At 35.7% G+C, this 72,089-nt stretch overlaps 2 protein-coding genes and 2 long non-coding RNA genes across 4 annotated transcripts; 2 read left to right on the top strand and 2 right to left on the bottom strand.

Annotated features, from left to right (window-relative positions):
* Positions 1-23,820: 23,820 nt before the first annotated feature.
* Positions 23,821-26,365, bottom strand: LOC149936663 (uncharacterized). Its single transcript, XM_090153722.1, has 2 exons — positions 26,040-26,365; positions 23,821-23,959 (listed from the first exon to the last, which is right to left on the bottom strand). The coding sequence occupies exons 1-2, from the start codon at positions 26,363-26,365 to the stop codon at positions 23,821-23,823; spliced, it is 465 nt and encodes a 154-aa protein (XP_090009848.1).
* Positions 26,366-26,705: 340 nt separating this feature from the next.
* LOC149936662 (uncharacterized) lies at positions 26,706-30,269 on the bottom strand. Its single transcript, XM_090153720.1, has one exon. It carries the CDS (start codon positions 30,267-30,269, stop codon positions 26,706-26,708), a length of 3,564 nt encoding a protein of 1,187 aa, XP_090009846.1.
* An 11,279-nt stretch (positions 30,270-41,548) lies between these two features.
* On the top strand, positions 41,549-42,566 carry LOC149936661 (uncharacterized). Its single transcript, XR_016472340.1, has 4 exons — positions 41,549-41,613; positions 41,749-41,954; positions 42,045-42,183; positions 42,307-42,566. It is a non-coding gene; the product is annotated as an uncharacterized LOC149936661 (long non-coding RNA).
* Positions 42,567-44,816: 2,250 nt separating this feature from the next.
* On the top strand, positions 44,817-45,797 carry LOC149936660 (uncharacterized). The gene is made up of 4 exons (XR_016472322.1): positions 44,817-44,862; positions 44,998-45,197; positions 45,288-45,408; positions 45,584-45,797. It is a non-coding gene; the product is annotated as an uncharacterized LOC149936660 (long non-coding RNA).
* The last annotated feature ends 26,292 nt before the right edge of the window (positions 45,798-72,089 follow it).

Below are 72,089 nucleotides of genomic sequence, written 5' to 3'. Positions count from 1 at the left end.
ATCTTGCATAAACCACATTAATATTGAACTTATTAATTACCATGGTATAGTATACTAAAAAACAATGAAACTGAAGAAGATAACATGGTATAAATTAATTATTCGGCGACGTTTCGAGCCGTGGCACTTTATCAATCCACTTGTTTAAGCCTATTAATATAAATTTAAAAAACACGAGATTTTAAAGCATGTCGCGTGAGGCGCATGTGTGAAAAAAGAAAGAACGTGAAACAATACAGATACCAAATGGAAAAAATACTACAATATTAATATTAATATTGAGAAAAATCTTATGTTTCACGATGTACCAAAAACCAACTCATTCAAAAACGTTTCTAAATTTCAATCAGTGATAAACGGTCTAAAAAGCCACATTGAGAAATTATCTGATAATCCCATTTTAGATAAACAAATTATAACTAATCAATTAATTAGCTCGGACTATCCTAAAAATTTGGTGACTTCCCTTACAAAAAAATCAATAGAAACCATTTGTTTTTTACGCATTGGTAACAATTAGTTGGTTCCACTTGTATTTTTGGACCATGCCCATTTGTTTCCCCATTGGTATTGTTGATGGATTAAATTGGTTTGTTATGGGTTCTAAATGGGTTATTTTGTTTTCCCAATTGTAGAATTTATTTTTCCAATTGGTTTTGTTTATTGTATTTAAATGGGATATTTTGATTTTCCAATTGTAGAGTTTATTGTTTTGCTTATTGGTTCGAAATGGGATATTTCTAGTGTTGTAAGTCGGAAAATTTCACGGAAAATGACCGAGGCCCTTTTTCCGGAAACTTATCCGTAATTTTCCGAAAAAAATAAAAAAAAAGATTCCATTCCATGATTAGTCTAATATATTGTTTGCAAATTGAAATAAAGCGGTATTTTCGCCTCATTTTTTTCGAATCTGAAAGTAAAACTAAACCTCTAGACTAGTTTAAACTGATTAACAATGTAACGCTTTTAATGTTTTGTAGTATGTTTACTGATATTAGACATTTTATATCGATAAAAAGTTAAAAACATTAAAACCCTTAAAAGGTAATTTATGTTTCAAATTTTTATTTTTCCGATTTGCGGAAAATTTTTCCGCATTTTATTTTTCCGGAAAATTAACAACACTAGATATTTCATTTTTCCAATTGAAGAATTTTTTTTTCAATTGTTTTTTTTTTCAAATGGGATATTTAGATCTTCCAATTGTAGTGTAGAGGTTTATAGTGGTTCCAATTGGAGGTTTATAGCGAGGGGCTAACCACTCTAAGAAAGTATGTACACCGGATTACGCTTAGATTAGCATTGCCAAAGGCAGGGACTTCAAAGATTACGCGTAATCCCATTAGTACAGTCAAAGGTACGGCTCCGTACACCGATTACGGGGAGTGATCAGCCCCTCGGTTTATAGTGGTTCCAATTGGAGGTTTATAGGGGTTCCAATTGGAGGTTTATAGTGGTTCCAATTGGAGGTTTATAGTGGTTCCAATTGCAGTTTTATAGTGGTTCCAATGGGAGGTTTATAGTGGTTTCAATTGCATTTTTCCAGTGGTTCAAATTGGTGTTACATCAACAAACCAGTTTGTTAACACAATTACGCGATTTGTACGTGTCGTGACACCCCAGTTTAAAAAACAAAAACATGTTTTTCATGTTACGTGGTTTTGGTACTCACACATGAATTAAACATTACAGTGGTATCTTTAAGATACTTCATGAACCTGACCCGACAGCTCCGGTGGATCCTGTAAAGGAGGGTGGTTCAGTCGAACCCTCTGCCTTGGAGATCTCAAGGATGGAAGATGAGGCTCTGGCTGGCGGGGACTCCGGAGAGGACATTCCAATGGAAGATAATCTCGTGGAGGAGCTAAAGGCCTTTGCTTTGTCGGACACCGACGAGACCAAAGAGGTTGTACCACTGGAGGGTGCAACAGGGGGGCAGGCTAGGGATGTAAGTCAGACCGGTGGGTGTGTTGGGGTTTCCACAAACACAACCACCACTGTGTCTGAATAGACATCTAAGGCCTGCAACCGAGCTCACCTTAAACTAAGATGAGTGTAAAAGTGCTGCAAATTAATTTGCACCACTGCAAGGCAGCCACTGCAGTTCTCTGTAGGAGGTTCGCAAAGGAGAGCTTCGACGTCGCTCTCATACAGGAGCCATGGACTGCCAATGGAAAGATACTTGGTCTCCAAAATGCAGGTAATATATTCTATGATTATAACTCTGCTACACCGAGGGCTTGTGCACTGACACGCAAGGGCATTCATGCCCTTCCGCTCTCAGTGCACACCTCCAGGGATATTGCCACGGTAAAGCTCATCACGGAAGGTGGGGAGGTTACTATGGCATCGGCATACCTACCATACGACGATGCTCTCCCCCCTCCCTCGCAGGGGGTGACCAGATTGGTCAGCTACTGTGAGGGTTCGGGGAGGAGGCTAGTCATCGGTTGCGATGCTAATGCGCACCACGAAATCTGGGGCAGCTCAGACTGCAACCAGCGCGGTAACGACTTAATGGAATATCTGGTTAGTACCAGACTTCACATTTTGAATAAGAACAATGTACCAACTTTTGTTACTTCTAACAGAAGTGAGGTCATTGATCTCACACTGTGTACAGTAAATGTCGCAGATAAAATCAAGAACTGGCATGTGTCTAACGAACCGTCTTTGTCGGATCACAGACACATTTGCTTCAATATTCTGGTCAAACCTGTATGGGCTTGTACCACTATTCGTAACCCTAGGGGCACAGATTGGTCCGGTTACAGGGAAGACTTAAATTTCTTCCTAAAAGGTGATAAGCCACGGCTGTCATCGGTGTTGGATTTTGATTTGGCTGTTGAACGCGTTCAACAGTCCATTATCGACTCCTATCACCGCAACTGTCCGGCAAAGCCTGCCAACCGGCCAAGGCTAGTGCCTTGGTGGAACAACGAGATTGGCAGGCTGCGCAAAGAAACTCGTAGGCTCTTTAATAGGGCAAAGAAGGGGGGTGATTGGGATGCCTATAAACGCACCCTCACCACCTACCACAAGTCTATCCGCGATGCCAAGAAGGCTTCATGGAGAGACTTCTGTGAGAACATAGCGGATGTTCCCAGTACGGCCAAATTAATGAAAATTTTGGCACACGATAATACTAAGCATCTTGACACCATTAAGTTGAAAGATGGTAGTTTTTCCACGTCCGGTAAGGACACTCTGACACATATGTTAGATGTACACTTTCCGGACTCTAAGCTCACTAGCAATGGTAACACTGACAATCGCCCTTTGAGGATCAATCGAACCAAAAGGGAAGATTGGGCAGTGGCGAATAAGGTCGCCACGCATTCCAGACTTATATGGGCTGTAAAGTCATTTAAACCCTATAAGTCCCCGGGACCGGATGGGATTTTTCCTATCCTCTTACAGGAGGGCATTGATATTCTATGCCCTATGCTGCTGAGAATCTACAGGGCTTGTATTGCTCTAGGGCATTTACCTAGGACCTGGAAGCTTTCTCAAGCGATCTTCATACCTAAGCCTGGTAAATCTGATTACCTGGAAGCTAAGGCATTTAGGCCAATTAGTCTTACCTCTTTTCTCCTAAAAATTCTGGAGAAAATGGTGGACAACTACATTAGGGAGGAGGTTCTTTGCAACTCTCCTCTGTCGACTGCGCAGCATGCTTACCAGAAGGGCAGGTCTACTGAGACCGCCCTGCATGGTATCAGCAGCTGCCTGGAAAAAGCAATTGAGCACAAGGAAATTGCGTTAGCAGTTTTTCTTGATATTGATTGAGCCTTTGATAAGGTCTCCAGCGCAGTTATACTTAAGGCTGCGAAAAGGTTTGGTATCAATGACACATTGTGCCTTTGGATCAAATCTATGTTAACTGACCGAAAAGTGGTATCCTCCTTGCTGGGTGACTCCCTTATGGTCTCCACCAGTCGTGGTTGCCCACAGGGGGGCGTTCTTTCTCCCCTTCTGTGGTGCCTGGTGGTGGATGAACTCGTTCGGAGGTTGAACAGGGGAGGATGCCGCTGTTTCGGTTACGCCGATGATATTGCTATCATCATTACTGGGAAATTCCCGGCAACAGTGAAGGACGTAATGAGGAGGGCCCTAGCATCAGTTGAGAGCTGGTGCAGGGAGGTCAACCTCATGGTTAATCCTAATAAAACTGTCTTGGTTCCTTTTACTCGTAGAAGGATAAAAGGTATGTTTGAGGGTATTTCCTTATTTGGAAAGGACCTAGTGGAGAGCACCGAGGTTAAGTACCTCGGGGTCATCCTGGATAGCAAACTAACATGGAAACCACACCTTGACTACATAGTCAAGAGGGGCAAAATGTTATTTTGGAGAACTAGAAGTGCAGTTAGCAAGACCTGGGGCTTAAGCCCCAGGACTGTGTACTGGCTGTACACCATGATCATCAGACCTATCCTGTCTTATGCAGCTGTGGTCTGGTGGCCAAGGGTTACTTTAAGGACTGTGCAGTTTGATCTGCGCACTCTGCAAAGGCTGGCTTGTGTCGGCATTACAGGAGCCATGAGAACAGCCCCAAGCGCTTCTCTGGAAATACTCCTGAATATGCTTCCTCTCCACCTTTTTATTGAGGAAACTGCCCTTTTAGGTGCCTATAGGCTTAACCAAAATGGCTGGTGGAAGGCTAATAATTGGGAGCATAGCCACACCAAGCTCTTCCGAGATATTTCCAATCAGATGCCGATTTTAACAATGGGTTCTGATCTGATGGTTACTAAACTCCACTTTAGTAAACCTTTTGAGGTCAACTTCCCTAGCCGTGCGGAGTGGAGTCACTTGACCCTCGGTACCAGAGGAGAGATCGTCTGGTTCACTGATGGGTCTAAGACACACTATGGCACTGGTGCGGGGATGTATTGCCTTACTAATAATTTTGGCTTTTATGAAAGTCTAGGGATACACACTAGTGTATTCCAGGCTGAAATTTTTGCAATTTGCTCCTGTGTTGCTCACTGTTTACATCAGGGGTATCATGGGAAGGTTATCCAGATTTATTCAGACAGCCAGGCTGCTCTTAGAGCTCTTAGCCAGTATAGTATTCTTTCTAAACTGGTTTTTAGCTGCTTAGATCTCCTCTGCACTCTTGGGTTGCACAATAAAGTTCAACTTTGTTGGGTACCTGGGCATAAGGGGCATCTTGGGAATGAAAGGGCCGACGCCTTGGCCAAGGAAGGTGCGAGGGCTGGGTTCATTGGTCCAGAACCTGCTCTCCCCATCTCCCGAGGACTTGTACGCGGCTTAATCTCCAAGTTTATGTCGGATCGTCAACTCAGACAATGGTCTGAAATTGAGGGTCAAAGGCAGGCCAAAGAGTTCACTCTTGGCCCTTCTAGGGAGAGAGCTAGAGAATTACTCTCGCTCTCTAGGTCTAGTATTAGGATTGTTACTGGCCTACTAACAGGTCACTGCCATCTTAACAGACATTTAACGCTTATCGGGGTCAGTGATGACCCGATTTGCAGATCTTGTCTAGCTGAGGAGGAAACTGCCTCACATGTACTCTGTAGCTGCGATTACTATGCAGCCCAGAGGTTTGAGCATTTGGGTATGCATCGGTTGGAGACGTATGACGTCTCTAATATCACGGCCGGGCAGATTTTAAGCTTTATGTCGGCAATAGGACTTATTTAAGTCAACCAGTTTGGGGATGCACAATGGACCTTAGGTCGAAGTGTTTGGCTTGCCACCCCACTCAATAATAATAATAATAATAAGTGTAATTAATGAACCACAACAATAATGATAACATCATAGTTAAGTAGTTATTGAACTGAGTCACACTTTGCCGATAACATTATATTTTTACAGTTTAAACTAATGAATATGACTGTTATAATTCAAGAAATGCAATTAGGGAGACCATTCGATTGGTTAGTTTGCATTTACCTTTAAGACGGATGAATTTACATGGAAATATTAAAGATAAATTTTATCTAATTTTATTACAGTCAGTTTAGTTGGATGATAAAGCAATTCTGAGGAGACTATAATAGAAAAAAAACAAGTTTGTTATTTGTTGGATAAATTAATTTTACTGGCAGCAATTATGTCTGAAAAAGTATGGCAGTGGGCTATCACTAACCCAGGGCTGTAGCTAGCATTTTCCCTAAATTAACATTTAAAATTACATTGAAATATAAAAGGTGATTTAAATCAATGATTAGAGCCCATTAGGTTTCCAAATGTTACCCTAAAGAAAACCCAGTCGCAGTCGGAGCCCATTGAGTTCCAATTGAAACCATTAGAGCCTATTTGGTTTACAAACAAACTTTAACTGAGACCATTCGCAGTCAGGAAAATTCCTTCAGAAACCATTCTGAGCCTCAAAACTTCCATCAGGAACCATTCTGAGCCTCAAAATTTCCATCAGGAACCATTCGGAGCCTCTTGACTTCCATCAAGAACCATTGGAGCCCATTTGATTTCCAAATGGTACCAACGGTGACCATTAGAACACCATAGACCCCATTGAATTAATAGTTGTCCCATATGGACCCCATTAGATACCACCAGGAAACAAAATGGAACCACTAGGTAATGTAATGGTACCACCCAATTTTTTCATAAGGGATTATATCCAACCTCCGGGTTGTCGGTCTCAATTGGGATACTATTTGAGGCAAAAGTATGAAATGGTTTAAATGAGTCTATTGGTCATTATCACTCCAATTGGGGACATTTTCATATCGAATTAGTTCCAATTGTGTTGCGCATACTCCAATTGGAATTTTCATTAAAACCAGTTGGTTTCAATTGAGGTCAGATTGGTACCAACTGTAAATTTCATCTCCGAGTGTTCGCTAATTGGCCTCTAACATATCCGAATTGGTGCAAATACGGTCCCAATTTGAATTTGATTGGTTTCAAATGTTTTTTTCGTAAATTACCTTTAAACTGCTTTATAAAAGCATTTTTAATTAAAGTGTTGGTTGCACGAAAAATCGATAGTAATAAAAACGAATGAATGCGGGCTTGTTTTGAAGCCCAGGACGTTCTCTTTCCAAAAATGTCATTGTCGAAACAAATTTCCAAGCCTAAGTGTATTAACTTTGAGTCCGAAACTGACCTTTTTCGCTCCCCAAAATCCTGATATTTTCGGCGAATTTTCTCCTCCGTAGCACGAGCAATTTGGGGCAAATCAAAGCTGTAGTTTTATTCCTAAAATAGAAGGAACTGAAGTGGAGGGATTTTGTTTACTTGTAGAAGTTTTCCAACCAGAGGTTTTTAATCATAATATTAGGCTTATTATCGAAATAAAAATATTTTTTTACGCGCGCGCTACGCGGCGCGCGCCACCCGACGTTTTAATAAGAATTTACATTTCGGTTTCATATCGTTTTTCTACTACGTAGGCTTGTGTATGCCTATTTCAATTACTACTGCGTAGGACCTTTTCCTGGGTATTAAATCAACCTGCTTTTAATCCCAGATGTAAAGACATGTATTACAGACAATTATCCAATGATACGCTTCGCATTTTCTGACGTCATGGGTGCCGAGAAGTCTGGAAATTCGCCGAAAAACTCGATTTCCACCATTTCGACTTCTTTTTATAATAATTCAAAGACCACTTAACCGATTTTGATGAAATTTTCTGTACTTGCTATAAAATGTTTGCTCTTTCTAATGAACCATTAATTAGCCATAGCTAAAATTTCATGCAACCAACACTTTAATATCTGGCTCTTTTCCCTGCCCTACAGGGCATATTTATCGTAGAAATTATTATTGTAAATATAAGCCATAAGTAATCTTTTAGTTACAAGATCCAATAATCAATAACTTAATATCGTTATTTGTAGGTCACTTTGAATAAACAATGTAATTATCATTTCCGGTCACTCGGATGTCATACCAGTTTTTTATTTAGAAGTTTTATAACTTTTCACTTTATAGTAAAAAATTTTAGTTTTGTTAATGACAGATCCTACACTTTGATTCAAGCCAAAATGTAAAGAAGCAATATTAACAAGTTGGTAAGCCAAAATATACCTCTCGGAAGAATTGTCCCTAGTGGTATTAATCTCTCGAGATAACCCTTAAAGATATATCTCCGGAATTCAGAGTTATTTACCAAAAACATAATCCCGGTTCAATCCCGCGCACGGTATACAATTTAATTATAATTAAAATAATTGAGACGAAACAACCGAGTTTAATTTATTCAGAATATTATAAATTAAGTAGTTACAACAGTGAGTTAGACGAACTAGAACAACGCACAATTGAATTTAACCCTATTTACAGAACAAGTTTATCAGTTAAATGTAATACGAAGCAAATTTTAATGAACGAAATATCTACAGAGGGTATTTGTATTTTTCTCGCTTACGAAATAACACAAAAAACCTTCTTTAAAACACTTCACACGAAAAAATGATAATTAAAAGCCAACAATACCGCCCAAAAGCTCAACACAATCAAAAAATTAAAATACAAAAACCGAATCAATCAGACCAGAGTAGAGCCAAAATAATTAATAGAAAAATATATAATAACTGAGTGGTAAGAGTAAATCTCTTGTACGAGGCAGACCCGGGTTCGATTCCCGGCCGGCACCAATAAATCGCAATTTGATACTAAGACGAATACCGTGTAAAATTGGTGGAAACCCTGCAATTGGACGTTGAGAGGTTGCGTAACTCTCAGCACTCAGTCCGTCCCAAAGTCATTAAGAAGAAGTAGGAGAGAAAACGCCCGTCATAATTTATAAATATTTTATAAAATATAAGATTAATATAATTTACAAATATTTAAAATTATGTAGAATAAATTATAGTACCTAACGTTATAACTTTGTGAAGGACATTCGCCAAAGCTGTTTTTTAGAAAAACACCGTTACTCAACAAGCGTTGGTGGCTGAGTGGTTAGAGTAAATCTCTTTTACGAGGCAGACCCGGGTTCGATTCCCGGCCAGCGCCAATAAATTGCAAATTGATACTAAGACGAATACCGTGTACAATTGGTGGAGACCCTGCCATTGGACGTTGAGAGGTTGCATAACACGCAGCACTCGGTCCGTCCCAAAGTTATTATGAAGAAGTTGGATAGAAAACGCCCCTACAAACACAACAGACTCAACGTCCGCACCCATCATAACACAAGCACAACAAACACAACACCGGCAACCGTCATAACACGAACTCAACATTCACAACCTACACATAAATATTACAATAACGAAATATCCAATCAAACTGAACTAAAACTGTCGCGACGGTGAGTGTTGACGAAAAAAAGATCATCCAAACCAACTCCAACCACAAATCAATCCGTTAACGCTCACCGTCACACCGTAGTTTTGCCAAATTTTCGAGAAACTGCGTACGCAATGATTAGTATTGATTACCCTTTGCCCCGATAATGCAAACGCGTTCGCAGACCCACAGACAGACAGACAGACACGGTGATTCTATAACCCCTCCTAGGGGACTTTGTCCCCTCGGAGAGATAAAAATTACAAATGTCTTCTGTGTGGGAGTATTTTTAATTTTAACAAGATGGCAAGCCAAATTATACCTCTCCTCGGAAGAATTGTCCCTAGTGGTATTAATTTCTCGAGATAACCCTTCAAGATATATCTCCGCAATTTAGATTTATTTGTTAAAAATTTTATCCCAGTTCTATCCCGCCCGGTATAAAATTTTAATTATAATTAAAATAATTGAGACGAAACGACCAATTTTAATTTATTCAGAATATCATAAGTTAAGTAGTTAAAACAGTGAGTTAGACGTACTATAACAATGCACAATTGAATTAAACCCTTTTTACAGTACAATTTTATCAGTTGAGTATAATACGAAGCAAATTTTAATGAAATAAATATCTCCAGAGGGTATTATAACGACAGTTCGCTTTTTGGTTTATAATTTTAACGGAATCGGGCCGATTTTAATTAAACGATAGATTATCGAAATTTTGTTAAAAGAATATTCCCTAAGGCCGCGCGATGAATTTACGAGAATAATTTCCCGTCACCGTTATATCGAAAATTTATTTGATTCGGGATTGCCAGAACTTTAATGTTGTGGGCGAGTGATTAGAAAATAAAATGGCAACCAGAATTATGCAAAATTATAAATGTTTATTTTTATTCAGAACAGTCTATGGAACGTTCTAGATTTAACTTTTATCAATAACCCAAAAATATATATCCCTTCTACGTAATTGTACAGAACTGGTACTCAAGTGTCTAAGACTAGATTTGTCTTAGTTCATCGTGATTGAAAAATAAACCAAAACACACTTACACTTAAGTAAATATCATAAATTATACTGAGTAATTTTAACTAAATTCAAACTACCTAACTATAAACTCTCTTAATTAACAGCTGAGAGCTGTTCGCTACTAATTACTTCCAATCTACTTAATTACCCTCACAGGTTGAGTTGATAATTTCATGGGTATAATTAGGTTATTCCAATTCAAAAATAATAACAATCAATTTTATCTTACAGCTGACTTGAGTTAGTTCACAATTACTTTAACACTTTCAGTCTTAAACACGCACTGTCCATACAATTAAGTCCATTCACTCACGTTCCAAACGCGAAACACAATTTAACTCTTTTCTTGACCGAAGACCGAACATACTAATTAAAACCGCAAAGTTACCTCATAACTTTTGACCGACACCAGGACCCCGTCCTGTAGTAGTTCGTCTGACAGCCAAGAACTAAGAAAGACTATATCTTCTATATTACGGCAACGGCTTTATATACTTTTATTGTGTGTTTTTTTGACCCGTCGAGATTTGACTAAAGTTCGAAAAATTAAAGAGATTATATTTTTTACCCGGTTTGATTGATAGTTCTCCACATGGTGGCGCTATATTATTACTTTGATATAGTTTCCGCGGGAGTTTTGAATAATTATCCTTTTTCTAAGCGTTATTAAAAGGTAACAATGAACTACTTTTTGTGTTTTAACGAAATTTTGTTAAGAATTTAACAAAACTTTAAAACAAAACAAAAAACCGTAAAAAATAATAAACAAACAAAGTTCAATAAGCAATATATACAGATATTGTATTACTCCGTTTAGTAAAAAAACCCGCCTTATCATAATTGTTCCTTTACTTTAATTTTTTCCCTAAGGAAGTCAATGGCTCGGCGGTGAACTATTCGCATTGTTACAATGCGACCCGAGTTCAATTCCTGATCACGATCAAATTTTACATTAATATACTAAAATATTTAATTGAATATAAGATTAATATAATTTATAAATAATTAATTAAATATAAGATTATTATAATTTATAAATATTTAATTAAATATAAGATTAGCATAATTTATAAATATTTAATTAAATATAAGATTAGCATAATTTATAAATATTTAATTAAATATAAGATTAATATAATTTATAAATAATAAGTTTTGGTGATGGAATGTCGACTGAGAGGAAAGCTTTGGACGCTACGTCCCCGCAGTTGACCCCCATCGTTTAGAAAGGGTTGAGTAGGCTCTCGGGTTTTCCGAGCTTTTACAAAAGGGCAGGATATTGTTGGTGCTGGTGTGATACATTTTGAAGCAAAGAAAGGGAAAAATTTGGTATATTGGGAAACATTCGTAGACCTAAAAATTAAACAGGGGGCATAAAATAAGGATACAATAAGAGTTTTCACTAGCTGGGATTTTAAGCAATGGTTTTTACACTCTTTCTCTTTCACCCATTGTTATTTTCTTTAAAGCCAGGACCCATTTCCATCTATTTAACCCCAAACGTTGAGGTTTGCCTATTTAGTTGCCAATACTTTCTTATTGTTATGTTATGTTTTATTTTATTGGCGATAATTCGTGTAAATTCCGTTATTCATTTAATTGGGATCGCCCTGTTAATATTTTCTCGTTCATCTATGGTGAACTTTGGTAATTTATGGTGGCCGCCGCCCTGGCGCCACTTTTGACATTTATACAAAGAAGTGATGAGCGAATCAAACCTTTGATGACGCCGGATATCGTGGCTGATTCAAACGTCAGGTATTGGTAAATAGTCTTTCCCTGTCGTAATCCGAGTTCGCGATAAAGAGTCGAAGTGTAATGAACGCGTGAGTGCGCGTCCTCGCTAACGCGACATCGCCAGTTCTTCCTCCGAGGAGCCTGCAGTATCCATTGCGTCTGGACCATATCGTAAAACCTTTTACCCTCCATTTACGTTATATATTTTCTATTGTTGACTATATTGAGAATCATGCTAATTGTTGCCTTAATCATTGAACGTAGTCTTCTCTTTTTTATGTGCCATGCGATATTTTTTTTTTTAATATTTATTAAAGATTTTGTATTACTTGGCAAACCACCAAATATTGTTCATTTATTTATATGTTCACTCTTCTGACTAGAACAATCGTGTACAAAATCCACCAAGTTTAACCTACAGTAAAGCTCGCTTATTAATCCGAGACAAGACTAGATTTTCACAGAACAAACTTCTAGGAAAAAGATCCTAATAGTCAGTTGAGCAGCATGCGCTAACCATGATGCTGTTTCACGCAAAACCGACATGGGTGCACACACTAATGGTCATATATTTAAAATAACCTTATTTGTAGTAATCAAATTTTTATAATCGTGTAGAGCGTTTTTCTATTAATTTTTGTTCCATAAGAAAACATTTCTAAATTTAGAGTTTATTGGTTTAAAGATCTAAAACTATAACATGGAGCAATATGATATTTGCAGCTTGAAAATAGGCGGGACAATTTAGTTTACTACAGAAGATGTAAATAATACGTTCTAAAATAGCACTGAATAGAGTTTCGTAGAAAAATATTAAATAGTGTGAGCAGACTTGCCTATATCGTACACAAGGGAGATATTTCTATATGCAACTGGCATAAAAGGTGTTTTTTTTTTAAACCAGTACCATTTTCTAACAGACGGCTTAAAGGAATGTGCGTAAGGGGCGATTCTTCAGTTTGTAAGTTAAATAGACCCATTCAAAATATCAAATGAAATATCATTGAAATACACTTAGTTAAAATACACCTTTTCGCGACTTATGGAGCATTTGGGTGCATAAAGGGTGCAACATTATTTAATTGCACCTCAAAATGCACATAAATCGTTATTAGTTTTTCATACCTTACATAAAGTGTATTTTTACAAAGGGAATTTTATTTGTAGCCTCTCTTCCACGATACAAATAATTACACTACGAGTCCAATACTTGTAATAAATTCAAACCGATTCGTCGAATTTTAATTTTTGAAATATAATTTTTAGTTAACCTCATGCATTTCAAAAAAAAATTAATTATAAGGTTTGAGTGGGCTAGCACCCTTGAAACGCATTGAAATTAAGAACAAAGTTTTTTTCATACGAAACCGCCATCTTCCGCTATACAGTTTACTCAAAATAGAACAGTTTTTAAATATATTAAAATTAATCGATTTCTTTTTAAATAACTTAACCTCAAGGGTTTGCTTCTCGTGTAAAAAAATTAAAAACCGTTTAAAAATACATGGTCCATTTGCCAAGACTCGCTTCCAAAATAAATTTTAATAATTTTAGCTAAGAATTTAATAAAAAAGCGAAAGCTTTTACGTTTAAAAACAAAAGTTTATTAATTTTGGTGTAGGGAATCTCGCCACTAAATGTTGTATAATTACGCAGAAATCACGAAACCAAAGTGGCTAAGTACATCTCACTTGCAGCTAAGACCATTTACACCTGGACTGCAATAAAGGTAGGCTTTGTTGTTAGGCTAGTGTCGCCGCTACCCCAACGCCACCATCGTTATTTAGAGGCAACTCTCGTCCACAAGGGAATTCGGGCTGAAAAAACGCATTCACTTCGCGCTCCTTTCGTTCATAGCGTCACCCTCCTCTCCCGACATTATACTCGGTCGCCCCGCGAGTCGTGACCAATTTTCGCCCGTTATTTACGGCGTCAAGGCTTAAGTGGAAACCACGTGGCAAAGTTTATTGAAATTCCACCTAAAATATTTTGGGAACTTGTTGAAGGCATGTTTAATTATGAATTTCTAATTTTTTAAGGAAATATTTTTAATCATTTTTATCATGGTGTTAGATACTCGTCCACCCGCTAGAAATGAAGAACAGCCCCGAGTCAGAGAAAAACAGCGGAAGAGAACGCGAACCGGGGGGTTGCTGCATGTTTGTGGATTACTTTCGCGGATTTTCTCCACTTGGTGGTGTTTTGTAGCGGACACTCTGAAATCGGAGTTATAACGTTGGCATTGTAGTCCAGGTGTAAATGGTCTTAGCTTGCAGTAATTAAATTATAAGGTATTATTTTAAGTAAGAAGGAGAGAGACTTTTAAAAAATCCTTTACTTCTCGTTTCACCAAATTTTAAACCAAATTCAAGGCTTTCTTATACTTTTTGCTTAACTTACCTTGACCAACTGCTTTGAACGATGACTCCGACGCTGAGCCCTGCTGAAAAGCCCACCTCCAACACTCCCAGTTCCGCAACAAACACAACAAACAGAGCCCGTTAATCAAGGGGCGTCCACCAGTCAAAAGGAATTTGAACTCACAAGGAGACTACCCGAGGTGTTACACACCGATTTTGTTCGAACTCGGGGGATTGGTAGATCTTCATGTAACTTGAAAAATCCTAAAGGGATTTTATTCAATGGGCAACGGTTTTGCCATGGCAACGAAAAATGTTTTTGACAACATAAAATAATATGGGATTTTTACCGATTTCCCTGTGAAATTTTTTTTAAGAATTGATAAAAATGTGACCAATTTTGGATTTTAATTTTTTTTCAATTTTGTAAAATGTTTCACAGAGGGGGGGGACCCTTGGAATCGGTCAAAATCCCATGTTATTTTCAATGGGAAAATTTCCATTTTAAGTTGTCAAAAACATTTTTCGTTGCCATGGCAAAACCTTTGCCCATTGAATAAAATCCCTTTATGACTTTTCAAGTTACATGAAGGTCTACCAATGCCCCGAGTTTGAACAAAATCGGTGTGTAACACCTTAGGTAGTCTCCTTGTCAGTAAATGTCGTTGTCGCCGTTGTTGGAACCTGGGGTACAAGGTGAATACTTGCCCAAAGCGCGCCCGTCGCACAAACACTTAAAAAAACTTGTCTCTTGAGTATATCGCTATCATATTGTATTTTTCTTTATTATTTCTCGTTTTTCCTTTTTGTATTGTACCGTTTCCCCCGTTCACCCATAATATCTTATTTACTCTTTGGGGGTATGTAACCGATCTGAACGCCGGATGGCACTCGGGTCAGTTAGTGAACTTTAGTTTAATAGATTGTTCTTTTTACTTTCAACATCGGCCGCCAGAGGATTGACGGTCGTGCGTGGTAGGTATAAATATTCTCCGCAGCGTGACTTTGAGACTTCTTTTTTTTTGCGTCCTGCTCCGAGGTTGACCGCCCAGAAGGTCACGGGTCAACCTTTTAGTTTTATGTGCAGTTCTTTTGTTTAATCTCCGTCCCCGATAATTCTGAAAGAAAGACTTCCCTGATTTGATTATGGCTGAACGATGCGGCCTGGACTTTATTGTGAGTTACAATAATTTATAATTTATGTTATATATATATTAATTTTTTATATTAAACGTGTTTTTGACTTATTCAGCTCGTGCCTTGATTTCTTACTCATAAGACTCGCTTAGCCCGAACCGTAACTTGTAACAACCTCTCCTAATCGTCTTACATCTTTCAATGGATACAATTAGGACAAGTTAAATTGTTAGAAAGAAAATTACTATTATTTCTTGCAATTTTGTAGTAGATTATATATATTTGTTTTCGACATTTTTAAAACAATATGCATTTTAGCGTAGAAATTTAGGCCTAGCTAGTTAAAATAATATTGAGAAAATTAAGCCATACAATCTGGGGAAAAAGGGTAGAAAATGTATCGCTTGAAACTATAGAAACTTTTTGTCTACAGCCGCCATGGATATAAAAGCATATTGAATAGAAATTTTAAGTCATTGTAAATATCCACACGTCACCAACGAACAGCTTTCAGACTCCGGATTTTACTATATACATCGTGGCGATGATCCACGCTGCTATCGTTGCCCCGGAATCTTAGGAGATTAAAAATCAAAAGACGTACCAGAAATTGAACACGGTAGATTATTTCCGAACTGTCCGTTAAAGGAAAATTCATCCTCGGAAAAGTACCTCACACAAGAAAAGGACATTCCAGAACCGCCAATTTCAGCTATAGTGGAAGACGACGGTTTCATCTCTATTCCGGTCAGACGTCGTGTGATAGAACTTTTTAATAAATTATTAATACAAGTTGGCTGGCAAAAGGTAGCTCGGTTCAACCCTTTAAATGAAAATGTTTAAATCCCTTAAGAAGATCGAATAAGTTACTATTATATTGATAAATTACGATTTAAGCGGGTTATATGTAATGTCGTACTAGTCGTAGAACCAATTTAACGTAATCATGTAAGCAAAGTTCGAAAAAAAAACAATTAAATGTAAATAACGTTTTCATATTGCTAATATTCTAAAGATTAGAAATTATAGGGGTTTAAAGGAAAACAAATTCTGGGGTTAAGAAATTATGGTGATTGGAAAAGCAGGAGGAAATCCGTCCTCCAAAAAGCATTGACGGGAAAATCAATTCTGGAGGATGGGGAAAGCAGCGGGGAAAAACCAATCACCAAAAAGATTCGTGGGGGAAACAAATTCTGGGGTTTAGAAACTATGGTGTTGGAAGCGATAATAAAATATGGCGATTAGGGAGGGGAAGTTTAGCGATTGCGATATCAGACTGATTATCTCAATTGCCGAGAAATAATAGCGATTGGAATTAATGTACTTTGACGACATCCATTTCTCTCGCAAAGGAGCCTTAGCCGGAGATTCATTTATATTTAAAAACGAAAGTGATGAAGAAAATTCAGAAAAAGATTTTACCGATCATTGGTTGGAAATTCCGGAAATAAGAAGCGAAAACTTAAATCCCAAAGCTTTGAACAAATCGGAGGTACTTACATTGTCAGCGTTCTTGAAGAATCAGGCCCTCGTTGGAATAAAGGAATTGTTGCCCCAATTTGAACTCCAAGTCCAACCGAACGTCCAATTCTTCTCACTATCCTTACTCAAGCAGTTGGGGTAGGATTTAGGACTATAAAAACCCTGGATGGAGACTTGTATAGTCAAGCAGTAAAAAGCAGTAAAATAACCAAACTACAAAAACAATAATAACTATGTAAATTATATTTTCTCTAAAAAATTATTCAAAATGATTTGGCTTAAAAAAACAGTCCTTTTTTATCTTTACAAACATACGATCATTTCAAATTAGATAGGTTTCTCTTTCTTTTTCATGAGACGTAAGCCTTTTTGAGTAGTACCAACTTGTTTTTTTCATGACGTATTATTTCAATGAAAAATGGTCCTTTTTTTGACCAAACCAATTTCATTAAAATGTTCGTTTACCACCTATCGTTCAAAAAATAAAAGTTTCAAAACGGTGAAAAATTTCATGATTTTTCTGAAAATTCCAAAAGAAAAGGGTCCTCCCCGAGAGAGTATATCCTGATTATTTAACATTTCTAGCAACTATAGTTTTTGAGAAAAAGCCTGGGCCGATCAAATTAAGTCACCCTGTATAGTACATATCAAGAGATGATACAAATAGCCTGTGTGGTGTTCAGAAATGACCATACACCATAAGTAAAAGTATGTTACAATCTCAGGAGTAAGCGTTGTAGCCAAATTCAGAATAACAAAAATGTCCAAGATCCATCAAACCATTTGCAGGTACAATCTAGGGATGACATTTTCATATTATTAAGAATTCATACAGCAAGTGGCTGCAAAGAGTAACGTCATCTTTATCAATTCAGATACAAAGATTTGACATTCCGCAAGGACACATGGAATGATTAATGAGGATTTTAAGTTAATTTACCCAGAAAAAGACACGAATGTCCATCACATCAGGCTTGAAAATAATACAATACATGTATACATTATACACAGAGATAAAGAATAAATATTTCTTATAAAGTTTAGGCCTATGGTCTTTTGAAGGGTTGAAAGCTTTGCTGCAAGAATTGCTAAGTAATTCCATTCTTTGATGGCACCTGGGCAGAACGAGAACTTACGAATGTTGGTTCTATAGAAGGGGAGCTGAATTCTTCGCTATCCCTGTACAACATGGCCAAACCTATAAGCAGGAGAAAGCCCAAAAACTAGCAAACTGGGTGCGTTGTTAATGACTATGTTGAAAATATTGTCGATGTTGTTTAAGAGAAGGCCATTTCAAGGTTTGAATTGCACCACTGACGCTGGTTTCACGGTAATAGAATGGCATACCCTTAACAAAATTGGCTGACATACTCTGAACTCTCTCAATGGCATTAGTACTTGCTTTGGGATATGAATCCTAAAGAGATGAGGCATATTCAACAAGAGGGTTTAAGTTTGATCGAGCATCCGTATAGGGGTCTTGAAGAACCCCAAGAGAGGCAGTGGCCTTTAAGGTTATGTCTTGAATACGCTTGCGCCATGATACGTGAGGAGAGATAAGCACACCGAGATACTTGAAAGTGGCAGTACGTATAATGTCGATAATACCTTGGCGATAAACTGGATAGTCACTATATGGTACTATACCAATAGGCAGATCCGGAGTCTTTGAATTATTTTTGGGCATTTTATATTTAACAGCCAATATTATCTATTTCTGTGATATAAGCCTGAAGTCGAGAGTTTTCGTGTGCACGGCAGCTCAGCTCTGAATATATCAGCGAAGAGTTTACTGGGAAAATTTATTTCCGATCAATATAATTGGAGTCTGCTTCAGTTGCTACCACTACTCCTAAGAAAGCAACAGTCATTTTCTAGCAGATCAACAGCTAGGCTTAATCTACAAATTCGTAGTACACGTTGATTATAAATTGAGTAAAACTGAGAGCAGATAAGGTATATGACAATCATCAGTGGTATACACTAGAATGTTACTATTAATAGCACTTGGGGATCTTTTCTTCAAATAATTTTCAACATGAACAACATTACTTAATGAAATTCGGAATGACTAACACAGAAGGATAATATAACCTGATTCATTTCCTTGTACTCAGTACAATATAATATTTTAAACAAGAGAAACATTAGACAAGGAGAGAAATGTCTAACACATATTAGTGTGTTTCACTTGACATTTTTACTGTTTGTTCTGTAACTCCTAAAATTACACTGACACTCTTAAGACCGCATTTAAAACCAAGAAAACGTGGAAATATTGTTTACCACCTAGAAGTGCAAAGATCTCCTTTGAACATTTTTATAAACTGCACTTTCGGACCTATGTTTATAGAACGTTATTGATCCCAAATTTAAAAGCACAAATGCGATAGGGGGACGCATTAAAAGTGTAGAGGATTTTTTTTTTCAAAGATGGTGAGCATGATTCCGTTATTTTAAACCATCGGCAGTAAAACCTTTTTATAGATTAAATTAGTGTTAACTGTATTGCTAAATCCTGTTAAACTTGTTATTGGTCATAGAAAGTAAACTTTAAAACGATTTTAGAAATTTGTCTAGGGGTTCAGATTATGGAAAATTACAAGGGTTATGATCTCGACTTTTTTCTTCATCATTTTATGCCTTGAAATTGATGAAAAGAGTAACGGGAACTTCACTTACCATTGGAAAAGTAACTTCAAAATGAAAAATCAGTTAAGGTAAAGTTTTTGATAAAGTAGAAATATTATCGACAAAAATTTCCATTTAAATTAGCAGCATTAAAGGTTGTAAGTATGGATCATTTGGATTCATAAAGACACAAAAATTATTATTTCATATACCTAGGATTGAATGTAGCAAGAAGAATTAAGCTTCATTATCAACAGTATCGCGCACTTTATTTGTCACGTGGATCAAAACTAGAGCAATATCTGGAACACTACAGTAAATATCTTTAGTAAACATTTTCTAAGGTCTTTACAATTAAACACTTACAGTCGTCATAACATTTCAATTGCTTAGTTGCATCGAATAACAACAATGCATTGCTATAAATATATTAGTCTTTATTTTTATGACAGCGAATGCTTCTGTCTCAAACTTGCTTTTTATCGTATCTAACGCAGTATATCTTTTTAATTGTAACTATTTATTTGTTTTATACCGTGGTACATCAAAAATTAAATTGAGCTAAAAGTTTCGAATCAGCATTCCAGAATTACTTCGTAACTTGGCTTTTAAAAAATTGGTCATGGATCAATTTAACAAGCAATTTTATGCCTACCAAAGTAAAACAACTTCACTAACAACAATGATTGGAGGAAAAACCTACAATTTCCATGAAAATTGTTTGCCATAACTGAAATGTTTAAGGTTAAAATTTAAAATTTAATTGAAAAGGTTGTTATAGTACAAATGCGTAGGAACCGGAGGAGGCCAGGTGGCAATACCCTTCCCAAACATTTAGCTGCCACTAATGTCGGTTCAAAACTACAAATTGACCAATTAAACATATAACAGGCTAAATAGAGATAATGTTGACTTACTGGTCCTTAATTATTTAAGAAATATTGGTTTGGTATCATAATATGTTTGAAATTTACTGAAATCATTCCTATTTTTGTGTTAAATCCATTTATTAAATTTCCAAAAAAGATTTACTGATAGGCAGAAGACTGCCCCCGTCCTACGTCACTGATGGTACATTAAATTGTCAGGAACGAATTTATGGATCAAAATATGAAATTAATATTACATCAAATATAATTTAAAATTGTTTAAGAGTTATGGTAATTAACAGACGTGGCGTGTGAATTAAAGAAATCTTACCGGGTTATATTTAATAAGTATTATATACTCTGTGAACAAATTTAACCGTTGAATAACTAGAATATTTAATCCAAATGGCCTGGAATTATGTTCAATTCACATTTCAAAAAATAAACGATATTTTAACTGAAAGTAACAAAGTGAATATAAGTATAACATTTTGTATTATCAATATCCTAATTATTTGAATGATAGTCTGTTTTGCTAATGTACCATTTAAATCAATGCGGGTTTAAATATTGAGAACTCTCCGCAAGCTGTTACTAGTTTACCGAGGAGTCAGGAAATTGTGCTAGAGAAATTGCCCTTATACAGGCTTATGGATAATAGTAAATGTTTTCAACCAAAACAATTAGGTTTTATTTTATTGAATTTGGACAATTTTTTTTAACTAACATCCCATATAGTTTCTAAAGATAGTTATTTTCCAATTTTCGACGTAATAGTTTTCACTTGTATTTATCACCACTACACTAACTTCACAGTAGTTTTGCTAACAAGAATAATAGTAAGTGAATAGTTTTCTCTTTCAATTTTGGAAACACACTATCATTAACTGAAATCATTCAGTGTTTATTATGTAACATATAGGGTTTCACATAAATTCATTTTGGTTTCACATGCTGTTAGTGTCTAATTATATCAAAAGTCAAAATTTCAGCCAGAGATTCCAACAGTAGACCGGTTTTGCCCTTTTGGGGCTCATCAGTACTGTGTAGGAACTCTGGCTATCCTCGGAAATCTGCCGATATCAGTAAAACTAATAAACAATCAGAGTGCCCTATATGTGAGCAGTCCAGTGCAATTTATAGTGAAATTCTTCACCAATTATTGCATGGCAGTCGCTATTCAGCAGACATCTTTTACGCTCGGGCTTCCGTTGAAATCCAACGTTAAGATAGGGCACTCTGATTGTTTATAAGTGTCTAATTACATTTACAAACTTGAATTTACAAGATTCATAGCTGACGGATTTTTTTAACAAACATCTTATTGTTTCTAGCATAAGCAACGTAATAACAATGTATTTAATCTATTGGGATCCATCATAAACCTCACAAAAGTTGCCTCTTACACAAATAAACTAATTCTAAATTTCACTGCTTACTTCGGACATTGGGCCAATAAATGATACATCATTTATCATTTATTGGCCCATGCTTCAGCTTAAGTGATGTGTCATATACAAGAAGTCATTCCCTCAAACTTTCTAAACCCTGGGCCATCACTGCTACCCATTATATTTATTTTCCATAGTGTCATAAATGACGAATCTCTCCCTCATTTTATAATTTCCCAGCATACTTTATTCTAAATTTAAGTTTTCTTGTTGGACATTTTGATATTTCTTAATTCCCAGGTTTTGTATTTTGTTTATATTTTAATTGTAGTTGTGGATTCCTTTGCCCTGTGTGTGTTTTTTTAATTTATTTTGCATTAATTATTGCAATTTTCATGTATCAACATTATTTTTCTTTCAGTGTCTAATTTATGAAGGTATTATGGTGTATCTTTTTGGTATGGCTGTACCCAAGTCAGGAACGGCTTAACAAAAATATAACTATTCATTAAATAAATATGTCAATTAGGAGAAATTATCACCAAACTAATTTCCAGATCTATTACGCAATAAAGGTTTAGTTCTCAGCACAGAGTCCCCTAGTGCCTAAATATGCCTAAGGCGAAATATACTACTATCAAGGACGATCCAAATCGGGGCTTGGCGAGAATGTCAGTGTTGAAAACCATTCGGTCAGGAAATTAGTATTAAAGCAATGAGAAGTGTCATACTTATTGTTATTATGTTACTTATGTTTCTAGTTACCACGTATAAAACAAAAAATAGAAAGACAAACATGTAACTTTTTCACATACAGCAAAAGAAACCCCTCTAACTACTCTAAAGCAAACTTTAATATTCAAAATGAATTTAAAGTTGCATTAAAAACTAAAGATCCTCACAAGTCAAGTACCCGCTGGTATTAAAAATGAGTGACATTAGAGTTACATTAAAATGACCATATTTCTTTCTAGAAGGGCCTGATGAAATGTGTGCAGTTACACTGCAGTAGCCTGTTTGAATTGTTAAAGCGACTTTTAAGAAAGACCTAGTCGAATTAAAATAAGTCATTCAGTCGTAACTTTGGGTTCACAATGAACGGCAACTGAATTACGTATTTTGAATTGACTAGAGGGTCTCTTGAAAGTTTCTAATAAAATAAAATTAATGACTTATCTTTTCTAAGCTAAAGGACAAGACACATGGCTCTCCTTGCACTTGCCGACTATCTCTATAGGTAGAGAATATCATCTGTTGATTGTGAAAATAGAGGCTATAGCTACACCCAAATTTTCTGTTAACTTTAATATGTTTCTTGATTAAATTGATTGCAAATCTCTTTTATTGTTGACGTTTTTACTGGTTTAGTTTCTATAATGAGTTTCAGCAATTTAAATACTGTAATTTTACACGTAATCCTTTACAATTAAAAATTTTCTCAGTTTACTGTTACAGTTTCAAGGCTCAAATTTAAGGAAAGGGTTTTAAAATATATAAAATGTGAGGAAAAATCGATAGAAATAATTTTATAAATATATTTTGCTTTTTAAAATAATTCAAAAAATAACTCTTTAATTCTAAAACATATCCAATATCTGTGCCTTCATAGATTCCAACTAGGCTTCTAACGATGATCTGAACATGGGCCAATAAAAGATAGTCATCCAGGACATGATTATCGTATTACCTCGAGTACGACGCTACCGTTTCTCTCGAGAAACGAGGACCTATGTGATAGGGGGTTGAAAAGGGGGCTGAAACGGAACCCGTAACATTTTTTTTAAGCTACGGCTAAAAAATATAAATGGCGGCAGTATTTTGTCGCTTGGCGCTTTGCAAATATTTGTCTCTGGTTTTTGTCTTTTTGATTTTGGTGGAGTATTTTCACTAATAATTTGAATACAATGTTATTAACAATAACCACACTGAAAACTAAATTTAACCATTTAATTCTTAAACTTAGAGTAAGAATCATCATTGAAAATATTATCACAGACTGCTGCTAGGTGCTCATCAGATGAGTTCATATCATTCAAAATATCACAGCCAGCGTTCATCCCCATACAATCATCTAATTTAAACATTCTATACACATAGGGATAATGTTAGAATAAATTAAAAAGTTCAACCAAACAATAAAAATTAAATAATACTTCATTAAACTCACTTTCAAATCGTATAAGTTATTTTCCTTCATCCTTCTGACCTTCACTCTTTGTCGCCATTGCACTTTTAACAACGGCCTCCTTAACCCTTCCCCCTACCTGAAAAAGGTGTCACGTGGGTTGTTACTTGTTCGCGTTTGTAATTTTTGCCGATAGGGTAATCTAGTAGCTCGGCTGTTTCTCTTAGTGGCCGCATAGCGATAAAAGAGTCATGTCCTGTTCTTATTGGCCCATGATCTGAATAAGGCAATCTGATTACTATTTATCATATAAGATATATCGCCGATAAAAAACCTGAATTCTCTGGCTACCTGTTCCTTTTTTTATCTGACCCGCGGCAATCTAGTTTTGTTATCTCGTTTCGGTAACCGACGAGGCCACAGATATAGCAAGTAGTTTTTTTCTCTGATAAGCGCGTAGATATCTGTCGTTATGATGTCTACTTTCCGACATCTAGTTGAATGTTTTTTATTCTTTTAAATTTTTATATAGCAACAAAAAAATGGCTTAGTTCCAAGTAGTCCATATAAAGATATACTAAAAAAATTATTTCCGCCGTTATCGCGGGTTACAGATACAATTTGAAAAACAGATCAACCCGTGAAAGTCATTTAAGCTGTCGTTAGAGTAAAAAATCTGTTATCCGCTAAGGGTATCGGATTAAAAATAATCCAGTTCATCTGTGAAAGCATCAGACACCAGATCAGCGTTAGAAGCCCTAATTCTAACTACCCCTTAAATCAATCTTCCAACTGCTTTGATAAAAGCTTTTTTTATTTAATAGCTGTCCCTTTGCTCTGCCTCACACGGCATATTTGGCGTAAAATTTATAATTGAAAATAAAAGCCACAAGTTAGAAAATAAATAGGTTTTATTTTTAAATATATTTTGAACAGACATTTTAATATTATTGAATGCAATTTATTATACTGAATATTATTTTAAATATTTTACTTAACCAATTATCATCATCATTGCCCAATGTTATGTCAAATTGAGTTTTAATTTCCCAATAGGATTTATATAACAAGATATAGCTGTATAACTGGTTCTAGTGAGCAAGTGAAATTATGCTAATTTTTGTAAAACTTTCAATCAAAAACAGTCTTTGATGAGATAGTATATTATGATAATATGTTTTCATTGATTCAAAGATAGGGTTTTTGGGTAGCATAGCATGATTTGTGAAGACCCTTTAATCTCTTACTTTTATCTCAATCATGTATGAAGAGTTTTCTAACTCTGTCGAGATTTCAAATAAAAACTAACCACGTGTAATTTATATTCACCAAGGCAAAGTCTAATTTAAATTAACCGAGGCAAAGTGAAATTTATATTCACCGAGGCAAAGTGTAATTTATATTCACCGAGGCAACGTGTAATTTACAGCCACAAAGGTAATGTGAAATTTATAGCCACAAAGGCAAAGTGTAATTTATATTCACCGAGGCAAAGTGTAATTTATATTCACCGAGGCAACGTGTAATTTACAGCCACAAAGGTAATGTGAAATTTATAGCCACAAAGGCAAAGTGTAATTTATAGCCACGAGGCAATATAAATAGAATGGGGTACAGTACACAGACATTGTAAATGAAAACAACCACTACAGCAATTATTATGAATATAAACTAGGACGTTGCAAAAACCGAAAACGGAATTTTCAACAAATACTTGAGCGGAGCGAGATGCAAATCCGGTGGTTAATTAGGCTTAGATTAATTAAACTCAAGTAGAGAAAGGAAAGCGAGATAAATAATTTAGTTTTTAAAGATTACTGTTTATTTGGTAAAGAAAAAACAAAATTAAAATCGAATATATCTTTACACAGTTACTACTTGGCTTATGTGGTAGTACTCCAAAGGATCTTAAGCCTTTGAAGTTCTGTTTTTTTGGCAGATAATCCACTCTTATTGTTAATTTTTAAAAGGCGCGCAATATTAAAGCCCGGGTCAAATATAATACCATCCAAGGATTTAACTCGCGACACAGCAACATACGTCATTCCAAGGGCAAACTCGTTGGGCCCGATGTCCGCAACTGCTTTCTCCAATGTTAAACCTTGGGAACGGTGAATACTTATGGCGTAAGCAAGTTGAAGCGGAAACTGTTTTCGGGTACAATTGGTAGATCTCTTTTTAAATGATACGCTGACTGGAGGAATTGGTATAGCGTTATTGTAGAGCGTTGGACCCCCATAGGTTGGGAAATTCACGAGCACACACAACGGCAACTCATTCAAATGATTACGGTCATCAGTGGGGCTGTAAATTATATCAACAACTTTTCCAGTTGTTCCGTTACAAAGTCCCATTGCTGTCCACATATTGCGGCGCAGTATTACTTTTGTGCCTACAGAAAGAGCTAAAAACGATGGGCTTCGTCTGCTGTTGCCCCTGCGGCCGTGATATTATTATGCTGCGCTTTAATTTCCGTAACGGGTTCGCCTAAGTTTCGAAGCTTTTCGTTATTATACTCTTGTATATTTTCATTGAGGGATTTTATGCGCAAAACGTCATTAAACGAGTTAAAAACGTCCAAGTTGGCATTTTTGTTCCTCGAAATGAGCATTTTCATATCCTCGTCATTTAGTTCTCCTATTGCAAGTCTCCCTAGTAGCTCTCTGAATCTTAATTGTTTTTCTCCAAATTGTCTCATAATTTGTGTTAAGAAAAATACCTTTTTGAATTGCAAGTATATTGCCTTGCCCGCAATTGCAGTATCCATTCTGGGGTTTGGATGACCATAGAGGGGAGTGTCACCAACAGGTTGCAACTGGTTGAAATCTCCGAAAAAAAAACGGTAAATCCACCCATTGGTTCATTTTGCGTTAAAGGTCGAGCTTGTCGTAAGCGATGATCCATTCGACCTAACAGATTCAGACCAATCATGCTAAATTCGTCGATCACAATAATCGAAATATTCTTCATATTCTCTTGAAATTCAAGTTCTGCTTCGCTAGACAGTTGTTGCGTCGTTCTTGTGGTAGTCAATTTGAGGGCGGTATGAATTGTTTGCCCCCCGATATTGTGCGCGGCGACACCAGTTGGGGCCATGAGCAAAACCTTTTCTGGACCTACAACTCGAACAATCTCATGGATAACGCAAGATTTACCAGTTCCTGCTGGTCCCATAACAAAAGCCAATTTTTCATCGCAGTTATCAGCGAGAACATGGTTCAAATAGTGAACCACAGCAAGTTGTTCTGTGTTTAATTTGAAGTTTTCAGCATTTTGTACATATTGCGAATCGTGGGCGCTTCTTTTAGCAACTTGAATGAAATTTACGTTTTCACGGATATCAAGATAATTTGTGGCGGAAGCGTACCAGTTATGGTGCTTATCAAAATCGCGGTAACCCAGCCTTGTCTCAGTTGGCAAATGGCAAGGATGAGAAGCTGAAACATGCATTGCGTCGGTCAACTCAAGGTTAGGTTGAGGGTCATTTACATCTTCTGAATTTTCCTCACCCTCTTCAACTACTAACATCCAGTTATCAATTGGGTTGGCCACGAAACTATCAGCCCACGAACCATGAGTTTTTAGTTGCTCAATGTCCCTCCATGGGATATGAAGTGCCAGGCGTTGCTTAAAGTATATTTCATCTGTTTCGATAGATCGACCTCTGCTCACTTTTGGAATAATTTGCAACACTGGTTCTTTGACTCTGACATGAATTTTTGGAGCAGCTACCTTACCACTGATACTATAAGTCTTAGCAAATTTTAGAAAAGACATATCTTCTAACTCGCATTTCCGACACATATACGCATTGAATAATTTATTTTGTTGCGGTTCATTGGTGCCATCACCTTCGGTACGTGGGTTGACAGCCACACTTGCTTGAGTAGAAATATAAATCTTTACAAACGAGCGCGAGGAATGGTACAAATCTTGGCTAGTTACCAAGTGCATGCTTTCACAAGCTGAAACGTCGCGCTGACCAATAATTTTCATTAAAAGTTTGGTGATTGCAGTTGATATACGATCCACTTTATTTGAGGTATTTAAAATGTCTACAAGCATTTCCTTATAGCTTTGCGACGACGGTTCGCTTTTAGCCGCGTACTTGGTGATATATGATACGATAGCATGTTCTGATGCCACCACTTGTATATCCGTGTTTGCTCGCCAAAGGTGCGTAATAAATGGGTTGTAGGTATTTAGTAACGCGTCATTCCGTTTAGGTGTAAAAACAAAAACACCGTGTTCGTCTAGTTCCAGCGTCGAATTATTTTGTAGAACTTTTGGGTATTTAAAGCGGCATTTCAAATTCGCCTCAGGGCCACGTAAACAATAGTTACGGGAGCATTTGGAATGCTTTTGAAACCGATTTAAACATTGTGATAATTTATATTCATCAGCTGCTTCGTCTAAACTACCATTTCGTCTTGAAGGATGAAATTCCGCCATTTCAGCTTCCAACACGGGATTCGTTGCCGACATTAGGCGGTCGTAAAATATTCGAGCTTCTTCAATTTGCTCAGGTGTCATTTGGGCAAAACGTCGAACGTCTGGCGCACCAGAAATCCAAAAAACCCCGTGCAAGTGTGGTGAGCCCCTATGTTGATATTCAAAGCGATACCAAAAGTCAACTACTTTGAATTTCTTAAATAATATTCTCATCATTACGGCAACTCTCTTATTGAAGTATTCATCGGCTATAAGAGGATTTTCGTTTAATAATTTCTGCATCTCGCGGGCGATTTGTTTTTCTCCCTTACCTCCGGGATTATAGTGATAAAGCCGCATTAAGTCGGGCCACCACAAATCAGCTGCACTAAGAGTAAGGAACAATGTTGGCACACCAAGTTGGTTAACCATCGCTTCCAGCTCTAATCGCCGTTGGTACCAATATCCAGCTGTAGATCGAATACGAGATGGAACATGCATAAGCCTCCTAAATAAATTTGGGTTTTGTCTGATATCAGTTAAAAGTTCTTGCACCGTCCCACGAAGTCCAGTTAGGTTAGCGTAAACAGTTCCCACTTGACAAGCGTCGCGGCGCAACATAGTATTCAAACAAAAATACCGAAATCTGGGATCTTGGGCAAAACGTCTATCTTTATAACGAATCAGAAACTCTGCCCATTCACGGAATGTGACAGTTTTGACTCTTGTGTTATCCGTGAAATCTGCGGCTCCAGTTGGAAATAAATGCGGGAATGCCATAGCGATATAACCTTCGTGGCGAAATTCATTGATCGGATGACGATTTCCTTTAGGCCAATCCAAGACATTGTTAATTACCGTTCGTTGGTCGCTGTGTTTTAATAATGGCAGAGCAGTTTCGCTAATTTCATCTTCTTCGAGTTGTTGATTGTCCGAAACCGATCCCTCGTCACGGTAATTTAACTGATTCATTACACTACCGTCCTCGGATAAATTTTCCAAAATTTCATCGTCGATCGCTATTCCGGCGTACAGAGGGTTGTTTTGAACCAACCAATTTAAAGCGCTAAGGACAGCGCAGCGGCGAACGTGAAAATCACGATGGCCATCCATACCAGCACGGCGCATTAATATTACACTAACATTAGCTGGAGTGCGTGGAAGACTTGTTGCTAGCTGTTGCACATCTTGTTCAATATTTACTATGTTTCCGGTGTATCTTAGCTGTCCACCGCCTCCGTTGTACGCTCGAGTTTGATAATAACGAAGTACGGGTTGCGCTCTCGCTATTATCATTTGCTCTATGACACTCAAGTTCAACAATTCTACAGGGGTATTTCCAGGCTGCATATTATTTTGAAAGGTAAATTTAAAGCCATCACGCAAGCAGGCAGAACATTTAGTGATACCGTTTGCTGTGGCTAACTCCTCGCGTTGGCAGTTTGGACAGATTTGATATGCTAATTGATTAAGCTCACCGGAAAAGGCAGCAGCAAGTCTGTCATCGTTCAGCTCATCGTTCAGCCCATTCCTCCGAGCAATCTCTCGTCGTAAACGCCGTGTTTCATTATTACGTTGTCTAATGACCTCCCTTTCTTCTTGACTCAAAGCATCTCTTAGGATGCGACGTCGTTCCGTGTTGTTTTGTCGGATGATATCCCTTTGTCCTTGACTCGAAGCAGCGTTTAGGTTGCGACGTCGTTCTGCTTTATTTTGTCTGGTGATTTCCCTTTGCTCGTCGGTTATAACAGCCCTCTCTCGTCGCCTTTGCGCTTTTGGACGTTGATGGACTTCCTCAGAGCCATTCCTCCGAGCACGACCTCTTTGCTCATCAGCCATGTATACAATCGAACGATTGTTACTAAATTACTTTTGTTTGTCTAGGCTAAAAGCCATAATAACTCCAAAAACGACTATTTTTTATAAAATACTACAGTTTGACTAAAAGAAAAACTCGGCTTCTCTTTTCAAATTCGAATAACGAAACTATTCCTTGGGCCCGTTTATTTCCAATAAGTTACAAAAGGTGTCGCAATATGTCCCTCGTCCGTCTCATTGCCAGCCTAAATCGGCGCCAGACAGAATTTGTTAATCCCCTATCTAATGCGTAGGGTCGGGGGTGGAAAAATCCTCTTTTCTATTTAAAGACCCTTAGGGCCGGGGGATTAGGTGGTAATTTGGGGTTCTCCCTCGCGACTGTGGTGCCAAGGTCAAAACACGAATTCAAGTACGAGAATCAAAGGATTATTGGGTTTTCCCTTATATTTTTTCTCCATTTTTGAAGACCAGAAGGATTTCATTTACTAACATAGCCGGCTGTAGGAATCATGGCATCCCCAAAAAGCTCGACACGAAAAGTGAATTACTGGACACAATTACAAAACACTATCGGAAACGGAAATTTTAACTCTTGGCCTAAAGGGTTAAAGAGTTTATTCTTTAAAAGAACGGTTGAAACACCAACCCAAATTTTGGACATATCAGCTTTTTGCTACGTAAATAAAGTTTCGGTAGACCTTGTTTATGAAACTTTAAAATTTACGGGAGCCAGTAAGGCGTATGGTGACTGTCGCGCAGCTGTGAAAGCAGCCTACGAAAGCTGGGATTCCAGCGTAGATTTACGAAGAACAATTATCAGTTTCTGTGTGCGAGACGGTCAATTTCAAAACTTGGAAGGCGAATTAAGGTAATTACACATTACATTTCTGGTTGGAATATTAAATTGAAGTTCTAATTAAATTGTCTGGAGAAAATTTTTAAATTTTATTCAATATTTTTAGTTTATCCCAGAACTCGACACCCAGTCAATCACTCTTAAACACTCCTGTTAAGACTAACAATCGGCCAATTAAGAGGAAAACATCTGCTCTTGTGTCAGTACCAAGCAGGGCTAATGAACGGTCAGAGCTGTTGGTTAAGCGCAAACCAACCCCCAAATGTGTATCAACGCAAAACAGGGGCCAGCCTTCGACATCTGACTATGGTGCAATGTCAACACCTAACAGGATTAATGGACGTCAAACACAGTAAGAAAATTTCGTTATAAAAATACAATTTTTAAAGTATAGTGCACATCACTAATAAATAGTAATAGTGACATTTTAGTATAGTCGTAAGTAACTTATGAACAATAAGTAAGACAATTAACGAAATATACAACGAAACTATCATAGTAATTGCGCGTGACTCAATCAGGTCATAACTGATAAATAGTAATAGTGGCATTTTAGTATAATTATAAGTAACATGGTTAGAAAAAACGAAACTGATTTTCATATCAATTGCGTATGACTCAATCAGGTCGTAACTCATAAATAATAATATTGGCATTTTACTTATGGTATCATTAAAGCAAATAGGAATACTTATAGTTATTATGTTACTTATGGTATAATATATAGTATGAATTGCGTATGACTCAACAGTGCTATTTTTGTATTGACTCAATCAGGTCATAACTGAAGTGGCATTTTAGTATAATTATAAGTAACATCGGTTACAAAATTATCATTAAAGCAATAGAACTACTTATCGTTATTATGTTAATCAGTGTGTGTGTGTTTTTTTGTATTGCTAAAGTAGGACACTCGAACCGCGAAATCTCGCGGATGAACCAAACTTTTTCTTGGATAGTGACGACGATGATTTCGTCAATGCAATTCCGTTTGCATTGATGAGTGGAGAAACAGGTATAAGATGCGGGGAACGACTTGCCGGTGTGGAATCTGAGGTCGACGTCGACGTGGCCCATTGTTTAAATGTTCTTTTACGTAAAATTTCAAAATAAATTTTTAAACGTGTTGTTTTTTTTTAAATAAAAATTTAAATTTCAAAACTCATTTAAACGTTTTGTTTTTTTCGGACAATAAAAATATAAATTTAAAAATTCATTTAAACGTTTTATGTTTTTCGGTCAATAAAAATATATTTACGTAAAATTTCAAAATAAATTTTTAAACGTGTTGTTTTTTTTTAAATAAAAATTTAAATTTCAAAACTCATTTAAACGTTTTGTTTTTTTCGGTCAATAAAAATATAAATTTAAAAATTCATTTAAACGTTTTATGTTTTTCGGTCAGTAAAAATATAAATTTCAAAACTCATTTAAACGTTTTGTGTTTTTCGGTCATTGTCAGCTGTTGAGTCACGAGCCTAGTATAGGCTAGAGTAAAACTCCCGTAGCCGCTACGGTCCCCGCCGCCGCCGCCGCCTTTCGCAAACACGCCGTTTTCGAACGCCACGGTAGGATTCTCACCGTCCGCAATAACGTCGTTCTCTTACGCCACGGTAGAATCCTCCTACGCTCGCGCTTTAAACCAGAGAGGGAAAGGCCGTAGAAAGCTAGCCATATGCTCCTATAGTTATACCAGCTTTTCATCCCTAAAATTCACGCGGTTTAGACAACCAACAACCTTGCAAGTAGTGCAATCGGGATTCGGCGATCTTCTGGCGTTTCCGTCTCTGGCATTTTGGCGTTTTCGTTCGCACACGGTTTCCGTAACAGCGCTTGCCTCTCGCTTCCATTCGGGTGGGGGAGGGTAAGATATGGCGGCTCTCCCACCGAGCGCTCCTATCTATTGTTGGCGACTCTTCGGAGCCCAGCCATTCTGTGGAATTTGGGAACTATGCTATCACCTTCCCTGAGCCCCTAGGTGTGAAGGGAGGGGAGGGGGCGGCATGGGTTTTCGTAAGTGCATCTCTAAACGTGGTGAAATCGCTTCTGTTTGTCTTTTAACCCTTTAGCCCAACCACTCTGGGTAATTTTTGAAATTGTCACCCCTATATTTCCCACAAACATATTTCGAGCGGTTCCCATATTACCCACAAAAATATTTCGAGCGGTTTTTCTCGACCGTTTATTTTATTTGTTCATGTTTCCGTTACCGGTTATACTACTATTCGTGTGTTTGTAAAGCTTGGCTCGTGTGAAACTATTATTTGGGACTGCCGGGCCCACTTGTGTGGTGAAATCGCTTCTGTTTGTCTTTTAACCCTTTAGCCCAACCACTCTGGGTAATTTTTGAAATTGTCACCCCTATATTTCCCACAAACATATTTCGAGCGGTTCCCATATTACCCACAAAAATATTTCGAGCGGTTTTTCTCGACCGTTTATTTTATTTGTTCATGTTTCCGTTACCGGTTATACTACTATTCGTGTGTTCGTAAAGCTTGGCTCGTGTGAAACTATTATTCGGGACTGCCGGGCCCACTTGTTTCCCCTCTCGTTTCCCCTCTCGTGGCTCCGTCAGACAGCAATTTTCTGGCGCCGGCTCTTCTGGAGTCGTTTTCCCCCCCAACACGACCGATTAACCACTCTTTCCCTTTCGACTCGTTTTCCGAAACCCCACTTCCCCCCCCCCCCAATTCATCGCAGTGAGAGAATACCAATTTTTTTTAAAGCGCGGAACAATCACCCGTTTTTCCCTCTCGAGTCGTTTTCCGAAACGCCCCTTTTCGTTTCATCCAATAGCTTCTCTAGGACCGGACAGCCACTTTTTCTGCCAGTTGCCACAGTGAGAGCTACGCTCAATTATATCATGGACTAATTAACAACAGGGACGGTCTGGTTCTTAAAAAATATAAAAAGAACTAATATCGATGCCCTCTAGTGACGGTTTCTGGCGTAACAGGAAATTGCTACTGATTCAAAAGGGGGGAATAAAGTTCTTGAACCCCCACCTTTCTGTCTATACGTCCTTTCACAGTTTATCCATGTCTACCATGCTTTCCTTATTTTCTTAATTGCTTTCCTTATTTTCTTTATTAATTTACAAGATAATAGTTCAATTATGTCCACTTTTTCCAATCACGCTTACCAATTAATTTTCGGTGAATCGTTTAACAACGTTACCCAAGTTTGTTATGGCAAGTATTATCTTATAAAATCGTAAAATAAGTTTGTACCAAGGCTTAACTAATTCATCTTTGTAAATAGACGGTCTAGATTCTCTAGAAGCAGAAGGCGTAGAATTAGATGTGGAAAACCCTCTAGAAAACAACGCACTTTCTCCCATACATTCTCCACAAAAGAAATCAACCCAAAAAGCCTTAAAATCTCTTACAAATGTGTTTCACATCCCATGTACAAATTGTACTCAATCATTATTAGATTTAAATTACGATCAACAATTTCCAGTGATATTTGATGAAGCTAAGCAGAACCTACTGAAATTAATTGAAATTGGTGGCGTAGAAGAACAAATTCAAAGAATTAAATGGGCCTCGGAAATTAAAACTTCAAGTACTAGTTTTATTGAAGCTCGAGAAATTTTCAGGTCAATTTTTGAAAACTGTCCTGAAGAGAAAATGTATTTGAAGTACAAGAAACTTTTTCATAGCGATATAAAAAATTTAATTACTGCATGTGAAAATGATGAATTACCTGATAATGACAAAAAAGTGGGTTTAAAAATTTTGATGCAAGAGATTTTTAACTGTGGGGTTTGTGCTATAGCAACGAAAGAGAAATGTCAAGATTCCATGATGGAGGAAGAATGTTCGCTGTTCTATGTGGCAGGATTTGTTATTAATAAATTGCTAAAGGAAAACAAGTCAAGGGAAAGTCAAAAAATAGGGGAAATTTTGAAAGAGAATAATGTAGAACTAATTCCGCAAAATTACAAGAAATGGGTGGAAATGCAGAGCCGCGGTGGCCTTAAATATCCCACTATGGAAGCTTTGCAATTATTTGAAAAAATTGACTGCCATGCATCGAAACATTTCAATGACCCTACATGTTCAGAGAGAATTCAAAAAAGTGTTAGATCCATGCAAAATGATGTTGAGGTTATGGATAGATGGAATTTCATTTTGGAAAATGCGAATGTTTGCAAAACTGCAGGAGATAAAGTTTTTAAAATGGTTGTTCAAACATACTTGAACACGAAGGGCAATGGCATGACAAAGAAAATTAGGAATCAAAAGAAAGAAGAAGTAAGAAAAAAACGACTCAAAACCAAATTTGAAGGAAAAGATAAATTAAAACAAAAAATTGCAGAAGAAATAAAAAAGGACATTTATAAGAAGCATAACATTATTGTTTAATGATATGAACTCGCTTTTAACTTAATCAAAACCTCCTGATATTTTGTGATCAGCTCCATGAATGAATCAACGTTAATAACAATGTACAGACGAAACCCTCTGCCCTCGAGTTGTTAATAAGATGTTATCCACCTGCGGACTAAATGGTGCTAGAAGTGTAATCCTTGGTTGTCTTTGACGGTTAGCTGGGGTAAGATAAAATTCATGGTTTTATTCCGAAGGGTATTGTCTGCATATTTTGGTCAACGTTAATTTATTCTTGTCAGCTCTTTTAAATCTCATCCAAATTACTAATGCTAGCAATATTGTGATATGAGTATTATCAACTTTTGGATGAATAAGATATCTAGTGATACAGGTGTTCCTATTTTAATAAAACAATTTTATTCATATTTATAAGAAATTTTATTTCACATACTGTATTTCATAGATTGAAATACTATCAGCCTTTTTTTGGCCTTGTCCGTTGTGTAGTAATTTGCCTACTACTCAGTGTTTCCTCCTGCAACTTTCTTCAGGGTAATTCTCCCTTCTCGAAGATTTTGTAGAACCTTTGATGTTCTTGAATACTGATAGAGTCTGGGTTGTGAACCCGCTTTACATGCCTGCCTCTGTTTACTAAAATATTGTTCTAATGGGTCCTGATTGAAATGTGTTGTGAGGATGAATTTTGCCCCTTTTTCTAGCAAAAATGGAATCACTTCCATAATAACATTTGCTAAAAGAATTAAGTGTTAAAGAAGTCATTCTTTAAAAAGATATATTATTTCAAGAGGAGTAAAAGGATTTCTAATTACTTGTTTGTCTTAATCCAGATAAAGTTTCTCGGGTGAGCAACATTTTATTTTTTACTGATTTTGATGTGGCTTGACTCTCAGCATATTGTTCCCATTGATCCAAATAAACAAGAAATTCTTTCTTGAGCCACTGAAAATAGTTTATTTTTATTATTATCCTAATTGTATTACATGGTTTAAAATGTATAAATGTATACCTCAAGTCGAGAATCATCAACCCTACGGAATGGGTGCAGGTTTGGATTTAGGGAATGGATCCCTTCTAACAAATGGCCAACATTCATGATATCAAACCATTTGTTAAAAATTTCTAGAAATCTCACTGTCTCAGGGTATTCTCCGGGAAATTCCAGCTTCAAACAGTTAGCAACACTTTGACTAATAACTTGTGTCGCTAACTTAACTTTCATTTTGTTTTCTACACTTATATGGTCTGCTGTTAGTTTGTGCAATTTCCTCAACACACCACTTTTTTCCATATCTTTGTAATACACTTTTTTTATCGTATCCCAAGTGAGATTCTCCCCATTGATGTTCAGAAGTCGATATTTACAGCCTTCATTACTGTGAAAGAGGCAGTTTCTCACTGTTTTGAGCAAATGTGGTACATCAAATAAAAAATAAAGATGCCTCCCATCTGCGGCAAATGGGTTTTCACACTTATAGTAGTTTTCTCCAGCATTCATTCCAAAACATTTTCGGTTAGTTGTTGCCCCGTCGCCTACTACACACAAAATCTTTAATCCGCATAATTCAAGTTTGCAAATTGCTTCAAAAATTAAAGAATCGAGGCTCTCTGCAGTCAATGATCTGGTGGCAAAGTGAGCAAATGGATACTGATAACTGGAAGTGATGCCCCGGACCATAAACTGCAATACATGTGATGCAAGGGGTTTCTCCTTATAGGTTTCTGATTGTAGAGACAATAACTTATTTTGGACGTCGTTTAAATTAGTAAAGCCAACCATTTCACCACTCTCAACTCTATATACAATGTCATCGAAGATTTTCATTTCGTCAATGACCAAGGTGAAATACTCATGATGAGGTTCAACTCTGAGTTTCTTGAAATCATTTTGAATTTTTTGAAAGACATTCGCATGAAACCCTGGCTTTCCACCAATGTCTGAAGAATGTCTCATCAACGTAGTTTTAGAAGGTAATTTTAAAATACCAGACTCATCCATAACCTTATAAAGGCTTGGTGACTTTTGGTGCATAAATAAACACCACTGTACCACTAGTGGATGCCATCGCCTTCCAAATTTATTGCTCTGCAACATTTGAAGTTGAGTCTTTAGAAAAATTGATTGAAAATCATCATCATTACCCAAATTCTTTTCCAAGATATTAATTAAGAATTTGTGATTTCCTTCATCTACACTTTCAGAATTCTTCTGAATTTTCTTTTCAATTTTTGCTTTTAAACGTTTCAACTTGGCATTGAGCCTTGATCCGGTCACTTTCGATTCCTTCAATTCATTCACCAATTCAGTCTTGCTCAAATTATGGAAGCGTTTTGCAGCATTTGGCTTTGATTTTTTTTTTGAAAATGCAACTCTAAGACTGGACCTTAGCTTAGTGCAATAAAAGCATCTCTTTCTGCTAGTAGTCTTCAATACTAAGCAACACCTCTCACTGTGGATTGCTCCTGACAAAACACTTTTAAATCCAGCCTTATGAGTGCGATTGTCAAATAAATCAACAAATTTACTTTCTGGGCTACCATTGCAAAGCTTCCAAATTGAAAGAGAAAGAATAGCTTTCCTCAACTGATCAACAGAGTTAATTACTCTTGGTAAGTCTTTGATAATATCTTCGTTCTCCAACTTTTTACCCGCAACTTCATACTGAGCCATAAACTCTTCCACAATATTTATTATGTAAATAGGAATGCTAGTTTCTTCATTTATCTTCATAACCCTAACATGCTCCAAAAAGTATGTTACGTTCCAGCCCAATGGAAAGGTTAGGTTTTCAAAAGCCAATCGTAGATCCTTTTTTTCCTATATCAACAAGAGGAGGAATCATTTAAAAACTCTAGTACAATCACCTATAAATTGTTACATACATTAAATATTTTCCCATCATTTGAAGTTTCGTTGGACAGGCAAACTGGGCCAGTAGTTTCGTTGGACAGGCAAACTGGGTCAGTAGTTTCGTTGGACAGGCAAACTGGGTCAGTAGTTTCGTTGGACAGGCAAACTGGGTCAGTAGTTTCGTTGGACAGGCAAACTGGGTCAGTAGTTTCGTTGGATAGGCAAACTGGGCCAGTAGTTTCGTTGGACGAGCAAACTTGGTCACAACTAGTTTTGTTGGAAACACAAGATGTATCACTGATTTCATCTTCCATAATTAATACAGATTCGCCCTTTAAGAAAAACAGTTTAATATCCCATAAAATTTAATAATTACCTATACCTATACCTCAAAAATGGCTGATGTATTAATTTCCTCTATATGTTTGTTAATGCATGGCTTTAATGGAGTACTGCATATTGGTTTCTCCCGAATTAATATTTTTTCAGTTCCAGACTCACTGTGGTTAGTTTTCATCAAAGGTGTTCCAAATAGTGTTTTATTTATAGTTACGTTTGTTTCATATTGAACTTCACTCTCATCAACCTACAGTATTTATAACAAACTTAATGAGTTGAATTATAATAGTTTGTAACACTGCATTTAGTTATTTACCACTTTCTTTGTAGTTAGAAATTCAATAATGTTAGGACTGCCTTTTTGATGTTTTTCAACATTCAGCGTTTTACTGTTGTTTGGCAAGCAAATTATGTTTTGAATTGAAGCCAAATTTTTGACGGGCTTAAGTATAGACACATATTCCTAGTATTTGGATAACATTAAATTAAAGACCAATTAAATAAACTATTCACAAATTGATACTTACAGAAGGCCCCGGATGGATAGGATCAGGGAAATGCGTAGTTGGACCGTGGCCCCCCACGAAATGCTTAGAGCACAAATAAGTATTAGCATTTACCCGCTCTATTGGATAGTCATTTCTCCCTAACCATTTAATCCATTTTTCACACTTCCTAAAGTTGGTTTTTGCCTTAGGGAATGGTAAAAAAAAAACTCCCTGCATGTGAGCTTTCTCTAAATATCGTGAATCACTATTGCATTTTTTATAAACGCATATTTTAGTTCTCATTTTTTTGATAGCTTCTGTCCTACGTCACTTTAATTACTATAGTACTTCATAAAAACTACAATTATACTTATTTTAAGGTATTAAGGAAGTCCATGGATATTACAAACATGAACTAATGTAACAAAGAGGCTTCCAACGGAAAATCATTTCAAATCAAGACACTTTGGAAATGAAAATATATTGAGATAGATGGCGACCTTTCGATAATAGTATTTCCTGTTGATGTCGACTGATTCACCCTGTGAAAAAAATATTTGCCTGGCAACGCTGAAAAAAACTGTACACCTTATTTTGGCGAAGTTTAGGGAATATGTTATAGACCAGACCGTCCCTGTTGTTAATTAGTCCATGATTATATTAAAATACTAAATAAAATTCTAACGCGCTTAATGTAAGTAAGCACATTTATCAACAATACTTGAATCTTGGGTCTCCAGCCCGGTTCTGGATGTACTTCCTTACAACGGTATGGCTCGTACACTACTGATCGTCAAATAACAATTATTTCAGTCTACTCAATCTTTAAGCTTTTGAATAATTAAGGCGTCTTTACATAGAGGATTAAGTTTAAATTCCCAAAACGTTTATTGTCATGAAAAATTATTCAAATATGTACCATACTTCATTACTGTAATTAAAATTCCCAAAATTAATTACACAATGCTAGATGGATACACCTAAATCAAAAATTCATTTATTTTCCTCTGTAAAAAATCAGCTGGGTAAAAAAAACTTATGGAAGAGATAAAACAAAATTAACTTTAAACTAAATTTAACTTTCCACAAAATTCCTTCTGGTACTACGGGCTAATTTTCCCTACGAAGCAAAGGCTTAACGGTTAAATGTTAATTTCTATTAAACTACAATTAAATTAATTACGCTAATGATAATTTATACTTAAAAAATATTTTATTCCGTATAAATAATGAGATTTAAATAAAGTTCCCATAAGAAATGGTTTATTATTTCTTGAGTAAAGTGCGAAAAACAACGTTAACTCGAAGACGGACAAAATTTTATTTTTGCATTTTTCCGGGAAACTGATCAGTTCACCTTCCATGTCAAAAATGATACACTGTCACTTACTCAGTACAGTACGAAGTTTCTTATCTACAGTCGACTAAGGGCCCGTTCCAGAGACGAAAAATTCTCGTTAACTAACGAAAAAGGGGGCGTGTCTTGTTAATTAACGAAACTTTTTCAAAAACGCGTTCCAGAGACATTTGAACGAGACAAAAAGTTTTGTTTTTCAACGAGAGCTAGACGAGAGCTCCGGAGCTCTCGTTTACGCGTTCGGAGGCGAAAATAGTGAAAAAATGGCGGCGGAGTTTCTTCGAGCTAACATGATAAAACAAGGTGTAAACAATATCGAAACAGATGTCCCGCTGAAAATAATGTATCGCGAGTGACCCAATACTATGAATTGAATATAAAAAAGGATTTTTGGCACTACCAATCAAACATTTACCTGAAACCGCGTTTATTGAGCTACAAATGGGAATGGCCAAGGCCCGAATTGAAGACACCCCATAGATTTTGCTACGCAGGTAAGAATTCGTTTATCATTAATTTTATTTAATATCAAAACGAAAAGAAGAAAGAAAGATCTTTTCGTTTTGATATATTTAAAATGTGACTCTGGGAGCAATTGTATTATAAAATAATCTTATTATAGATCATCATAATCATCTGCTGTATTTGTTTTGGAAAGACGGAAAATTGTTATCGACACAAAACTGTCAAGTTGAGTGTTTGTCGAATCATTCACAACATCAGTCAAATTATTTTTTGTACACATTATATAAATAAAAAGTATTTCAATTCTTAAAATAGAAGTATTTATTTATTATTACAGCTATCATTTAAAGAGAATGGGGAACACATCTACCTTTTGACCTGATACCCAATGATAAAAACTGCCTAATATACTGAATGAAATGTTTATTGAGCCCCTAACTACTTTTATGGGTAAAAAATTACCGGAAGGTGATAACCACCTTTGAAAAATATCCAAATGAAATTCAAATCTACCGCCAAACTGATATTAAGTGAAAAACCTGCATGAAGATGGAGACAGCTCCGTTGGACGAAGGGTCAGCTGACAACAATAAAGAAATAACTTAAGTTTTATTGTTGTGGAAAGTTTTACATCTGAAAGCTAGAGAAAAGGTAATAAGTAATATTCATTAAATTAATTTTAAAGTAGTAGACATACTGCTGGTAAATGTAATTACGTTTCAGGGTTATTAATTATTCGTTTATAAGACGAGATCACTGAAATAAAATTTTCAATTTCCTTTTCAGCCCGAACAAAAGAGTTGAGTATGGTAACCAGAATTTTATTGGTATTGTCCAAATGACTGGAAAAGGAGAGAGAAAATTGCGCATTTCGTTTCGAATCAGTTCCTAAAGCCCATTCAATCGTTCTGGATTATTTTAATTTACTACAGACAGAGCAACATCGTCTAATGTTTCAGCACTGCTAGCAGCAATAGGTTCGGAGGACACAGGTATGATGTTTTTTATAGCTTCTTTTGTCACCTTTAACAGGTATACCAAATTAATAATTATATCTTAATTAATGGCAATCTATTTTTCAGAGAATGTAGGAAAAGAGCAATGTTAACAATACATAAAACACTTTTGGATTTTTCCATTAATGTTGGCCTATGTGGATTTGGAAGTGGGTTTTCAGCCCTTGCGTCTATTTAAAAAATGTAACTTGAGCTATATCTGCTAGTAAGTAATACATCTAAATATTCCCATTTTATTGGCAATATATTGCATTGTCCATCTTTGTTGCCGTTGTGTTGTCATCAATATGGAAATCCTAATTAAATTATGATATCCTCTACTTAATAGAAATATTTTACCACGTCTCTTTGAAGCCAAATTAAGGGGAGCACTACCGACCTCACTCGGTGGAGTATTCTTAGGAGTAATGTGAAAACGCCCCATACTTGGCATATACCAATAAAAAAACCACTTGTTCTCGCTGGTGGTATTTGAAACTGCTAGCTCTTGTAGAAGGTACGGGGCTTTATTTATATTGTTTCAAATTGTAATGTATATTTAACAATTAAAATTTTATATTTAAAGTAAATAAAGTAGAGTTTAATGTACTTGTTTCTTCATTGCTGTACTACCAATGCGATTTTCAACACCTGCTATACCACGAATCATAGTTTCACCAATTAGTTTCACCACTCTATTCTCAAGTGGTGTCAGCTAATCTCCAGTTGATTTTCTGATCATTATGATATCTTGGGCCAGTGTCTTTACGATGTTTCTTAAGAAAGACCAGTTTGTTCTAATTTGTAAGAGAGTTCTTTTTGCCCCCTTACCAACGGCTGACACTTCTTTTGCCATCTCTTTCCACGCTTTTACTATGTTTTTGTAGGCTTTCACTACTGCCATAACTCCGTTGACCAAACCCATTCTAGCTTCAAGCCCAGCAACAATTACTTCCTTTTGCCTTTCATTCAACCTGAGTTAAACTTCGCCCTTAGCTCTGCTTCTTTGCTAACCCCATTTTTAAATAAATAAATGCAAATATTATATAAAAACAAATGTAAATAACCACCAAAAATTGTAAATTTATAAATAAAATTTAATAAATATAATAAAATAACTGATAAATAGCCGAGATTACGTAGTCGAAACTCGAAAGTGGAAAATTGCCACTGTTTACAAGAAAGAAATCACAGACAACGCTAAGGCTTAACTGAGCGATTGAAGTAACTCGCTTACCGCCGATATTTTCCGGCGTTTTTATTGGCTCCGGATGGGGGCGGAGCTTATTAAAAAAAAAGGCGAAATAACGAGAGCGGGAGTTTACGAAGTCTCATTAAAATGTCTCTGGAACGCGTTTTTATAACTCTAGTCTAGGTCTCGGTAAATCGGTTTCGTTAAATCGCGAGTCTTGTTTTTAAACGAGACTTTTGAAAACGAGGGCCCGTTCCAGAAACGAAAAATTCTCGTTAACTAACGAAAAAGGGGGCGTGTCTTGTTAATTAACGAAACTTTTTCAAAAACGCGTTCCAGAGACATTTGAACGAGACAAAAAGTTTTGTTTTTCAACGAGAGCTAGACGAGAGCTCCGGAGCTCTCGTTTACGCGTTCGGAGGCGAAAATAGTGAAAAAATGGCGGCGGAGTTTCTTCGAGCTAACATGATAAAACCTTGGAGGAATAAAACAAGTATACAGGAGTTGCGGAGAGCTGCGAAATCGGTTACATCAGTGACCGTGAACTCGCGCGAGACGGAGGGGTTCAAACGTGACTAGCGCCAACTGCATACGGAATTTTGCAACTATTCTCATTTTACTGCATTGTTTTCACGTCGTCTGGTTTGTTTTGAAACATTTCTAAATTCTTTGCGCTTTTTTCCAAAATGACTCGTATTTGTTTGGAGGAATAAAACAAACCAGACGACGCGAAAACAATGATATAAAACGATAATAGTTGCAAAATTCCGTATGCAGTTGGCGCTAGTCGCGTTTGAACCCCTCCGTCTCGCACGAGTTCACGGTCACTGACGAAACCGATTTCGCAGCTCTCCGCAACTCCTGTATACTTGTTTTATTCCTCCAAGATAAAACAAGGTGTAAACAATATTGAAACAGATGTCCCGCTGAAAATAATGTATCGCGAGTGACCCAATACTATGAATTGAATATAAAAAAAGGATTTTTGGCACTACCAATCAAACATTTACCTGAAACCGCGATTATTGAGCTACAAATGGGACTGGCCAAGGCCCGAATTGAAGACACCCCATAGATTAGATTTTGCTACGCAGGTAAGAATTTGTTTATCATTATTTTTATATAATATCAAAACGAAAAGAAGAAAGAAAGATCTTTTCGTTTTGATATATTTAAAATGTGACTCTGGGAGCAATTGTATTATAAAATAATCTTATTATAGATCATCATAATCATCTGCTGCATTTGTTTTGGAAAGACGGAAAATTGTTATCGACACAAAACTGTCAAGTTGAGTGTTTGTCGAATCATTCACAACATCAGTCAAATTCTTTTTTGTACACATTATATAAATAAAAAGTATTTCAATTCTTAAAATAGAAGTATTTATTTATTATTGTAGCTATCATTTAAAGAGAATGGGGAACACATCTCCCTTTTGACCTGATACCCAATGATATAAACTGCCTAATATACTGAATGAAATGTTTATTGAGCCCCTAACTACTTTTATGGGTAAAAAATTACCGGAAGGTGATAACCACCTTTGAAAAATATCCAAATGAAATTCAAATCTACCGCCAAACTGCTATTAAGTGAAAAAACCTGCTTGAAGATGGAGACAGCTCCGTTGGACGATGGGTCAGCTGACAACAATAAAGAAATAAGTTTCATTGTCGTGGGGAAGTGTTACATCTGAAAGCTAGAGAAAAGGTAATAAGTAATATTCATTAAATTAATTTAAAAGTAGTAGACATACTGCTGGTAAATGTAATTATGTTTCAGGGTTATTAATTATTCGTTCATAAGGCGAGGTCACTGAAATAAAATTTTCAATTTCCTTTTCAGCCCGAACAAAAGAGTTGAGTATGGTAACCAGAATTTTATTGGTATTGTACAAATGACTGGAAAAGGAGAGAGAAAATTGCGCATTTCGTTTAGAATAATTTCCTAAAACCCATTCAATCGTTCTTGATTATTTACTACAGACAGAGCAACGTGGTCTAATGTTTCAGCACTGCTAGCAGCAATAGGTTCGGAGGGCACAGGTATGATGTTTTTTATAGCTTCTTTTGTCACCTTTAACAGGTATACCAAATTATTACTTATATCTTAATTAATGTCAATCTATTTTTCAGAGAATGTAGGAAAAGAGCAACGTTAACAATACATTTCCTTTACCATTGGCCTAGGCGGATTTGGAAGTGGGTTTTCAGCCCTTGCGTCTATTTAAAAAATGTAACTGAGCTATATCTGCTAGTAAGTAATACATCTAAACTAAGCGTTTCTAAATATACCCATTTTATTGACAATATCTTGCATTGTCAATCTTTGTTGCCATTGTTTTGTCATCAATATTGAAATCCTAATTAATTTTCAATTAAATAATGATATCCTCTACTTAATAGAAATATTTTACCACGTCTCTTTGCAGCCAAATTAAGGGGAGCATTACCGACCTCGCTCGGAGGAGTACTCATAGGAGTAATGTGAAAACGCCCCGTACTTGGCGTACCAATAAAAAAAACACTCGTTCTCGCTGGTGGTATGTGAAACTGCTAGCGCTTGTAGAAGGTACGGGGCTTTATTTATATTGTTTCAAATTGTAATGTATATTTAACAATTCAAATTTTATATTTAAAGTAAATAAAGAGTTTAATGTACTTGTTTCTTCATTGCTGTACTACCAATGCGATTTTCAACACCTGCTATACCACGAATCATAGTTTCGCCAATTAGTTTCACCACTCTATTCTCAAGTGGTGTCAGCTAATCTCCAGTTGATTTTCTGATCATTATGATATCTTGGGCCAGTGTCTTTACGATGATTTTTAAGAAAGACCATTTTGTTCTAATTTGTAGGCGAGTTCTTTTTGTCCCCTTACCAACGGCTGACACTTCTTTTGCCATCTCTTTCCACGCTTTTACTATGTTTTTGTAGGCTTTCACTACTCCCATAACTCTTTTGACCAAACCCATTCTAGCTTAAAGCCCAGCAACAATTGCTTCCTATTGCCTTTCATTCAACCTGAGTTAAACTTCGCCCTTAGCTCTGCTTCTTTGCTAACCCCATTTATAAATAAATGCAAATATTATATAAAAAAAATGTAAATAACCACCAAAAATTGGAAATTTATAAATAAAATTTAATAAATATAATGAAATAACTGATAAATAGCCGAGATTACGTAGTCGAAACTCGAAAATTGCCACTGTTTACAAGAAAGAAATCACAGACAACGCTAAGGCTTAACTGAGCGATTGAAGTAACCCGCTTACCGCCGATATTTTCCGGCGTTTTTATTGGCTCCGGACGGGGGCGGAGCTTATTAAAAAAAAAGGCGAAATAACGAGAGCGGGAGTTTACGAAGTCTTATTAAAATGACTCTGGAACGCGTTTTTATAACTCTAGTCTAGGTCTCGGTAAATCGGTTTCGTTAAATCGCGAGTCTTGTTTTTAAACGAGACTTTTGAAAACGTCTCTGGAACGGGCCGTTACTTTCGTTAAATGACGGGATTCTAATACGTTTCTAGCAACAAACCCGTATGGCAATATCTGTACTGTACACCAACGCTGATACATTAATATTAATTGTAGTACTGCCAGACAATTAATGTTGACACTAAGAATAATGCCGCTAGGCATCCACGATACTGAATCTTGGGCATAAAAAGTGCTTAGTTGAAAAAAAGTAAAAAATGTTTAGCTACCCGACTATGGATTCTCCTGCGCTTGGCTTCATTAAATTTCGCCATAGGAAAGTGGGCTGAGGTCTTAAATAACTTGCTCTATCGAGGAAGTAAATAAAATAAAATATATATTTTAAATCCAACATTACCAACACGAACCATAAATGCAGAATTTTTAATAAAACATACAACCAATGGCACTTAGTTCAACAACTAAATAGTCTATACACGTCCTTGTAGTTCTAATAGAGAAGCACGATCGAAGAAACACAATGACTTCGACTAAGCTTAACAAAATGAGTATTCGGTACAAGTCTTAAGTAGTTCCAATAAAAAAGCGAAAGGAACGAAAGACTTACCAAATATTTCAGTAAATATTCCGGCCCCGACTCAACTTTTTACTTAGAGAGCACACTTTTAGCTGACATGTGCAACAGTTTCTGTATTTGTTATTCGTGCATGAAACTTAAGAAGTTATTTCGAGCAAATACACATTACGGAAGAACAAGGCGTTTCTGGAATAACGACATTTTTATCGTCACACTTATTGGAAAGTAAATTCTGAAGGTCAGTTCACTCTCTCCCTCTCTCTAGCTTACGAAAATTAGAATTTACTTCCGTATTAAATTCGATATTTATTGATAAGGATACAATTATTTATCAGAAAACGATAACCCTTCGAGATCGGTGAATATCACGCTATTAATAACACAAATATACACTTCTTTTACCAGCTTCGTATCTCTATACTACTAATGTAATTCACTTGCAGGTTGATATTTCTAAAGCCGTTTCGGAAGGTAAAATAGTGCTGGCTGAAATACATCCATGGTGAGTTTCTAAAACTATTAAGATTGGTTTATATATAAGAAAATATCCCTACGAAGTATAATTTTTACGCTTTAGGACCTTAGGCGTAGTTTTACACACGTTATATTTTTAGCAGTGATACGGTGCATGCATCCTCAAATTCGTCCGATGGAAACTGAAACGAGCCTGCGAAGCTCAATGTTTAATTTGAATGGTAAGAATGAATGCGTTTTTGTTTACTTTTGTTATCACTGATTTTTTAACAATACTGACTTTACAAGACACACTCGCCAGTGCTGTACTTTCTCATTTTATAATTCGATTTAAACATAACTAAAGAAATGAACTTCGTGCCAAAAATAAACGGCACCGATGTAGCAAGAGTCATTATAAGCCGTGTAAGTATTATCTTCATTTTATATTTTAATAATATAGGTGTGCACCTTTTAGCTTCACCCAAACGAGTTCGGAGAAAGGTACCTTCAATTCGGTAAGACCGGTAAACGGTTATATCTTATTGCAATAACCGGTTCAATGTTTGATTTTGAATACTAAAAGGGTTAACAATTACACCTTAGACGAAAATGTAAGTGACATAGGTTTTTTGTATGATTTTCCCTCAAAGTCTGTACCAATATTTTATATTTTTTTCCCTTTCTCCAATTCATTTTGTGTGTAATGTTTAATCTGTTTAGTATAAATTTTTCAAAAATCATTACTTTAATATATTTACAAAGAGATGGAGCGATCTGATTACCCATAAAATTTTTCAAAAATCATTACTTTAATATATTTACAAAGAGATGGAGCGATCTGCTTACCCATAAAATTATGCAGAATTAAATCCTATTCTTTTTAAGGATATAAAACCCAATAAGTATAATTATTTATCCAATCCTGATAACATAATACTAAGCTATCAATTCTTTCTTTCTTTTTGCTATTGATTTTATTAAACTAAATAATATAAATTTTAAATTTTTTTTATTTTCGTTAGGGTTTTCTACATTAATATTCCATATATAATTACAACAATATAAATTATAACATACAATGTTATCAAAAACTAATAACGACTTTAATATTTTTGCAAAACCAAAAAGAAATGCAATTAAGCAAAAATAAGTTTAAAAATATAACACCAGCAAATAGCCTGAAATTTATACTTTTGTAATAAACAAATAATGGAGAGTAAAACGGCACCACACGTTTTTAGCTGCGACCCCTAGCGGTAAAGTTACCTTCCCTGAAAGAGCACAGGTTTTACGTTGGAGTCATTCGAAAGATCTAAACTAATTTAGAACGTGGATAAATATTCACAGTCATAAGTTATTTCAAAGAATAGTTACAACAAGTTTAAGAGTTGGAAAAAAATACATTTTTAAGCATGTTAACACGTGATTTATTCCGAAAGAAGCGTGTAAATAACAATAACTTTTTCAACGTTTATTAGTAAACGTTACAATTAGTTCATTTAATATTTTTTGAAAGTTTTCCTTCGCAACCTTTGGAGAAAATTGGGTTTTCAAATTTATAAATTAATGAGTCATTTTCTAGCAAATATGTGGCTAGAAATTAATGATCCTCTTGATAAAACAAATTTGCACACTTTATTGTATTAAAAACCATATTAACGTAATTTAATTTGTACCAGTATTTTCTAGAGAACATATAAAAGATTTAATTTTCAGATAAATACCGAGGGGCTGAAAACTCTCCGTAATCGGTATACAAACTTGTTGCTTTGACCGTACTAAAATAATGACGTAACTTATAACAGACAGTAGCGGCGTCAGAATTTTTGGAGGCCCCACCAAAATTATGGAGCCCCCCCCCCCACCACATTTTTTTTTCCAATTCGCCCACGTGGATTATTTTTTTTTAAACAAGTAGTGAAATTATTGGGTAAAATGGGTACGCGACGAAAAAACGTAGAGTTAATTATGAATTTAAACATTACTAAAAACTGAGTGTGTTGATCCTTTTTTTTGCCTTTAACACTTAACAAATGAGTGGTTATTTACTTATTTCAACCACTGAATTCCAGTCTATCAATTTACATTCATTCCTTCGGTACTTCACATGTACACTCTGTTTGAAAAGTCTTCGACAGCTGAAATTTTTGCTCTCTTTTTAATTCTGCTAGAAAACTATAATAGATAGTTCGATGAAACCTATTGCAACTTTTATTTATTTTCCAATATCTTTCGTTATTTATCGGTTTCGTCCGCCAAAAATTAATAGTTTGGCCGGAACCGTCAAAACTCATTTTTGACAACTGTTTAAATATTGGTTCTACGGCACTGACTCACGGGTTTTTGAATTCACAATGGTCGATTCATATTTAGAAAGTGGAAAAATTATCCCTCTACAACCAACGGTTGAGAAGTTATAGCGTTTCCAAACTCTCCTCGAAACTAGGAAACACCTAAAATGCATCAAGCGATTATAAATAACGCAACTTCGACGACAATTTGGAAACGCGATAACTTCTCAACCGTTGGTTGTAGAGGGATAATTTTTCCACTTTCTAAATATGAACCGACCATTGTGAATTCAAAAACGCGTGAGTCAGTGCCGTAGAACCAATATTTAAACAGTTGTCAAAAATGAGTTTCGACGGTTCCCGCCAAACTATTAATTTTTGGCGGACGAAACCGATAAATAACGAAAGATATTGGAAAATAAATAAAAGTTGCAATTGGTTTCATCGAGCTATCTATTATAGTTTTCTAGCAGAATTAAAAAGAGGGCAAAAATTTCAGCTGTCGAAGACTTTTCAAACAGAGTGTACATCCCTTACATGAGAACTGACAACTTTACGAAAATGAATGTAGGTATAGTCAGTTGCAGGCTAAGAAAGACAAAATATATAGTACAGTCGGCGCAAGGATACCTCAGACCATTTCCGGCCAGTTGACCGCGCGTAATTTAAATTTGACCACTTTACGGTCAATTTCAAATTTCGTGATTTTCATCGTCTTTTCGCGCCATCTAGGAACCGAAATGGGAATCTATTTTTTAATTTCATGTTGTCATGAGTTTAATTATTTAATGCAGCTAAAGAAAGTTCGATAATTGAAGCTCCAAATATTTTAAATAGCCCAAGAGGTTACTATAAAAAGCATGATAAAGGTTTATTGTTAACAAATAAAGAGAAAAATATAATTTTAAACGTCTATAGCTAATTAAGACAATGTTACCCCCAAGAAAGCGTGGTAACTATTTTAAAAGAAACTACCTATTTAACTGGTAAGACGTAGAAATAAATTTACAAAAAATAAATAATTATACATACTATTTTAAATTTAAGAATTATAGGAATGCCTTATCTTTTAAATTTGCTCTCCACCACAATTATGAAATTAAAAAATAAAGATTCCAATTTCGGTCTCTAGGTGGCGCTAAAAGACGACAAAAAGAGCCAAATACGAATTTGACCGTAAAATGGCCAAATTCAAATTTCGCGCGGTGGAATGACCGGAAACGATCTGAGGCATCCTTGCGCCGATTGTACTATATATTTTGTCTTTCTTAGCCTTCAACTCACTATAGGTACACTAAGTAATGTAAGTTTATGAACCATTATCTTGTAAAGATAAAATTAAAGATACAATTTAGATATAGTAGCGCTCGCGAAAAATTAAAACTTAAAAATAAACTACTGTCAAAGAAAAGTTACTAGTACCTTTGAAAGGAATAAAAACAGCAGTGTCATTAAGCCAATCACTCGCATTGAATATTGGAAAATTAATAAATAAATAAATAAATTATTTCGCAAACAAATTACAGAAGTTTTTTATATTAAATAATTTGGAGGCTCGTATATTAAATTTTGGAGGCCCCTTAAGACGACTTTTGGAGGCCTCTACCAAAATTTCAAGTAGGCCCAGGCCTATCCCAGCCTATTGCAGCAGCTGGCGCCGCTACTGATAACAGAATAAGAATTGCCAAAGGCTGTACTCAGTTTCATATGCCTGTAATTGGTGTGCAGAATTTTAGGAAGTGGTTGGCCCCTCGATAAATACTAGATGGTATCTTTTCACTTGTTTCGGGATTTCGGAGTTGGGTAAAAAGAGTAAGGCTATGACGTCATTTTACTGTAGCTTTTTCGCAGATAAATTCTGGCTAGCAGATGAAAAATTCCGATTTACTCTCTTTACACCTCCTTTTCAGGAGTAATAACAGTAGCCCTAATACTCCGGAACAAGCGAATAGTTTCTGGGGTGGAGTAAAGGCCCAAACACACATACGGTTCGCAAGCGATTTCGCCTGCGAATTTTCGCACACGCGCCCATGCGCTATGACTTCCATTCTATTTAAATCACGCGACGCGATGCGATTTGCCAGCGAAATTTCGCGCGCGAAGGCTATGTGTGCATCCACCTTAATTCTCGTCCCCGCAACAGGTGAATAAAACACTTTTTAATGCCAGTTTAAAACCGTGTATAATAGCAACTGTCAGCTCTATCATTGCCACCTGTATTAAAGACCCTAGTTTTTAGAGATACCCATGCGTTTTTAGCGGAGAGCGTGGTGCCTTGGATTAACAATAATTGTGCTTACCGGGAAATATCACTCTAGCGTTCCGCGTGCATTTGCTAAGTGCTTGATACGGGTTCTGCCTTGTAGAAGGCTACGTGTTACGAGAGTTTCGAATATTATCCGTTAAATTTGCCGAAGCGGCGCTGCTGTCGCAAAAGCCATTTCCTGGTCAGGTTCCTTCCAAATGATATATCCAGGTAGGCACTACTATTGTGAATCCAAGGTGGTTGCAATCACTTAATGGTAAAGATAACTAAAATTCAAAATAGCCTATTGATAACGTTGTAAGAGAGCCTTTGCATAGTATTATAATTAGGCATCGTGTACTTCATTTAATGTACTTTAACCTAAATTATATATCCGGTGTAAAAACGAATGGCTAAAACTACCGTTATTGACCAATTTAAAACTATCCAATGAACGCGAGGGGAACCTTTAAGAACTGCCTTTTAATTTCGTTGTTAGCGACATCCACTGAAGAAAAAAAGTTACTTCACGTCGAGCTTTAACACCTTCCGAAAAAAAAAACAATATTTATCGATAAAGATAAATTTATAACATTTAAGATTATATAATTAAATTAATTTCAAGCCGCTCTCTTTTTTAGGAAAAGTCTTCATTAAAAGATAAAATACGTTTAACAATACTGAAACCTTAATCCGAAAAAGTTTCTTTCAGATAACTTTATTTATTTTTAATTTACATCTGTTAATTTTTTATCCGAATTATGAAACAATCCTTTCATTTCCGGCTAATTCAATTTTAAGACAAATATGGTGGTTTTAGCCTAGGTTTTCGAGAATATTCTCCAAATTTTAAAACTCAACTTTCTCCAAATGTTGCGAAGGGAAATTTAAAAAAGTTATTAAATGGGGTAATTGTAACGTTTACTAATTAACTTTGAAAAAATTATTGTTATCTACATGCGTCTCTCGGAATAAATCACGGGTTAATATCCTCCAAACTGGCTTTTTCCAACATATAGTTGTAACTATTATTTGAAATAACGTATGACTGAAATTTTTTCCACGTTCTAAATTCGCCAAGATATATCGTATTACACAATCAAAAACCTTTTGCTCCTTCAGGGAAAGAAACTTCACCGCTAGGGGTCGCAGATAAAAACTTTTGGTGCGGCGTCACTCTCCATTATTTCCTTATTACAAAAATGTCAATATTCTTTGTACTGGAAAAGAGTTTAATTTTTTCCAAAATTTGGGCTTTTGAAACACTGAGTCATCCTTTAGCATAGAAGGTCAAACATGGTGCGAAAGGAATTTTAGCATAAATTTCAATTATAATTAAATTTTCCTTTATAGGGTGGGTGCGAGTTTTCTCAATACTATGACTCATGGGTGGAACAAATTTGTACGTCATTGGAAAAATGCAACAAAACGTAAGCTCTTTCAAAACAAATGGCTCGACTATATTCGTAATGGCCTAGCTAGGTTTTCTTTTGCCTGTTTTCCTTGAGGTTTTCTTCCCACCACGAAAATATCCTGGTGGTAATCCAACCGCACAACACGTTTGCCTACCACCAGGATATTTGCGCGGCGGGAAGTAAACTTAAAGGAAAACAGGCAGAAGAAATCCTAGGCCTTTAAAGCCAATTCAATCATGTTTCATCAGTACTCGAGGTAGTTTCACATGGCTACATGAGTTAGTAGAATACAGAAGGAGGTCCATAACAAAATAATTGCCTGGTTACTACAAAGGTTGAAATGACTAAAATATTTAGGCTTTCACTTATATATTAGAAATATTCCAAGCAATTCATTCGAGAGCAGTCCCTGAAAAAAATTCACTCTTTTCGAAAACTACATTTTGGTAGTGGCAATTGAGCTACACTAGAGACTACCTTTCCTTTAAATACCTAAAGGGTTTTTCTCAAATTGCACGATAATGTTTCTCATAAAGTATTTATTTAAAAATTATGAATTTTTAGCGTTTGATAATTCGTAAGGGAGCTTTAAATAACAAATTTTAGCAAAACAGGATAAATGTTTGCAGTCTTGAAAAATTTATTTTGCCACCGGTAGACGTGAGACAAAAGGTTTAATGTGAAAATTGTAAAGCATACTGTAAAATAAGAGATTCTTTGTTCCAAAATTGTTTATTTTTGATGAATTTTTGAGACGATGAAATATAACAAGTTGGTACTACCCAAAATAATTTTATTTGAAATGGATATCAGTTTTTTATTTTTAGCAATACATATTTTTATGAGTTCAAAGGTCAAATGTTTTAATGAAAAAAATATTACAAATATGGTTAAATAATTCGTCCCTTGGCCAGATGAAGCCTATTATGGACGGCTTGCCTGAAGTGTACCACCCTAGACCCAAGTCATCTAACGACTTTTATTGCCTTTAATTCAGGTGACTGGATTAAATGGCGCAGGAGGGGGTTAAATGGCGTAGGAGGGTGGTGGCAAGCCAACAGCTCCGTACACTTACTATTACCGTTAACCTCTACAAGCTCTTATGGAAAGAAGAAACTGAAGGATTCTGGGGGAAACCCCTTTAACCAGTGGGAAGAGAGTACCGTAGTGAACATTAGGCATGGTATTTAATGTGGATTTTAATATTATTTAGTGCCTGAAACTTACTAGCTGCATTTTTCAAAACATCTTTCACTCCCTTTAAATTGGTGGAAGGAGAGATCCTTACACTACAACCATATTCATTTAGTGCCGCTTCACACGTGGGTCACTTTAAAACCCCGAGCGTTGTGCAATGCTTTTAAATGGGAAACCCATCCATAAATGTTAGTTTATGGCAGAACCATATGAAAAACACTCTACCAAACCTTGCTCTTGGTAACAGGGAGCAATCTATTACCGGGTCGTGCACAACCAGTTACAATTCAGAGAAGGTTTTCTGATTTAGTTATATCTGGTTTTTTTATAGTGTTCAACAGGATTGGGTATTGTGGTTCGACTTTCGTTGGGCAGCGTTACAAGAACTAATATCAAAGGTAAATACACAAACAACATTTTTCAGTATTTATGCTCGTATAACATAAATTGTCAGAGCACTGTGAAAAAATTAATGATAATGTTCATATAAATTACTTCGTTAAAAGATATTTTTACTGTAAAATATGTGAAGACATCAAGAAGACTTTGTTTTCCACTAAAACGAAAGCACCGCCATTGCCGAAATTTTATTACATTATATAAAAGGGTGTACTCTGGTACGGCTTAAATAAACCTCTAAATATTCATCATTTTCCATAATCTAGCAGATATTTAAATGGTGACTTTTAAAAATTGTATATAATAAATTAACGATATCGCCTTGATTGCTATTTTCCTTGGTATGACTAGATGCAAAGGAAATATACTGTTTAATATAACACACAAAAATGGTAGTAGTGTATTCCCTTTAAGTTTTCTTAATGGCGCACTCATATTTGCGAACGATGTTTTTTTGCTATTTGGATGATTGCTAGCCTTATATTTAAAAAAAATTGCGTATCGGTAAAAATTAAGCCCTTAACAATTTATTTAAAAAATAATTCTTACAGGGTTACGATATGGTACTTTTTGGAAGTGAAATGACATATGAAAAATTTCAAAATATCAATATTTCTACTGGGTATTTGCTCGAAGAAGCCCATATTGTGACAATAAATCCCAAAGAAGTTAACAAGTACGGGAAAAATTATATCCTTGTATCTGACTGGAGGGTGAGATTTTTCATTGATCATACTAACATACGCGGCACTCTTGTACACATTAACTGTGAAGGTTTACTTCAGAGTTAATATTTCGGACTAATTGTGTAGACCTTATAGAAATGTTTCTTAGCATCGCAATTTAAATATTCCTCACAAAATTAACAGAGAAAAGCGTAGCAGCTATCGAAAATTTCAAACTCGGGTCAACAATTATATTATAGGTTTTCTTATATAATAATGTCTTATAGGTTTTATCGTAGTTAGATTTTCTTATATTTTTAAGTCATTTTACTCCAATGGTGGAGCTCAAAAACAACACGAAGGGTAATGTTGTACCGTTTTATTTTAATTAAAAAATCTAGTTCATTACGTTTTAATTATTCTAAGGAGCAATGGAGTCTACTGGTTTCATTTAAAATCATTCTATAAAATTATAGTTATATTTTAACATCATTAATTTTTATTTCACACAGACATTCTGATTTACTTTCTTTTATTTTGAACAAAAATACGGAATCTATTATCTTAAATATCGACTCAAATGGAGCTCAGCGGCACAAATTAAATAACTGAAAAAATTTTATTTATTCATAAAAATATCTGTTAACTGTTAATAAATGGATATTATTCGCGGTTGTAGGAATCCATACCTCTACTTGGAAAGCTTATAGATAAAAACAAATAAGACGTTTATATTAAAACCCCGAGCTCTAGACTCAAACTATCATATGTTTCATATGAAATAAGCTAATAACACCCCGACGAGTTAGAAAAAATATACGACAGATTGAGCTTAATGTAAATTATTGGTTTACAAACCAAAGTTTTTAATAACACTACCGCCATCTCTAGATTCGTTGCTAAGCCACCAATTAGCAGACAATAGTTAATAGAATCCCGCGACGTTTTGTTAATAAATAGTTTAGCAATGAATCTATATAGAGGGAGCCACAATCTGCTGCCACGTGCTACTTTCCAGGACAGATCGGATCGATTTACTCCTAATGAATTACGGTAGTTACACTTTAATCTTACCACATAATCGACAAAGATGTTTGCGACGACTTTATTGGTGTCTTCAACGGCTTCGCGACTTCACAAACAAAGTGCCAAAAATATTTAATTCACTTGATTATTCTTTTTACATTGCAACTAAAGTTTCCTCTTATTTAACAGACTATGAACTGTCAATTATTTGGATTCGTGATCACTGTATTAATTATTAGTATGCGTATCTACATTCGTTCTCCTGATATCCCATTCGGAATATTCCAAAAATGGAAATTTTGGAAAATGTGCTCACAATATTGGAATTTATCTTGGAAAATTATGCCTTCGCTATTTTTAAAAAGTAAGATTTTATTTATACCCGAAGTAACATAACTATAATTAAGACATTTAATATTTTTAAAATGCCAATTTTCTTATCGAAACGTCTTTTGATACTGACATTCTCACCCGGCTCTGACTTGGACTTGCTACGGAACTGAATTATCGCTCATGGAATATTTTACATTATCCACTGGACACTAATGGGCTCAATTCTGAACTAAACATTGATTCCACATTAACACTGAAAATCCATTCGGTGATAAATGTTGCTAATTTTCATCCTTATTTTTACTTCTACATAATATTCAGAATAAATATTTTCTTTAAAATTTGTTTATAATTATCGAATGAGATCTGATTATTTAACATAATTATACCAATGGTAAATAGTGAGATTGAACCTTACTTCTCTTGTTTTACCCCTAAATTAGTTATGGTATGGTATAGCAGCCTGGGGAAATACAACTAACAATAATCTAGGAAGTATTAATGTATTACAAAAACGAACAATAAGAAATATATACAATTTAAATTCGAAGTACCTCATTATATATTTTTAAAAATAAAACCGTTATATCGTTATTCCTGTTTAAATTTTATATATTAAAGGATAACTGTCACCACCCTAAAATTGGTTAAAAACTATTTAAACGGATAGAGGATGTGCGAAAATGGTTATACATAAAAATGTTAATATTGCCAGTATTTGATTTATTAAAAGCAACCAAATTTCACGTTTTATCCCCCCCCCCCCCTCCCCGACTCGAGAATCTCAGCGCCATCTCGAGAACGAAATGTTTTTCCCCCGGTTTTATCGTTTTTCGGTCGGAACTGTCGTCTGCTACGACATTCTCCTTGGCTTTTTAACTTAGTTGTATTGGTAGATTGTAGTTAATCGTGTTTTTAATATGCCTTACACGCCGCTCTTTCTCAAATTTTTGCCGCTTCATTCTTTTGGCGCTGCACGTAGGTTCAACCACGATTTCTGAAATTTTTGAAGCCGTTTGATATAGGTTGCGGAAAAAGTAGCGTAACTTTTTAAATACTTTTCCAATAACTAAAACATTTCATGGACATAATAATTAATATATTTTCTATCTTTCTTTAAAAAAACTAAGTAAATTTTGATTTTGGTGACAGTTCTCCTTTAACACGGGAGTATAAAAAAATATTCAGCAGTCAAACGTTTCTTTAACAAAGCAATGTTCTTTTTTAATTATGTTATACTAATTTTCTACTAGGATTCATTTATAAAGGGTCATTAAGGCTTGGCACTCTAACCTCGTTAGATACAACTTGAAAAACATTGTTTTGAATTTTGAATAGTTATGACAGACATTCTAATGCCCCTTTATTCCAGTTATTTCTTAGATATGTGGGCGTTTGATTGAAAAGAAACTACCCTTACTAAATTATCATAGAAATGAACGAATACCAAAAAGGTTAAATAAGGGAACAAATATCAAACTTTTCTGGTTTCCAAGTTTTAAACAAAAAAGTATCAGTGGTCAACCAATCAACAATTTGAGCCAAATTCGAAAAAATACAGCAGTTATCGGGTCAAAAGTGCAAATCATACTCATTAATTCTTATACCATGACAATGCTGTACTTTTTGCTGTGTTTCGCTTCAAAATCAATCAAGCAGCAAACAAAAACGCATTCAATTTTTAGTTTCGAATAAGAATTAACTGAACATAGTCATATAAAATGAAAAACGTATTATATAAATTTTTTCCTTAAAGTTTAATATTAAATTCAATATTTGTAGGTATTGATTTTAGTCAAATTGACGGCCTTACGTCTCGTATAATATTTTCTACTTGGATTTTTGCTTGTATGTTTGTTATGAATATTTTCGTCTGCATTCAAATTTCGGACATGCCGGCATCGTTTGACAATATTGACAGTTTGGAGGATGTTATCAGTCATCCCAATTTAGTGCCATTTATAATGAAGGAATATCACACATTTAAAGCAATAGAGGTGAGTTATCATCTTTTCCTCTTTCCTTATTGACATGATAACAATAATTGGAGCTTTTTACCTGAAAAACGAAGTGTTTACACTTATTGAAGAATTCCATGGAACTTATTTAAAAAGACTGATAATAATTAAGTGAAACAATAAAATTTGAAAGTACTGCTTTTAAGGTTTAGATAAACAATCAAATTTAAGGAATATAAATTAAATTTCAACATATAATTATGTCCTGACCCCGTTATTTGGAAGAGCTTCTCAGGTCGATTGGAGTAGAAATTTTTAACGCGTTTTAAATATACAATGATATCGGTGCGAGGGCGTCGTGTTACAACAGTTTAAGGCGTTGTTCGTGTGGCAAATTTCGTTTCGCAGGGACGGCACTCGCTTCAATGTCTTTAATGAGATGAGGACTCTAAGAGCTATAACAGTAAACCATATGTGAGCGAACGTATATGCGGTAATGTATGCCAAAGCTCTTTTCTGGCGTGAGAAAGTGAGCGACGAAGCGTAAAGATAACCCGGGTAAAGCTTTACCATCCGCAGCTCTAACAGATCATGAGGAAATCATATTGCTTGAATGGTTCCAAGCATTGACATGTACTTGCAGTAGGGATTTTTCCATTATGTATTGGAACAGAGTTCTCAGAACTAAAACGCACACCATTTGCATCAGGCCATTTTTCAACACAACGTAAAGCTTCTGTGCCTGCGATGATTCTGTTTGCTTTCCCCCATTTTGTTACCGTCAGCAAAAAGTCTGAGGATGAGATCATTAATGAAAATTATGAAATGCAATGGACCAAGGACTAATCTCTGAGACGTATACCACTTGCTACAGGGAGCCATTCTCAAAATCACCCTTTGAAGCACCCTCCCTTTAGAGTTGAAAGCGCAACCGAACAAGTGAAAGAGATTAGTCAAGTGCTCGTATTTTTGAAAGCGAAAGAGAATGCGGTACATTCATTGTTTGTACAAAAGTCGGGGTGTAACCTAGGGGTTGTATATAAAGGCGGAAATGTGATATTATATTACATTTAGTTCAAAAATGATTAATTTTAGATAACATGTTCTTTTGGTTCATCTTGTCGCGGTTTTAAACTTATTTAAAGAAACAATTAGGGTAGTCTATAAAGGTCGAAATGTTACATAATTATTATTACCTTCAAACCGGAGACATATCACATTTCGTGATCCTTTTTTGTAACACCATATTTTAAAACACATTAAAAGAGGTAGTCTATTAAGGTGGATATCTCTTGTTACGTATATTTTGTAGAAATTTCACTTTCCTAGTTTTTTTGGTTTGTCTTTCTGCGGGATAGCCTTTTCAAGGAGGCAAATACGGTAGTCAATTATGCTTAAAATGTTACATAATTATTATCACCTTCATAAAGGAGAAATTTTACATTTTTTGATTTTTGTTTGTTTGATGGCGGTACATCCTTTTTAAATTACAATAAAAGGGGTAGTCTATTAATGTTGAAATTTTGTGTTACGTATATTTAGTAGAAAAATTACTTTCATGTTTTTTTTTGGTTTATCTTTCCGTGGGATATTCTTTTCAAAAATACTGATAAGGTATCAACTTACTTAAAAATGTTAATCTGATGGCATTGGTTATGCCGTGAAATTCGTGGATAATTTTACACGGATATTTTTAAACGGATTCTTTCACAAGGATATTTTTACAGGGATAGTTTGAAATGGATCATTTTATACGGAGGTTTTTACAGATATTTTTACAAGGATTTTTTACACGGATATTTTTATACGGATATTTATTTTGATATTCGTATACGGATAATTGTATTCGTATATAGATTTTTTTATAGATATTTGTATACGGATGTTTGTATACACGGTGTTGGAAAAGGTTATGCTGGAAGTAGGCAGCAACAAGTACGGGGATGCGCCGGTTCGTGTACCTTTCCTGGTAGAGATGTTCCGCCGCTAAAGCATTGGCATCCGCCAGTCCATACACGAAATGAATATCCGCCAGTTCTTCCGTAGTGAACTCCATTGTTGCAGTTTGAAAGTGATGAGAAATCGCGGTCCATCAAGACTTTAAATACTGTTTAAGTTTACTTTTTTACGCTGGTTACCTCGATTTGCTTACAAAGTCCTTTTTTACCTATCACACGAACCCAAACCTTAATGTACGCATTTCCCTGCTGCTTGGTTTTGCGCTTGTTGCAGCCTACTTCCAGGGACTAGTAGGCCACACTTTGAAGCTCTCTGGCGCTCTTTTAACTCATCGTCGAAAAATAGAGAAAAAACAGGCATACTTCTCATCTCACCACCTACAACTCCTTAATTTTGTGGCATTACCTTTTGAAACACCCTGTATAGATATTTATATATATATATATATATGTATATAGATATTTGTATAAGGATATTTGTCTATAGATATTTGTATATAGATATTTGTATAAGGATATTTGTCTATAGATATTTGTATAAATATTTTTATACGGATATTTGTCTATAGATATTTGTATAAGGATATTTGTATAAGGATATTTGTCTATAGATATTTGTATAAATATTTTTATACGGATATTTGTATACAAGGTGTTACCAGATGGCATGCCAAAAAATAAATGACGTGTCGTTGGGGTCATTATGAGTGAAAAATGTCAAATGTACATGGGTCCCAATTCCCAAAATGCTTTGCTTCCGAGTAATTGGCCCTCAAAAATCGGCCACCAAAGATGGATTGGCGCGATCTCCCGATTTAATAACGGGATTTTTTCGCCTGAGCCATGTAGCGCGCCATTTTATTGGAATTTTTTTCCGCCGCCATTACAGAGATGCTGATCTCCAGCGGGAGACTGTAATAATTCAATAGTCATTCTACGTCTGTGATATATACATTGAAACTTTTTCTAGTTTATTATTAATGAATTAGCTTAAAGACATTATCGTAATATTCCAGGGAGTCAGCAAGTGTCATCAAATTTAAAATAGGTAAGATATTTTAATTAAAAACTTACTTTAACTATAAATAATATAAACAGATAGGCCTGGGCTATGGCGAGGGCCTAAGAGAAAGATCAAAATGTTTTAGTTCTTTTTTGTTCCTAAGGAAACCGAGAAGTGGAATTCCCTAATCCCAAGAATATAACAATTTGGGAAGATGCTATCAAACAATGACCACCAGTTGCATTCAATCATATTCATTCGTACCTGATTTACATTAAAATAAGTGAAGATAAAGATGAAGAATTAAGAGCGTACAAGAGCCTTGAAGGTATCAACTACTTAAATAGTGGATGGGTAGGAACTATTCTTCATCATATACATTATGAGAAAACGAGAAACACCGTTGGTCTAAAGGTAACAATGAACACGGTTGAAGAGGTAAAAAAGACCAACAACGTTTGGGGAAACTAAGATATATTTTATACGCGGTACTTCAGCCGATAGGCCTTCAGGGCGAAGGTACAAGTTAAGACTAACTGACGGAATGTGTTTTTTATGACATGGTCATAATGAAAACTAAAGTGATACCATCTCAAAATATATCGCAATATCAACATGAACCGTGGGTAGCGACATTTAAGAACGAGACAGTCTAGACGGCTTCATGATCGTGTATGTCAGGTTTGGCAAAATGCTGCAGTCATGTGGCTGCTTAAGGGACTAACCCAAGCTGGATGTACTGATGAGTTGGCTAAATGGAATTCGGGTACTCAAAAAAATATAGTTCCTACAAAGCTTAAAAACATCCCTTTTTGCCCGCCAAAGAATTTACCAGTTCCTAATTCAAATGTGATAGTCCAAGATATGACTTGCAATAACCAAAGTTACGCAGTTCACAAGCTACGAATCACTTAAAAACAATTTACTATCAAGTTCAATATCGATACTAATTGAAGATAAATCATCATTAATTTACCAAACCTATAATAAAAAACCCGCAGAAATAAAACAAACTACTGACGAAAAATTGATCCACACCTGTAAAAATGAAACTATTGTAGATATTGAAAATTTAAATGATATAAATTCCAACTTTGCAACCCATGTAAACTATTCTATGACAAATTTATAGCTTTATCAGATGTAAAGAGCAAAGGCTTATTTTCTCCACTCGGATAATTTTTCCACTTATATAATGTTTTACCATTGTTGTTACAGTTATAAATCGCACAGTATTTACCAGATGAATTTCGGTAAATCATAACTTTAGAATTCACTTAATAATCGAAACTAAATAAAATCTCAAGGCAAACACTAAATATTTATATACATCTGGGGCAGAGGATACAGCCAGATACCTGCGCTTTTCTTTAGCTCGAGCTAAATCAGCACCTCGGTAATTGCGTCGAAAAAAATATTATTTAGCTTATCCTGGTGCCATCTACTCATAGTTATGTGCGTAAAAATACCGTTGGGATCGACTAAAGACTTGGTTAACGAGACCGAAGTCCGCGACATCGACGACCTACGACAACGAATAATTGATGCGTGTGATACTATTCGAAACACGCCAGGAATCTTCCAATGGACTCAAGAATCATTTGTTTGAACAGTTTTTTAAAATGTTTATCTACTTATGGTATTTGAAGAATAATACATAATTGAAATTCAATTACAATCTTTCATTTAAACTACGTTGATACTTTGTAACACCTTTGTTTTAACTTACACACTTATCGGACTTAAAGTGGGCGGTAAATAGTTTAGCAACCACCGCGCTGAACAAACTATTTACCATCGAAATTGCGTAGCTCCGACTTTCACATGTAAATAGTCTGGTCCACGCGGTCGTTGCTATTTACCCCCGAAAATTGGAGGTAAATAGAAACTCCGTAAAAAATTTTACCACAACTATCTCGCACCACATATGGAATTTTACGAATTCAGGCTTGGTTACGGCCAAAATTTCATTCAAATTGTTTAAAAATACTTAACTAGAGGTGATTAGTAACTAGCTAACTAACTAAGAACTTGATTTTCGACATTTCAGTCGGTTATAATAAATGATCCGCTTCAATTAGTTGTAAAACACTTTTATTGAAAAAGATATAAAAATAAATTAAGTTTAAGCAGTAGTTTATAATTATAAGTGTCACGACAGTATGGTGTACCGAAAATCCGTTGTAGTATTTTGTGGTTAAGGGACATCTTAGGTAAATTTGACGTTCTATACAGCGTATAAACGCTCTGACTCCTGATAAATGAGTGTTATAAAAACTAAAACTATTTCTGGAACGTTTGTTTCGAGGATTGATTAGCATAGTCAAGTTGATAACTTTAAGTAGAGAGTTGATCACTAAATTCAGTAAATTTAATTTATTTCCAGAAAACATCTTCTGGTAAAACAATAATAGAAAGAGCTAGGGAAAAGGGAACTATATTTCCCATGATACAAGACTACATGGCAAATGCCACTCAGTATGCGTCCATGGAGATGGCCTATCTGATGTTTACCAAACCATTTTCTTACTCTTTTCCAATCAAAAGTCTCTTTCCCGAATTCATATTAAACTCCGATGTCATTTATTTTGGTAAAGAGAGTTTCTCGTCGATAATGTTGACTACAGGCTACGGACCCCGCCTTAATCAACATTGCCAAGATATCATGAACTACTGGTAAGGGTCTGTTTTCACGTTTTAGTGCGCATTTGTGATGGGAGAAGATCCTTTCACAGGGGATATACCATTAAAGGTTTGAATTAAATATGTTAAGCATTACTAGAGGGCGCCCATAAACTTCAAAGGAAAATTTTAAAAGTATATAAAACGTGAGAAAATTTATTGTTAATGAGCTCTTTTAATGTCGAGTTTTTAATGAGCTGAACGTTTTGTAATTTACATAAAACCTCGCTAAAATGGATATTTTTACAGAAAAATTTATACATTTTCGACCAAACCCTTTAATTTGGCGCCCTCTACTACAAACCAAAGCTTTAAAATCTAGCTTCAAATGACTTTCCTCTAATGGTTTATTTATTTATTGGAAAAACAAACACTTTGAGGCTTATAAGTGACACTCAGTTTTGTAAATACGTTTCGATTTACTTAATCCAATACCGAAAATTGGGCAAAGATTTTACTCATTAAATACGAGAAATTCTCTAATCAAAGATACAACTACACATGTTCAAACAAATACCCTTTTAATAATTTTCTAACCATTCCATGTTAAAAATCTCTTTTGTATTAATTTTTAAATTTATATTAATGATTACTCAGTATAAGGAGATATTTCTATCAGGCATATAAGAAGGTGATCAACCTTCCATGTAAATTACCCCACCATAAAAACCTGCTGTTAGCAGGGAATTTAGGGTATAAAAAAGGATGTACAGCCATTTCCTGCCAAATTCGGTTGGAAGGAATTTACAATAGATATCATTCCTAGAAGGATTTCTTGGCTTATTACATCCCCGATTTGCGATTTTATTTTCATTCAACTTTGATAATTTTGAGCAGTAATCCTTCCTACGCAACCACGGCTTAGTTAGAAAATTGCCTCAAGGAACAAGATTAACTATACAGGGTGTTTTTACAAGTTACTATTTACAAAAACTACTTAAGGTAGAAATTTGAAATTTTTATGGCTAAGTAAATTCACCGGGGGCATTAATTTGTGAAATTTCATCGCTTTCTGAAAATATTTTAACACTTTTATAAAAATTATTTTCTTACCACTAGGTGCTACATAAATTTTGTAAACTGAGAATTACTAAAGCATCATCTGAAACCGACGAAATCTTAGGTTTGAAGACCTATTTTTCACTGAATAACGCTACTTGATAAATTGACAACTTGGGCAAGACAAAATATCGATGGAAAACCACATTTAAGGAATTCCAGTACTTGTTTTAATACAATGTAAATGCCACACACGCAGAATAGTTTGCATAGTATTCGAGTTTTATTAAATACAAGAATATATTTATCTCTCCCACTGGTTTAAGGGGTTTTCCCCCGAGCTCTTGGGTTTCCCCTTCCATGAAAACTTAATGAGGTTAACGGTAGTAGTTAGTGTGAAGGGCTGGCCACCACCCTCACCACCCTCCTACGCATTGTAACCCGGCCACCTGAATTAATGGCTTTCAAAGTCGCTCTATGACTTGGGCCTAAGGTGGTGCCTTGGGTAATAGCACAGGTTTTTATTAAAAAAAAAGTACAGCGCAACAGTTCGGGTGCGCTCCGCTCATGAATAACGAACCATAATTCCAATAATTTATGATCTCGATGACGCTAAACAAAAAGGGACTTCCATTTAAATACTTTTAACCATTTATTCCTAATTAGTAAGGCTCAAAAGCTTTCGTAACAAAAGTAATGATTGCAATTTTGGATGAGTCAGCTATGCTTTCGATATAAAGTGCGCGACTTTCGCTTTCCAGGATCAAACCAGTTTATTTTTGCTTCGCGGTTTTCGACCCATTTCGACAGTTACTTAATTAGAGGTTTCCGTCGATTCCCATGATAGAAAAGAAATGCACTCATTCACCTATCTCATTCCGGGATCAAACAAGTTTATTTTGGCTTGTACAACTTGTAAACTATATCCCGTTTTTCAGTGAAAAATAGGTCTTTTTCCATCGACCAGAAGGAATTCGTAGGTTTCACATGATGCTCTACCAATCCTCAAATTGACACAATTAATCTAGCACCTATGGGGTAACAACATAATTTTTCTAAAATTGTAAACATATTTTCAGAAAACGACGAAATTTCACCAATCAATTTCTCCCTGTGTATTTACATAACCATAAAAATTTCAAATTTCTACCCTAAGTAGTTTTCGTAAAAAATCACTTGTCCGAATAATAAAACCACCTGTAATTTTAAATTTATTCAAACGTTATTTTTTATTGAAGAGTATGGTGGTATAGATGTATTCTATCAAAAGAATTAAACAAAACCTTGAAGTAGAAGAGTATACATTTTAACCATAATGATTAACCCAATTTCCTACCCAATACACGTTTACATACACGGCTGAACACTTACTTTACTCCAAATATCTCGAAATTGAAGTATCTAGGGATTGTTTTCTTATTTATAAGACATATTTCAGGATTTAATTGTAATTCAGTATTTAATGATTTCACACTTGCTACATTTTCTTAGAAAACGCGCTTTTAAAGTTAGATGGTTCTTTCTAAAAATTAAATTCTACATATAGTACTGATACTACCAGAAGTTCATAATAAACCCCTTCGGGTGAAGTATTCCACTTCGGTTTATTCTTGATACATCATTCCGCGGCATTTCAAGGGTGCTACTTAAACGCGGCGGAACACAAACACGTCCTGCTCGTGGATGGTGACAAAAGTAAATAGGGGAGAAAGTCTTAATTCAGATTTTACCTTCCACCATGCTGGACACCCTTTTTGAAGAGCTAGTGATCACGTGATATTTCTAACCAATAAGGATAGCACATTACGCGCGAAGTAGTGCATTTTTGGTATTCCGGTCCGCGCTCAAGATGAAAATTTTGAATTTTATTCCCTGGCAACCATGTCACCGCCTCGCGATTTCAAATAGTCTCTCTGCCAAATGTTGACCATTATTTCCTTCGATAACGGTTGATTTTAATTAATAATTACTATATCAATTGTAAAATAAACAAAAAAAGCTTGTAGCTATAGCTATTATTTCAGTTAAACTTGCAAATTGTTAGGCCTTAACATCGTAGATTTACCAATTAGTCCCGATCTCCGCTTTTAGATGGCGCCACGCTCTCCACGATTTAAGTGAGCGTTATTCTAGTTACGGTTTATTACTTTTCAAAAGTCGTGTTATTATTTTTAAAATGTCGCATTTTAGTTTCTATCATTTATCCACTTTATTTAGGAACTAAATTAACCAAATTCTCGAAAGCAAAAGTTTAATATTCACGTATTTTATAGAGAACTATTTATCATCGTGGCGGATACCTTTGTGTCCCTGTAAAGAGGCGAGGGTGAAGTCATTTCCGAAGCCCAAAATTTTAACCCCCAAAAAAAACGTCGTGCGGTTGGACGCAAGTGCCAGACTTTCTCCCCCTATTTACTTTTGATGGTGATAGTCCTACACCAGACCCGCTTGCGCCGTCTGCCGTCTTTTAAATAACCCGTCTTGGCTCTGATGACGTTTAACATTTTGAATGGTACCCTTTTTAATAAGTTTAATATCTTTTAAAATAGGGAAGCTTGTGAATGGAATATGTATTTAAAAACATGGTGGGGAAACAATTTGATTGTTTTTCTAAAAACTTCATCTTATCTTGAAATACAATTTAAAGGCATTCTACAAAGAATCATAAGTAAGTGAAAGAATGGACAAGGTAAATAATTCAAGATTTAAAATGGGAATACGTAAAAGACAGGATTGAAAATGCAGCTGAGAAAATTATTTTAATTATGAGATGAATTATACATATTTTTAAAACTTAGTTTGTACATATGTTTCTAATCCTACAAGAGCAACTGTGATGAAGAGATGAATCTTAAATTTATGTCCAATTAAAACAATGAAAAAAGGCCCAGATGACTTTAAACCTAGGCATTCGTACCTTACTGATGATAATTGTATTTCTGTTATTCTGTAATCACATTAGTCTGTTTTCTTATAAATTGTTTTTAAATTGAAACATAAATACATTTTGAAATAAAATAAACTTGAAACATTCACACTACCAAATTATTTCTTATGTTTATGGAATTGACTTGAGCTTCAGCATGACCATAATAATATTTATTTCTGTTATTTAAAAGTTGCATCCGTTATGACTAAAATTTTCTTAACCTTCAAAAAACAGCTCGGGCATAATTATATCTTAATATAATATTTTATAGAAGAAAATTCTTGACAGTTTTAACAATGTTAAATAGGTTCAACATTTTCCAAACAAAATAACACTCCAAATAATCGATACCTGAGAGAAAACGAGATGCGTTACTTTTGGAACATATTTGAAAAAACTTCAGTGTTTGTACACAGTGCCGTCGTTCCCATTGGGCCCGTTGGGCCCTGGCTCAGGGCCCCGAGTTCAAAAGGGGCCCCCTCAGGCCTAATACAAAACCATTCAATATTAAAAATTTATCTTTGAAATAATGACTAAACGAAGGTATATCTTCGCCCTATTTTTGTATTTCACTCAGACGTTTTATTACGACGGGCGGACAACATCGCCGCATTTTTAGTCTATGCTGATTTCAACCCTCGATAATTTGTTTTCCATCACCAAGAATGTATTTATTTTTACTCAGGGAGAATTAATATGTCGAGATTATTTTTAGCGTTTCTCCAATTCCACCCGTTAGGGCCACCGGTATGCTCTTCTGCTTTAATAAAATCAAATAATACTGCAATCTCATTGGTTCTTAAAAATTACGTTTTTCGACGCTGCTGCTAGGATGCAAAAAAATAAGACCGCCCCCCCCCAACCCCCCCCCCCCCCCCATTAGCGTGACGGGGTTAGGGCCTCAAGGTGTTCGCCGATAGTCTCGACATATTCATTCTCCCTGAGTACAAATAAATACATTCTTGCCATCACCAACAGTTTTTCGGACTCAGCCTATTTTTATATATTAGTAGGCCAAAATGATTTGAATTAGCTGTACAACTGCAACGTTTCTCTAAGTAAGTTTAATAGCATTATGGACGGGGTGGGAGATAAGGATTTTTTTGAAAGTGGACAGGTGACCAGTGACCCACCTGGCCTAGAAGAAATAAACTGAACCACGACCAGTGCACGTCGTCTGCTACATTAGAATAGCGTGTTTTAACTCTTAACCGTTTTTAATAGCTTGAATTCTAGGGCTGTGCGAGTACTCGAACATCATCGATTACTCGTCATTTGAAGTCGAGTACTCGAACTGGACCTCGAATAAGTAATTGGAAAATACTCGTCGATTATCGAGTAGCAAAAATTGCATAGTCGGGTAACCGATAACTCGATTAAGCTGCTGTAAGTTCAAAGATGGTGTTTGCCACTTTTAGGGGTGAAAATAATAAACGGTACCTACAAGACATAGAAACCACAAATACTTTGATTGACCTTGGGGATGGATCACGGTTTTTAATACGTACTGCGCCTGCGCGGTTTTACTTCAAACAATTTTATTAAGTCTTAGTTTCGGATGTCGGCTGGCGTTAGAACTTATAGGAGTCTTAACTTCCTAAGCAATATACGGACAGACGGTACATTAATAATTTAATAAAATTATATTGTTATTTTACTATTAATAACTATAATTAGGCTAGTTTACTAGTCTTATATATCCCACTTCAATATTACTTGACTCGAATACTCGATGAAAAAAATTTTGTACTAGATACCCGACTCGATTGCCTAAAACCACTACTCGCACAGCCCCAGTGAATTCTAATTCGAATGTACTAACATGCCGAGAAACTTGCGGTTCATTGGGTGTCGTTCGCGGATTATACGGGCGTCATTCGTTGACCGCTTCAACAAATCGCGGCCTTTTTAAAATACATGCCTATTTCGCGTAGAAAACGGTAGTCATTTTTTTTCTGGTCGATTTCGCTGCAGTTTTTAATTTACTAAAATTCGAATTTAATTTATAATATTGAGTGATGATCGTTTTTGAAAGGAATTATAGAAGAGAAATCGATAGAAAATAGGTTATATCGGCGTTTCACCATCCCTTTAAACACATTGCCCCTTCTCTGGAGCTTAGGCTGATTAATTTGAAAATTTCTGTTACATCTTTAAAGAAGCAAAATCAGATAAAGTGACTGAGATAAATATTACTAAACATATTTTTATTGTAAAAATTATAGATATGTGGTTTTATTTTATGGAGTATATAATATACGAATATATTTTTTTCGTAGCCTTGGCTATGGCCGCCATTTTGTGCGGGATTTTTTCTCTATGGGAAAAAGCATAGGTGACGTCGTGTCACGTGATACTGAAATCACTTTATACACCGTACTTTCCTAGAGGCGAATATTTTAGGAAAGTTCTATATTTAAGGGATGCAGTTTAAAAGGTGAATTTAGCGGCCCCCACCACTTTTTACTATACAACGGGGGTGCTATTCCTAAAAATTAAGGGGTACCCCCCATTTTTACACCACTTGAGGCGGCCCCCCCAATATTAAAAGTGCCAGGGGCCCAACAGTATGTAAAGACGGCCCTGTTTGTACATTACACGAAGTCAATAAGGAAAATAAATTAAGAATATTATATATATATTATATTATATTATTTTAATTAATGTATTTAAATATATGTATATATATATATATATACATTAAATTATTATTGTTATTTTGCTGGATACAAAACAGAAACAAGTCTGTTTTTTTCAAAAATGTTTTTAAGAATTTTTCTCCGGAAGCGCTAAATTGTAAATTTATTTTCCTTAAGTTGATCCAGAATGGATGGTAATTTTTCCAAACAGTCTTCAACAATAACATTTATTTTCTTGACAATAATATTATTGCATTCTTTAATGAAAACCAGTTAAAATTAATAATATAATACATGCAGGCTGCCTTTTAGAAAGCCAAAGCCTAAAAACTACACGCTTTGTCCTCCATACTGCAGACTCAATTTACTTTCCTGGTGTGATGGGGTCACTGGAGCCTGTGGGGGGCTCCATACCCGGCTCTCAAGGTCATGTGATCGGGGCGCTGGGTCACTGGAACCTCATGGGTGTTCCACACTCGTCATTCTGTGACCTACTAAGGAGGGTAGTTTGCAGTGGAAGAGGAAGCCACTCTAGTCCTCAGCTGTGCGAGGGTGGGTCTCGGGCAGCCCATGGTGTCGCCTTTTGTTGGGCCGTGATGAGGGCGTTTGTTTGCTATATGTTAGGCGGTCAAAATGGCTGTCTCACTGGCCGAACGTTGTTTCGCAAAGCGCACTTTTGTCCGGGGCTGGTTGTTTTGGTGGCCGCTGTAGTGCTTAAGGCGGAGC

The sequence above is a fragment of the Leiobunum rupestre genome, chromosome 7 (assembly GCF_980474605.1).
Source record: "Leiobunum rupestre chromosome 7, qqLeiRupe1.1.hap1, whole genome shotgun sequence".
Taxonomy (NCBI): Eukaryota; Metazoa; Arthropoda; class Arachnida; order Opiliones; family Sclerosomatidae; genus Leiobunum; species Leiobunum rupestre.
The sequence above is the reverse complement of the archived record's forward strand: the minus strand, read 5'-3'. Positions and strand labels throughout refer to the sequence as shown.

Bases quoted from the DNA above. Each gene is read 5' to 3' on its own strand.
- LOC149936663 (XM_090153722.1), bottom strand. From the start codon at position 26,365: ATGTGGACAGCAATGGGACTTTGTAACGGAACAACTGGAAAAGTTGTT. The intron at 23,960-26,039 runs GTATGTTGCTGT...CTATGTGTATAG, and splicing joins GAGTTTGCCCTTGGAATGAC to AATGTTTAAATTAGATGATT.
- LOC149936662 (XM_090153720.1), bottom strand. From the start codon at position 30,269: ATGGCTGATGAGCAAAGAGGTCGTGCTCGGAGGAATGGCTCTGAGGAA.